We start from the raw sequence: 72,089 nt of genomic DNA, 5'->3' as shown, positions 1-72,089 counted from the left end.
TAGAAACAAGTACATAGATAATAAACAGTGTCTGGTTATGTAAAACAAAGGAAAGTTTTATGGGAAGAGGGAGTTGGTGCAGAACTCCTGCCTGCCTTCATCACAGCTGGAGAAGGCAAATTGCTACAATTTCAAGGGCAACTGCAAGGAGTATATCCTCCCCTGACACTTAGGTTCCCCATTTATTGATGCCTTCAAATTTTTAGCTTAAATGTTAGAATGTAGGTCAAATCCAAGAACTACTGAGAAAACTCACATTCTCAGCTGTTATCAATAATGTATACCTTTGAATGGGTGTCAGAGCTGATATTGTTGGAAGAGAAAGCTTCATGATGCTGAGTCATTACTATGAATGGAAAGAGAACTTGAGGAAAGGTGGGAGGGGAAGAGAGAGGGCTAAGGATGATGGGACATTGTTGAGGAACAGAGAAACATTTTTGTCCACAGTTTTGCCTGGTCAAAATGACTAGATAAAGCCCCATTTAAAATGAGCAATTAGGAGCTCTCGTGGTGCACGGGGTTAAAGATCTGGTGTTGGCACTGCTGTGGTTGTTGCTGTGGCACCAGTTGGATCCCTGGCCTGGGAACTTGTGCATGCCACGAGTGTGGCCAAAGAAATAAAATAAATAAAATCAAAAGCCTAAGAAAGAATGAGCAAGTAATGGTCTATAATCTGCTTCATTTTATTTCATTTCTTATATCTGGGCAATTATCAGTGTAAGGTGTAATGGGAAAAGTGAATTAATCAGAAATTTCAGGTGCAAACTTGAATGTAAAATGCTCAGATCATTAAAGTCATGTTGTATAAAATAGAAAGTGAAATATTGGTTGGGTTATGTATTTGATGACTGGATAATTTATCTGTCCACATAAATCAAGTTTACTGGATGATTGCTAAATATCAGCTTTACTCAGAGCTCTAGTCATATGTATCATGACCAAAGACAGTCTCTTAAATAATTTTTTTACATTTTAGGGTTTTTTTTTTTTCTTTTGGTTATACTAATGACAATTTCCATATTGTGTAGCAATTAGAATACATGTCACTTCAAAATCAATTGTTAAGAAAGCCAAACAACCATGTAATGGTTCAGTTATTTCAAACATAAACCAGGTTCCGATTTTTTTTTTTCTAACAAGCTGGTTCCAACCCATTCAAAATTCTATCCTAATATCTGTATTTAGCATTTTTAAGGCAATTTCCAAACGAATGAAGATTAACAAATCACCAATAATTAAGTTTAGCTTCCTAATTTAAAGTAAAAAATGAATTGTTGTTCAAAATGCTAATGATATAAAGGAGAAATTCATGTATATCCCTTGTTCTGAAATATTGAACAAATATCAACTCACCACTGAATTAGCCAGCACCAATATTGAAATATAATTTCTAGTTAATTTGTCAGCCCCATGATTAATCATTCTGCTTTGCAATTCGATAGCTTATCCATGATCAAAGAAGTATTTTGACAAACTCTTTTTTTGGCATGCCCCTGGCACATGGAAGTTCCCGAGCCAGGGATGGAACCTGTGCCGCAGCAGCCACCCCCAGCCGCTGCAATGAGTGGCAATGCCAGATCCTCAACCCACTGCGCCACAAAAGAACTCCTACAAGCCCTTCTTTAAGTCTCCACAACTGTAAACCATTTCTGGATGGTGCAGCTCTTCTTAATATTAATTCAAAAGACTTGGAGACGTACTGCTGATTTTGGAAGGGGATTTGTGCTGATTTGGAAAGGAATTGTTTCCCTTGTCCCCTGGCCTCTGATGAAGGGAGACACACATTCAGACACACCCAGGCATCCCAGACGCCAGACTTTATCCTTGCTGATTATCTGCTTCTCGAGTCCAATTTAAATAGCCTCTGAGAGTCTTCTCCCCCATCTGACTCGATGTGGGTTTCCTATTTTGTGATTGCAAGCTGAATTGCTTTTACTCCCATCTTCCTATGTGGGACTTGACAAGGAAACTGTATTTCGAGCCTCCTTTCTTAGGGTTTGTGAAAAGATTGTTTCTCTGATCACAGCCTCCCCATCCCAGTGAATGGGAGACACGAACACAGTGGCTCAGCAAGCAGTCAGTGCCATGCGTCCTGGCCGCCTGACCAGCCTACCACCTGCCCTTTGGCAGAAGGGGGCCCTGTCATCTGGGGTTTTCCTCTCAGCTGTGCCTGGTGTCAGTTCAAGAATGAGTACCTCTGTGCTTCCAGAGTTGTTTGAGGGTTTCCTTCCCTTTCTTCTATTAACTCGATTGATGAGTAATATTTTTTATTTGTTGGTTGTCAAAGGTGACCTTCCATCACGTTTACCTTCCATTAAAAGGAATACAGGAGCTACGCCCAATACCCATGTCGTCTAGGTACTGGGCCAGCCTCAGCAATGGCTGCATACTTGTCTCCTTAGAACTAGACCCCCAGGTCTGGGAGATGGGGACTCTGAAGGCATTGGGCAAGGCCTCTTGTGCTGGAAAACTGTGGACAACACCATGGCTTTGTCTCATTCTCTTTTTTTTTTGTCTTTTTTTTTTTTCAGGGCTGCACCCATGGCATATGGAGGTCCCCAGGCTAGGGGTATCATTGGAGCTGCAGTCACCGGCCTACGCCACAGGTGCAGCAATACCAGATCCGAGCTGCATCTGTAACCTACACCACAGCTCATGGCAACACTGGATCCTTAACCCGCTGAGCAAGGCCAGGGATTGAACCCGCAACCTCATGGTTCCTAGTCAGATTCATTTCCGCTGCACCATGATGGGAACTCCCAGGGCTCTGTCTTTCTAGGTGCTAGATCCCCTGTGACAACTTTTTGCTAAGTCCCAGCACATCTGCAAAGCATGGACATCGGCAATGTAATTGCACGGAGCCAAAGCCAGACTGTGTTCTTATAGAAAGTGAAGTAAATGTTGGCATTTTAATTTATCATAACATTTTCTGCAGCATAGTTCTTTCAGTTTTTACTGAGACCCAACTGCCTCTCTCGAGGATTCTGACATAAACAAATGGATAGTAGGGTCGAACCCTACTACTGGGTCTTTTTACCTTCTTGGAGAGTTGGCTTTACCCAGATGTCCTTAGTTATAATTTACTCACGTGTAGAGATTAGGACACTACCTGTAGTATTTTTTTAAAATCTATGTCTCTAACATGTTACGTCATTATTTCTCATAATAAGTTTACGAAGAGGGTGGTATGAAACCTATTTTACAGAAATGCAAGCATTTGCTTTTAGCTCATGTAACAACTCACATTTAGCCAAATGTTATGCAAGTGTATGAAGTGCTTTGCTTGTAAAGACTCTGAAGTGGGTACAATTATTATGACATTTTACTGAGGAAAGAAGGCTTGGGATAGTTAATAAAGTGACTGAGATTCTAACCCTTGTTCCTAAGGGCCTTCTGTGTGGTCAAATCCAGTGGCTCCTTTTCTGTCATCTTTTTCAACCTCATAGCACAAGCCAGACCCTTAGACGTGACGACTGCCACCTCTTTTCTCGACCTTACTGATGTCCTTGGCTGGTTCTTCCTTCTTTACCTAAACTCTCAGTGATGAAGTTCCTTAAGACAGCGTCCTGCCCCTCCTTTACTCTCCATTCTCTTTCTCTAGATGATCCCAAATATCCTTTTTTTTTTTTTTTTTGTCTTTTCTAGAGCCACTCCCACAGCATAGGGAGGTTCCCAGGCTAGGGGTCAAATCAGAGCTGTAGCCACTGGCCTACGCCAGAGCCATAGCAACGCGGGATCCGATCCGAGTCTGCAACCTACACTACAGCTCACAGCAACGCCGGATCCTTAACCCACTGAACAAGGCCAGGGATTGAACCTGCAACCTCATGGTTCCTAGTCGGATTCCTTAACCACTGAGCCACGAGGGGAACTCCCTTTTTTTTTGTTTGTTTGTCTTTTTAGGGCCGCACCCATGGCATATGGAGGTTCCCAGGCTAGGGGTCGAATCAGAGCTGTAGCTGCCCGCCTTGCACCACAGCCACAGCAACACTGGATCCTTAACCCACTGAGCGAGGCCAGGGATCGAACCTGCGTCCTCATGGATGCTAGTTAGATTCGTTTCCACTGAGCCACAACAGGAACTCCAATCCCAAACATTCTTATACCTCTAATATAATTTGTATATCTATGGTGAAAACATTCACATCTCTATCAGAGGCCTCTTCTCTGAATGCTAATTTACCTACCCACCAGCCTACCTTATATCATCACTTGGATGCTTCATGAGTATCTAGAATCACATAATAATTTGAAGCTAAATCCTTGATCTTTGGCCTGCACATCTGCTCCTTCTCATTCATTACCCTTTACCTAATTGCTCAAGCCAGAAACCTGGAAGATATTCTTTTCTTAAAATTCCTTTATCCAATTCATCATCCAGTTCTCTCCATTTCACTCCAAAATGTCGCCTACCTTTCTATTCTTCCCTGTCTTGACAGCCACCATACACTTTGCTCCATGTGCCATGTTCCACGCTCCTATAGTAACTTCCTAAGGGGTATCCTCAACTTTGCCCCTGAAATAGGTTCTCCATCCAGGCATGGTAATCCTTTATAGATAAAGGGGTAAAATTTTCACAGAAAAGTGCACAGATTAAAATGTTCAACTCCATAAATTTTCACAGCTTACAACACACCTGTATAATCAACACTCAGAAACATAATGCTACCAGCATCCTCAGAAATTCCCCTAATAATTTATCCTAGTCATTGATTCCCAAAGGTGATCACTTCTGACTTCTATGGCCATAGATGAGTCTTGCTCATTTCTGTACATTATATAACCAGTATCAACAGGTTTGAAACATAAAACGTATTATAACACTACAGCCGAAACTCCTCAAAAGCTTCCTTTATACTTGGACTAAATACAAACCTATTATTGTGGCCTGCAAGTCCCAACACAATCTGTCCTCGACATATTTCCCCAAGATCAAGTCCTGCCATTTCCCATTTGCTCAGTACGCTCAGGCTCACTCCATCTTGTTTTAATTCCTTAAATATGTCAAGCTCTTGCCTTGACTCAGGGCCTTTGCACGTGCTGCTTCCTCTGCCAGTTTGCTAGTTCCAGCATGGCTGGTTTCTTCTCACCCCTAAGTTCTCACATAAGCATCACACCCCACGTGAGAGGCTCCCCACGGCCACTGGAGGACAAAGCGCCTGAAGGCTGGGGTGTGTCAGGAAGGCTTCCGTGTCTCTTGCTTAGAAAACAAAAGAAACAGGAGTTCCCGTCGTGGCTCAGTGGTTAACGAATCCGACTAGGAACCATGAGGTTGCGGGTTCAGTCCCTGCCCTTGCTCAGTGGGTTGACGATCCGGCGTTGCCGTGAGCTGTGGTGTAGGTTGCAGACGCGGCTTGGATCCCGAGTTGCTGTGGCTCTGGCGTAGGCCGGTGGCTACAGCTCCGATTAGACCCCTAGCCTGGGAACCTCCATATGCCGTGGGAGCGGCCCAAGAAATAGCAACAACAACAAAAAAGACAAAAAAAAAAGAAAACAAAAGAAACATAAAATTTTATCTTTGTTGGCTTTAGCAGCTATGCAGTGCACGCGTCCAATTTATGGGGATGTTTGAATTGGTTAAATTTGATTTAAAAGGAAACTGGAGGAATCAGAAAAAGAGTGTCAAACAGAAAGAGCTGAATCCGAAAGACCTGCTATGCTGTCTTCCAGGAAGCCAGATAAAGTTCCCTTATCTCCTGTTTTAGATTCATTGTTGAGGGAGAGGAAGGACACTAGCCTTTCCCTTTAAGATACAAACATGAAGCCCATCAGTCTGTGACTGAGTACCTGGCAGGCAGAGGCTGTGTGGGAGAGAAGCAAGTCCTTGGCCATTTTCCCCAGGACCCAGGTGGCAGATTCCTGGCAGAAACGGTGTTCTGTGTAATTTGAAACACTCATCATTCTATATTAAGTATGTATATCTCAATCTGTGCGACTCGAACTTGGATCTCTTGCAATTCGTCTTTACCGTATTCCCTCATGTTTCCTTCTACTGCCATCGAATACTTTCGTGCTATACAAGGTTGCCTTGGGTCTCGTGAGACAGACGTTGGAGGGGAGGGAAGGGGAGAGAAGGGGAATGAATAGCGGGCCAAGGACCCTGTCTGGTGAAGTTCCCTTGGGGAAACAGATGCCAAGTGGTCCTCCACGGGGGGCCCACAGTCCTGAGGGCTGTCAGGCAGGCCCCATCTGCTCCCTCCATCAGACACTACACCTTGCCCAGGCCTGGGGCACAAGGCTGTACAAATATTTTCCCGGGACACCACTCCTCCGTGTCACAGAATGCTCCAGTTTGGATAGGATTTTTGAATGAAATACCTCCTGAAGGGTTTGGGTTCACTTTGAAGGAAATAATATCTGGAGTTATTCATATGAAAGCTTTCTGTGCTCCCCAAATGCTAGCTGTCAGCGAGCCCAGGCTTGGAGAGAACATAAAGGTGCAAACATTTGTTTACAACAATCATCCTATTATAGTTAATGATTATTAACAATTATTATTTACACCATAAAAGATATTAGACTTCTGTTACTGTTGGGGTTTTAGTTGGGCTGTTTCCAGAGTCTGACTCAAGTTACCGCTACTCGAGGTATGGGTGCTGTGGGCGAAGGTTTTGCCAAAAGCAGCCCCCCCACCCCGCCCCGGCTCTGGGGTCACCTAGAGGGCTTTGCTCACTTCCTGGGTGTCTCTGGCCTCAGCTAGAGGCGTGTTTTGCCAGTGCTGGGACCAGTTTCCTCCTGTGGGCAGGGGAAAGAGGAGGGCCGGGGGCGTGTTCCACCACCAGGGACGACCTGGCTTTTCTGTCTCAAACCAGCACCTTGGCTCTTAAGGTCCCTCTCAGGCCTTCCCCGCTGCCCTCGCAGCATCGCTCTACTTCATAACTTTTAAGTTTCACCTTCCCAGGCAGACTGCTTCATTCACTTAAAGTTTTTCATTTCAAATTCCTGACAGAGCAACCGGGAGAGAATCTAAATGGTCCATTTACCCTTTCAAGCCTAGTCATGCCACCTTCATGCCTATGAATTTACTGTCCTTTCAGCTGGGCTGGAACCGGAGTTCAAGGGGATCATGTGATCCAAGTACCTCAAGACCGCCTTTCTGGGAGGCGTGGGGGCGGATCCATCTTCCTTAGAAGCAACTGTGGTTGCAGCAGGCAATGTATTGGGCATTCCTAGGATACCCCATGGCCAAAAAGAAAAGCCTTTGTGATACAAGCCATAGGCATACAACACACAAAGTGATTTTTTTTTTAACCTGACATGAAAAAATTATGTAATGGATTTCCCTTCGTGGCTCAGTGGTTAGTGAATCCGAGTAGGAACCATGAGGATACAGGTTCAATCCCTGGCCTCGCTCAGTGGGTTAAGGACCCGGCGTTGCCGTGAACTGTGGTGTAGGTCACAGATGCAGCACGGATCCCGAGTTGCTGTGGCTCTGGTGTAGGCCGGCAGCTGTAGCTCTGATTAGACCCCTAGCCTGGGAACCTCCCTATGAGACCCTAGAAAAGACAAAAAGAAAAAAAAAATTACGTAATGATGGTAGATGTTTTTAAAGAATACGTTCCTTTAAAAAAGCTCTGGTTTGGAATGTTTATTTGACCCAGCTGTGGAGCGGTACCCTGCTGATTCAAGAAATTAATATATTCTTTAGAAGTATTAGTGTTATGATAGTCTATTCCTGCAAGCAATAAAAACCAGAACATCATGGTTGATTGTCAGGGTTTAGTTTTGTTGTACCTGGACCTTGAAAGCTTTGATGATGATGGGAAGGATTTGGAGAGAATGTGTATGTTCCTGCTACAGTATCTCCAACCCTTTTCTGCATTACTGAACATAAGTTTAACCCAATTTTGTTTCAGGCTCAATGGAAAACAGGTGTCAAGGGAGCAGCATGAAGATGTTTGTATCTTCTTCAGCTATTTCTGCAGTGGTGAGAGAAAGAACTTCGTCCTGTTCTGAATGAAAACTAGAGTGTACATTTCCATCCATAACATCTAGACAAAAACCTAGAAACCATCTTTGATTTCTTCCACTCCTCACCCCCTGTTTTCCAGCCAACCCATCTTCCAGTCCTGACGGTTCTACTTCCAAAACATACCCTGAGTCTGACTGCTTCTTCTCTTCACTTTGACACCTACCACTTCTGTCTCACTTGGCCTGTAGTAATAGGTTCTGTAATAGGAGTGCATTCAAAGACAAACAACAGGAAACTCAATTATGGTAGCTTTGATAAAGAGAGATTTATTTGTCTGACATAAAAGTAGTCTAAGGGTAGGAAATCCGGATCTAATGCAACAGCTCAACAATGCCATTGAGGACTCAGACTCTGTCTTTCTTTTCTAGTTCCCTTCATCTCATGCTTGTTACCTTATGGCCTCCTGATGGCTGCTACATTGCCAGCCAGTGCATCTTTGTTCCAGACAGGAAGAAGGGTATGGGTGGAGAATGATTTTTTTCAGAAGTTTTGTTTTTTTATTCAGGAAGGGAAGCCCTTGCCAGAAGAATACCCATCACGTTTTATCAGCCAAATCAGGATTCCATACCTATTCTCAGACCAATCAATATGCAAAGAATTAAGAGTGTTGAGGTAGATACTGTGAACTTTATTTACACAGTATCTCTTCTAATCTCCTTTGGTCTCAGCTATCTAGCAGAGATGGGAAAGCTAAAACTACATTTCCCAGACTCCCTTGCAGCTAGGGAATGGAGTAGAGTGAGGAGAGACAGATACAAGCTGGTCATTCTGCTGGTGTCCATTAGCAGAAGGAGGGTGGGTCTGGAGTGATTAAATAGGAAGTTCCTGGATTAATCCTACTTTATAAAATGATTCAAATCATTATTAACTCCATTTGGGTTTGTCCCTTCTTGGTTTTTGTCTCCAGCTATTTCAATACAAAATATTATTATGTTAGGTAACCCACAATGAAGTACTTTATAGCCTATTTGGTTTCCTCATAGTTGATGAGCTGTACTTAGAGCATGATAAATTTCATTGGTCTCACAACCACAAATTGCTAGCCTTCTCCAAAGGCATTGGCTGCTGCTGCTGGTGGTGGTGATTTTGATGGTGATGTGATTTTATAAGTCCTCAGGATCCTGGGGATTGTGACCAGTGGTATTTCCCCCCCCCCCCTTTTTTTTTTTGTCTTTTTAGGGCCATACCCATGGCATATGGAGGTTCCCAGGCTAGGCGTCAAATTGGAGCTGTAGCTGCTGGCCTAAACCACAGCCACACCAACATCAGATCCAAGCCACATCTGTGACCTGCACGACAGCTCACAGCAACACCGGATCCTTAACCCACTGAGCGAGGCCAAGGATTGAACCCCATCCTCATGGGTACTAGTCAGATTCGTTTCCGCTGCACCATGACAGGAACTCGCCCCCACCCCCACTTCTTTTTTTTTTTTTTTTTTTTTTTTTGCTTTTTAGGCCTGCACCTGTGGCATATGGAGGTTACCAGGCTAGGGGTGAAATCGGAGCTACAGCTGCCAGCCACAGCCCAGCCATGCAGGATCTGAGCCTCATCTGCGACCTACATCACAGCTCATGGCAACGCCAGATCCTTAACCCACTGAGCAAGGCCAGGGATTAAACTCGCAACCTCATCGTTCCTAGTCGGATTCATTTCCACTGCACCACTCCAAATTTTTTTCCCTTCTTCTTTTTTTGGCAGCATTCACAGCATTCTTAAGTTCCTGGGCCAGGGATTGAACCCAGGCTACAGCAGAGACCTGGGCCACAGCAGTGACAGTGCGGTATTCCTAACCCACTGGGCCACCAGGGAACTCCTATATATCCACCCCACTTCTTAATTCCCTTACTTATCTGTTATTTCGTTCTGTTGTATCTTTTCTCCTCATGGCAGAAACTCTTTTTGAAAATAGATAGGGTTATAAGAGTATGTCTGCTAAAGAAGAAAAACTATTAAGATATTTGATCTCTCCAAGGAGAAAAGCTATCAACATACTAGATCTCAAAAGCAAAAACTGTGTTTAAACATTTCATAACTATCAAATGACTTTAGCAGAATATTTTAAATCAGTCCCAAGCATGAAACTCTGCTTTGTTCCTTGGAAAAAATAACTCTATATACTGTCCTGGGAAAAAGTACTGGCTTTCCTCTATAAGGTGACCATAAATATGTGAATAGGATGAAGGTAAAAGAAGGATGCTCAGTATTGGCCTTGAATCATCTTACAATAGTGATAAGGACTTTACACATCATAGATTTGAACTGGAAGTGTTTGTCACCAACACTTAAAGATTAGTGCACATGAAATGTTTTAAATGCTGATAGGCAGTACAACAAGGTGAGCAACCCATACCCAAACGCCATGGTGTTTCTGAGATGATTTAAAATGGGACCACAGTGCAGATGGTGGCGTGAAGCATGGACAATGGGAAGAGTTTGCCCCATAGCCTGCTCTGACTACAGAGCCCAACCCAGACCCGGAGTTTCACAGGGTGTCATTTCCAAGGCTGGGAGATAATATTCTTTCAAAGCAGCTGGGTGATTTGGCTGCTGCCAAGTCAGTTAAAAACATGACTGGCCATCCAGTGAACACATTCTGAAGTGTACAAATGTGCGTTTCGTGAACTGCAGTAAGAAGCAGTAATTCAAAAAAAAAATAAATAAAAGGAAATAATGCCATTTGCAGCAACATGGATTGAACCTAGAAAGTATCATATGAAGTGAAGTACGTCAGACAAAGACGAATATCATATGAGATCACTAATACGTAACATCTAATAAGAAAAAATGATACGAAAGAACTTACAAAGCAGTAACACACTCAAAGATTTAGAAACCAAACTCATGGCTAACAAAAAGGAAACGTGGTGGAGGAGAGATAAATTGGGAGGTGGGGATTAACATATATACACGACTATATACAAAATAGGTAAGTGGAGTTCCCATCGTGGCGCAGTGGTTAACTAGGAACCATGAGGTTGTGGGTTCGGTCCCTGCCCTTGCTCAATGGGTTAAGGATCTAGCACTGCCGTGAGCTGTGGTGTAGGTTGCAGACGCGGCTCGGATCCAGCGTTGCTATGGCTCTGGCATAGGCTGGTGGCTGCAGCTCCGGTTCAACCCCTAGTCTGGGAACCTCCATATGCCGCAGGAGCGGCCCAAGAAATAGCAAAAAGACAAAAAAAAAAATAGGTAAGTAACAAGGACCTCCTATTGTACAGCCTAAGCAAATCTACTCAACATTCTGTAATAACATATATGGGGAAAGAATCAGAAAAAGAATAGATATATGTATATATACAACGGATTCACTTTGCTGTACACCTGAAACTAACACAATATTGTAAGTCAACTATACACCACTAAAAAATTTTTTTAAGTCTAGTTTAAAAAAATACTGAGGAGTTCCTGCCACAGCTCAGTGGAAATGAATCTGACTAGTATCCATGAGGATGCAGGTTTGATCCCTGGCCTTGTTCAGTGGGTTAAGGATCCAGCGTTGCCATGAGCTATGGTGTAGATCACAGACGCTGTTCAGATCCCTCTTTGCTGTGACTGTGGTGTAGGCTGGCAGCTGCAGCTCTGATTCAACCCCTAGCCTAGGAAACTCCATATGCCATGGGTGAGGCCCTAAAAAAATAATAATAATAAAATTTTTAAAAATAGTGAAAAAAAAGAAGAAGCAATGATTCAGCCTCATGGCTTTATAATCAGAGCAAATGTTTGACTCCCTAGTACTGCTAATCTGCTTCATCATTAACTTTGTTTATGGGACACAGTTCCTCCAACTGGTTTCTTTCCCAGCCCTCACCCCACACCCACCCGCAAATCCAATCCACCCTCAAAAGCATACTTAGCATTGAAACATATTCAAAAGAGTGAGCTGAAAGCAATTCAAAAGGAGCTCTACAAAGTTATGAGTAAAGGAACATTATTAAATAAGTGTGTAACTCATGGGAACACTTTCTTCTTAAAATCATTCCTTGGCTCACCAAGATATTCGCAAGAAAGTCCAGAATCCTTGGATGGCATCCAAGACTTTTCAGGGTGAGAACCCTTCTTCTGTCCCCAGCTTCATCTCTGCTCACTCCACATCTTGTGGCCACACAAGATCCAACCATACTGAATACCTGTGGCCTCACCAGTATGCCACTCACTGTCCTGCGTCCAGGCCTCTGCACAGCCTGGGACACTAACCCACCCTCCCTGTCCATTCTTCCTGCCTAATAACTTTGGCTAACCTTTCAGGCCCTGTCTCAAACTTTCCCTCCACCAGGGAGCCTTCTTCCACACCCTTTTTTTTTTTTTTTTTTATGGCACACCCAGTGCTTACCCCATTGTACCCCCTAAACTAACATAAAGTTATCTGAAACTCTTTTGTCTCTGACCACAAATTCTTTGAAGGCACAGATTGTGCTTTGTTTATTATCACATCCCTATTACCTGGAATCGTGCCTGGAACATAGGAGGTGCTAATACACCCTTATGGAATAAACGAGAGTTAATGTTTGGAAGGGAACAATTCAGTTAAATGGATAGTTTCGCTTGTTTGAAAAAAATCCCTCATGGAGTTCCTATTGTGGCTCAGCGGAAACAAAGCCAACTACTATCCATGAGGATGCGAGTTTAATCCCTGGCCTCATTCAGTGGGTTAAGGATCCGGTGTTGCCATGACTTGTGGTATAGGTCGCAGACAAGGCTAAGATCCTGCATTGCTATGGATTGGCATAGGCCAGTAGCTATAGTTCTGATTTGATCCCTAGCCTGGGAACCGTCCTATGCCATGGGTGCAGCCCTAAAAAGGAAAGAAAGAAAAAGATTTCACCCATTATCTTACAGACATAACACATGTTGTACCAACACTGATGTTTCCTAATAAGTACGCCAAAAAATTGTGGTCATAACTTGGTAATTCTACTACTTGCATTTTTATCCCATGTTAAATGTATGAAAACTTCATCACAGCTTAAACAAGAAATTTATAAATAAAAATATTTTAAACATTAAAAAAGGATATTTTAATCAATGTCATTTTAAGCATGGAAATGTTCTCTAAATAGAGCTGGCAATTATACTAGGAAAAAAATATCAGCAATAGGCCTCTGGTTTTTTGTTTTTGTTTTTGTTTTTTTTAGGCCTGCACCCACGGCATATGGAGGGTTCCAGGCTAGGGATCCAATCAGAGCTACAGCTGCCATTGCCATAGCAATGCTGGATGGAAACCACATCTGTGACCTACACCACAGCTCCCGGCAACGCTGGATCCTTAACCCTCTGAGTGAGGCCAGGGATGGAACCCGCAACCTCATAGTTCCTAGTCAGATTCATTTTCGCTGCGCCACGCCAGGAACTCTGGCTTGTTCTTATAAAGAGTAAGTGGAGTTCTCATCGTGGCACAGTGGTTAACTAGGAACCATGAGGTTTCGGGTTCGATCCCTGGTGTCACTCAGTGGGTTAAGGATCCGGCGTTGCCATGAGCTGTGGTGTAGGTCACAGACACGGCTTGGATCCCGAGTTGCTGTGGCTCTGGCATAGGCCTGTGGCTCCAGCTCCAATTGGACCCCTAGCATGGGAAGCTCCATATGCTGTGGCTTCGGCCCTAGAAAAGACCAAAAAAAGCCAGAAAAAAAAAAAAAAAAGAGTAAGTGGCTTCTGGAGTTCCCAAGGTGGCTCAGCAGTTACGAAACAGACTATCATCCACGAGGATGCAGCTTCGATCCCTGGCCTTGCTCAGTGGGTTAACTATCTGGTGTTGCCCTGAGCTGTGGTGTAGGTCATAGACGAGGCTTGGATCTGACGTGACTGTGGGCATAGGCTGGTAGCTGCAGCTCTGATTAGATCCCTAGCCTGGGAACTTTCACATGCCATAGGTATGGCTGTTAAATAAAATTTAAATAAAATAGAGTAAAATTTTAAAAAATCTTTAATTCACAATTAGACCAAATTGCTAATAAATCCTTCACAAATATCATATTTTTTCCTAACACAGTTCAAATGCAGGTCCAAGCTAGAATGAGTCCTGAATAAAAGAGCACACAAATAAGCCCAGAACATTTTAAAATACAGTAGACTATCAATTCCTGAAAACCGATGTCTGTCTCCATTACCTCCCCTTTATGGCTGACTAATTTCTGAAATCACTATGACAAGTATCAGGCCAGAGACTCCTTGGAGACAAGCTGAGGAATACATGCTTAAGATCAGTTTGAGAAAAGGTATGTTACTGCTCAATACAAGGCAATTAACCACTTTTAGAGTCTTTTAAATCAGTTACTCTAAAGAGACATATGCACTTAGTAGTTAAAATTAAATGGTGATGTTTCCAAATTTAAATCAGTTTGGTATGTTACATATTTTCATGCTCTGAAATTTAGCCCTTACATTGTTTTAAATGAATGCCATTATCAGAGTAAGTAATCGTTTGTTCTGCAAGATTGTTAATGACCATGACCAAAAACCTTAAAATTCTGATCTGAAATGGCATGACTCTTATTCATAAATGTGGCTTACGGTCTTGTGAAGGACTGAATTTGCCCTTGACCTATTTTAAGGTGAAAATTATATAGGTTTCTGTATTTTCTCCAGTTATTCAAACACGTAAGTTTGACCCATGAATGTGAAAAATCAAATAATTCTTTTCTTTTTCCAGTTGCTAAAAATTTGTGTCATAGGTTAGCATAATGTTTTTTTCCCCAACAGTGAAATTCTTAAATGCAATGTATATGTTATATACATTTTGCAGCTCTAGAACAGCCACTAGAACACAGTAGCTGTGTGGATTGCCTTTCAGACTTGATCCATGACCTCCAGAGGTCAAACTTGAACTAAGACTTTCCCAGGCTGCAAGTAGAAATTTGCCATTCTTGTAATAATATTCTTTTACAATGATAATGTGAATTTACACTTAGTCTATTCAATCACAGAAAGGAATATTTTCTTGTGTCACTGATGTAGCTATTCATCTTGTATAAAAGCTATGAAAGTTTACAATCACATTTTGAAAAACAAAAAGAATTATGTGTTGACCATTTTGGCTATTTGTAATAGCCAGTAGAGTGAAGCCTCATTAATTTATATCTTGTGAATTCTAAGTTTCTTGTCACTCTTATTGTGATTATAAATATATTTCCACCTTTGTATCCTCTAATAAAAGTTTATAACTATATAAATGTAAAAGTAAAAATGTAAATTAGATCCCATAGGAGAGTGTTTTCATATTTAAGATAGTGAATTCTCTAGGACTTTAGAAGTATTTAATTCAGGAATAGGTATTAATCAGTATTATTGCATCATTATAGCAGTCTCTAAAGGATTATTATTGTCAATAGTTATCAATATAGCAATGAAAGAAACTTATCTTAGTGGAAGTGCATTCCTTTATATTATAGTTTAGTCTTCTCACTAATCCACAGTCTTTCTCACAATCAATTCTGCTTATTGGGGTTTATTTTTTGAAAATTTGAGGGCGCATTATTATTCAATGTAAAATGCCGACAATACAAGCTAGAATTTGAAAAAAGCTCCATTTCAGACAAAAGTGGATGACAAGGTTTTTCTAAATAGCATAAAATTATGGGTTTCTTAAATTGTCTCTAATTTCTAATTCCCAGTAATTTTGTATGTTAACTGAATTTTCAAGAGGGAATTATAAACATACGTTTTTATTTTCATTGCAGAGAGAGCATTCCCCAGTAATCACCTTAAAATGGAGGGATATAAGTAGACAGGCATTCAGTTCATTTCAAAGTGATACAAAAAATAAAATTAGGCATATAGCTAAATTTACTATGTAAATACATTTTTATTTATTTATTTTTGTATTTTAGGGCCACACCTGTGGCATATGGAGGTTCCCAGGCTAGGGGTCTAATTGGAGCTGCAGCTGCCAGCCTACATCACAGCCACAGCAACACCAAATCTGAGCTGAGTCTGCAACCTACACCACAGCTCACCTCAACACTAGATCCTTAACCCTCTGAGTGAGGCCAGGGATCGAACCCACAGCCTCATGGTTCCTAGTCAGATTGGTTTCCACTGCACCACGATGTGAACTCCTTAAGTACATTTTTAAAAAGAAAAAATTAGTTTACATTCCACTCAAAGTTATAGAATATAATTCTGTATTAAATGAATTCATCCATCAATAAATACTAATTGAATATCTACTTTATACTCTGCCCTAAGCTAGGTTGCTATTTGATGATTATATAATTATATAACAATGTATATAGACTTATGTAATATATAGTTATATATAACTATTACTAACCATAATCAAATGTATGCATTCCTGTATTCTAAGAGCTTATAATTTAATTGAGGATATAAGATCTAACTGGAGAGCAGACATAACTTTCAATGGAATTAAATTGAAAGAAAAAGTATACATTATAAATGCGATGGAAGTTGAGAAAAGGAAGCAATTAATAGATGCTGGCATATTCAAGTAAAATTAAAAGGAGAAAGCCGAGTTTTCAGCAGACAGTTAAGAAATGAATAGGATTTCAGCAAGAGACTTAAGAAGTCGTCTCAGCTGGAGAAAGAGAATAAACAAAATAACAGAGGTGGAAGTTCACAGGGTTTGTTTCTTGGGCAGTAAGGAGCTTAACCTGGTAGGAGTGAAGGCTCATTTTGGGAGGGGGGAAAATTACTTTGGATAGCCTACACTGGTTATCCAAATGAAGGAATCTATAGAAAAACAAGTCAGAGGAATTCAGATTTGACACACAAAAAAAGGGGACCACCCCAGCTTCCTGAACAAAAGAGTAGTGAAAAGAGCATATTTTCAATGACTTAAATCAAAATATAAGGAATTAAGTTATGCACCTCCTCGTTTGCAAAGATGACGTTAAAAGATGATAGAAAGCAAGAACCTCTTAAGCTCAATTTTCTGAATGAAGTTCAGTTGTACTGTCTTTACTCCACCAGAAAGGACACAAATGAGAAAGAAAACATGAGAGTGAGTCCAAAACAGGTGAGAAGAGAGTAGGAAGCAGTTACTTTCACAATTTAGCACAAAAAAGATAAAGTAATTGAGTGCCCCCTTTTTGCAAAATAATTGATATGAAGTAACCAAGCTTAAATAACCCAATTCATATGGACCAAGAAGTTAACAAGGTAGTAGAAGTGTCAAGGAATGTACATAGACTTTTTTTTTCTTGCCACACCGTGGCACATGGAAGTTCCCCAACCAGGGTCGAGTCTCAGCAGCCACCCGAGCAGCTGCAGAGACAACTCCAGATCCTTAACCTGTTGCACCACATCAGGAGCCCCTACATAAACACTTTATTAAACGTCATAACAGAAGTGCAGAGAAATCCCATAGATGTGCACAGAAGGGTGAAGTCACCCGTCAGGTATATAAATCAGAGTGGATTTCACAAAAGAGGCCACGCCGAGATCACTGTCAATCTCAAAATGAGCATGTGGTCAGAAAGAATGGCAAGGACGGTTCAGAAAGGCAGTGTTTATCCTGGGTGGTTTTGTGTCTGCCAAAAATCGAGAGTTACTGCAGTAAAGCAAGGAGAATGGATTTTGGAGCCAATAGCAATGTCTGACACACATGGTTTGTATAAAGATTGTAGCAAGAAGACGACATTGGACTACTATCCAGAATATATGTGTATCCTGCTGCCCAAACTGGTTTGGAATACGGGGCTCCTTAGAGGAATGTTCTGGCTAATGAAAGAAAGAAGTTTCTCAAATGGGGTAGTATGATGAATGAGTTGTGAGGATATCAAAATGGGGAGCTAGGAGAAGAGCAATCGATCTCTGAAGACACACAGAGCATGCTCTGTGAGCGTATCCCAACCTTTTCCATTTTTGGCTTTGCCTTTTTTTTTTTCTTTTTAGGGCCTCACCTGTGGCATATGGAAGTTCCCAGGCTTGGGGGTCGAATCAGAGCTGCAGCTGCCAGCCTGCATCACAGCCACAGCAACTCGGGATCCTCAACCTGCTGAGCAAGGCCTTAACACTAATAGTATCCATGGAACCCAAGTCCTCATGGATACTAGTCAAGTTCATTACCACTAAGCCACAATGGGAACTCCTGGCTTTGCCCTTTGGAGGCCCATCTTCTTTTCATAATCTGCCCTGAATGATCAAATCTTCATTTCCTCATTCCCTTTGCTATCTTTATATCTTGTTCCCTAGAAAATTAAAATTCAAACTTCAGACTTGGCCATATTTTTGCTCCAACTCTTCTATTATCTAGCTGTAGTGTTGCCACACTTAATCTCCTGTGTGTCACCAGTAACAAACTCAACTAGCTGGAAAACTTCAACACAGAAAGAATAGACAAGTCTCATGATAGAAATCACAGACATTTCCCTTGATTCACACTGTTTCTGTAGTAAAGACTTTCCCTGTTCCTAAACATCAATTGGTTCCTCATTAAAATCAACCATAGAGCAATTTCACCTAACGCATATTTACTTCACAAAACACTAATATCTAATGAAGAGGCTGAGAGTTTAATTTGCATAATCTCAAATAACAATTTCTTTTAGTATTAAAAAACAAAACACTTGGCCTTCTAGAGTGGGCTGCAAAGACTTTTCAAAAAGTCAATTCGTTTTGCAACTATTTTCTAAATATTTAATAGCACTCAAACAGGATACCAAATGGGTATTTTTTGGTAAAAAGTAACAATGGCATTTTGCACACTGCTGTCAGAGTTTTGATAAACACGCATAATATGGTCTTGAGAAACAGATGAATCTCATTTACAGCCAAACAAGATCTTCTTCCAAACAATGGCAGTGATTTGGCGCTGAATTTCCTCCTGATGCTTTTCTCAGTCTCCTTCATTTCTTCCTCCTTCTGTCCTTGAACTGTAAATGGTGATGTCCCCCAAGCCTCCGTCTTTGGATTTCTCTTTCCTGAGTTGATCTCAAGAACTCTAGGCTTTAAGAACTGCCTCTATGGACAATTCCCAGTTTTATAGTCCAGCCCAGACTTCCCCCTGTTGATTCAACATTATGTGATTGTCTAATAGGCACATCAAACTTAATGTGTCCCGTACAGAACTCTTGATTCCCCCCCTAAATAAAAGCTGTTCATCCCAGGATCTTCCTCATTCAATTAACGGCAACGCTATCCTTCCAAACAGCTCAGGTGAAAAATCTTTGTTTCTTTCTTGACTCCTCTCTTCTCTCTTACACCCCCCTTGGCTAATCTCTGAGGAAATCCTGCTGGTTCTCCATTCATTATCTATGCAGACTTCAACTACTTTTCACTGTCTTCTCAAAGGCTCTTTGTGGTCTGTCGCCCACTGTCCCTCACCTCTGTTCCAGGCACTCTGGCTTCCTGGCGGTTCCTCCAACACTCCAGGCATACTTTCTCCTCAAGATCTGCCCTTGTTGGTTCTCCACCAAGAATGGTCTTTCTCAGATATCCTCATAGACACCTTCAAGACTTGGATTCAAACTTGTCCTCTCAGTGGGTCTTTACCTGACTGGACTGTTTTCTTTTTTAAAATTGCAACTCCTACCTTCCCCCCAACATTCTCTATCTCTTGTCTTTACTTTTCTCTGTAATAATTACTACCTTCCCGAGTATATTTTACTCATTGATTTAATGTCTGTCTCTCCTCCTTAGAAAGTCAGTTTCTTGAAGGCAGGGAATTTTATTGGTTTTGTTCACCTAGAACAATCCCTAGAACCTACTAAGTGGCATTTATCAATAGATAAGTGTTGAGTAAATAAATAAGTAAATAGTGAGTATTTATGACTAGTACAAAAGGGTAATTAACAAAGATAGTTTCACAAAGGAGAGACTCCTTAAGAAAAGCCATCATGGAGTTCCCATCATGGTTCAGTGGTAACGAACCCAACTAGGATCCGTGAGGATGCCAGTTCAATACCTAGCTTTGTTCAGTGTGTTGAGAATCCAGCATTGATGTGAGTTGTGGTGTAGATCACAGACATGGCTTGATTCTGGCGTTGCTGTGGCTGTGGCGAGGCTGGCAGCTGTAGCTCCAATTTGACCCCTGGCCTGGGAACTTCCATATGCCACAGGTGCAGCCCTAAAAAGCAAAAAATATTAAAAAGAAAAAAGAAAAGTCATCATGCCTTTTTATTCTTTGGGGTCCCACGTCTAATAGTGTCTGTCATATTAAAGGCATTCAATAAATACTACGTGAATATTTGTTCAAGAGCACAGACTGAAGCTAGATTACCTGTGTTCAAATCCCAGTTTTTCTACTTACCAGCTGTGCAACCTAGGGAAGGGCATTTAACTTCTTTGTGCTTAGTATCTTCATAAAATATGAATAATCTTGGTTTCCCAGTACATATAAAAGTTATGTTTACACTATACTACAGACTATTGTAATAGAATTATGTCTAAAAAAATGTACATCCTTGAATTTAAAAATACTTGAAGGCTAAAAAAAGGCTAATCATCATCTGAGCCCTCAACAAGTCACAGCAGTAACATCAAAGATCACTGATGACAGATCACCATAACAAATATAATAATAATGGAAAAGTTTGAAATATTATGAGAATTACCAAAATGGGACACAGAGACACAGAGTGAGCAAATGCTGTTGGAAAAATGGTGCCAATAGACATTCTTGAGGCACAGTTTCCACAAACCTTGACCTTGTAAAAAGCGCAACATCCACCACATGCAATAAAGTAAAGCACAAAAAAACAAGGTCTGCCTGTAATTATACACGGGGTTATTTTGAGGATTAAATTAGTAGATATATTTAAAGTATTGTAACTGTTAGATGATGATGATGATAATTCTATGAAACTCATAATGAAATAAGAATATTTTGAATAAGCTAAAGCCACCTAAGCTTTTCAAATATGAACAAGTTACATGAATTTGAGCAATAAGTTGCATGTCACTCCCCAGCTGAAAAATCCATAAATAACTACTACCACGTTCAAGATCAAATCCAACCTTCTAGCTTTAAAGCCCTCTTAACATTTTGTATACAATATATTTAACTTGAAAAATCAACAAGATTTTATTTTCAAAGAACAAGGTAAGGAATTTTCCAGAAACGTCCGATGATGAATAATGCCTCCTATTTTTATGGCACTATATGATTTTCAAAGAGCTTTTACATAGCCACCTTGTTTATAACCATGACCACATTAAAAAAGAAACCGAGACAGGCATTATTATCTTCATTTTGCAGATAAGGAAAGTAAGATTCAAAGAGAGTAAGTGATTTGTTTGAGGTTTCAATAACTGGCAATTGGTGTAACCAGGACTAGAAAACTGATCCTCCTGATACTGAATTCAGGATTGCTTACCACAACCTTCTGTCAATAAACACTGAACTTAAGGAGCTTTATATCCCTTCTAATGTTTCGTACATGCTAGGTATATAATAGGTGTTAGGTGTCTAACCCATATTTTCTAACTGCTTAAATATATTTATTTCTTTATTTGCTGACGTACCAGAATTGTCATAGAAAAAGATAATTCATACCATTTAGCAGAAAGTAAATAAACCCCCAAATCTTGCTAACGTTTATAAAAATTGTTTCAGTACTTTTCTAAGGTACAAAAGTGACTGTAATGGGCCCCTGTTTTCTATCAATATACATATTTACTATTTGTCTTTCTAACAGGAACAAGTGATGAACATCTGATCCATCTCCCAGGAGCTCTGTAAGATTATTGCCTTGGTTTTATGACTTGAGTCATTTTTCTTTTGAACCAAGGAATACTTTAAATATATCTACTAATTTAATCCTCAAAATAACCCCGTGTATAATTACAGGCAGACCTTGTTTTTTTGTGCTTTACTTTATTGCACGTGGTGGATGTTGCGCTTTTTACAAGGTCAAGGTTTGTGGAAACTGTGCCTCAACTGTGCCTCAGATCTTATACACAAATCTATATACACAAATCCAGCTCCTCTTCTGTATTTGAAGGGTCAGAAATCTGACTTTAAATTGTCTTACATTTGAGTTAAAAATCTTATGCTTTAACATTCCATTGCGACTCCTAACATGTTCTAGGTAGCTTACAGAAAATATGAACCATAAAAATATAGGAAAGAGCATGATATTTATATTTGAAAATAATCACATTTATGAGCTAGGAACAATAGCCTTCAAAGAATTTGGCAAAAACTATAGAATAGACTTTTATCTTTTCTACTTTAACCACACCAAGAAATGGTTTCTCAAAACTTAGAAATACCCAGAGAATCTCTTGTCTAATATGAAGAGGCATCACAAACCAAAACTTTTGGGAAAAAGAGTAAACAAAAGAAATTTTGCCTTTTAGCTCTTTGCATAATTTAAAGGAGCAAGTACAAATCTTTTGTGAGCCACTTGTCCCCAGAGGGGTGGTGATGTTTCCTCCTGTTGGCTACAGCCTTGCTGATGTTCCTATGATGATCACGCCTCGTCAAGGTAGCTGCCCCAGTGAAATTAACCTGCAGGTTTCAAAGGAAGCTCGCTTTCCTCAGCCTCTCCTCCCCAACCTCCACTACTTTTTTCCACCTGTCATCTGTCATATGCTGAAAACCATGATCCAATAAAGGAGGAGATGGATGCCGTGTCCATGTTTAGTGGACACCATGTCTAGACATTGGGCACAGAGCACATTTACACCATGGTACAGGCTGCTTGCGTAAACTGCCATTCCCTGGCACCTCCACACTAGGGCGGGAGTCCAAACTTGTGAGTGGGCAGAGAGCCATGCCAACAGATGGGCATAGGGAGGACAGCCAAGGGACTATGTATGTGCATCAAGTATAGGTGTTGAGAACAGGAATTCCAACTGAGAAGATCAGAATGACTCCCTGTCTCAAGCTTATGGTTAAGAGCTTGTCAATTCATGCCTTGTTTACTGTAAATGGACTGGAATTCCAGAAAATTGACAGATTTTGACAAAATCTCCCATTCATTTTCCTCTTTTCCCCAAAAAACATAAATATAAAAATAATTTGGAATTTGTAGGAAATGGTTTGGTGGCATTTTGTGGGGAGAAAACATTTCAACTTCTCCAGAGGGTTTCATGATTATTAAAGTTTCTCCTAAAGACAGAATTGGACTGTTTTCTAGAATTAGCTCATTAGTTTCTCATATACTATTATAAGCATATTCATTTCTGTCATTTCAATGTCAATTATAATCCCTTAGGAAATTTATCCTAAAGGATCAATGAAATTGAATGTTTCCTAATTTAATCATCTGTTAAATCTCAAAAATGGCCAGAGATCCATTCTACTTTGTTTTTAATTTAGGAAAGGCCATTCAGAGTGGTACTTCCTAGTGGGGTTTTTTGCTTTTTGTTTTCTTTCTAAAAATAATTTCAAAACTTTAAATCCTGGAGTTCCTTTCATGGCACAGCAGAAACGAATCCAATTAGGAACCATGAGGTTGTGGGTTCAATCCCTGGCCTCACTCAGTGGGTTAAGGATCCGGCGTTGCCGCGAGCTGTGGTGTAGGTTGCAGACGTGGCTCGGATCTGGCGTTGCTGTGGCTGTGATGTAGGCTGGCAGCTGCAGCTCTAATTCGACCCCTGGCTAGGGAATCTTCATATGTCTCAGGTGTGGCCCTACAAAGCAAAAAAAGAAAAACTTTAAATTCTAAAAGTGTATGATTTGAATTATAAATGGGAGGAGGGAAGATTCAAGTCCCTTACGTGGCTCAAATGAACAGAGAACATGTGTTCTGTATAATTTATCTATGTTTTTCTCCGTAATAAAAATTAGGGAATTGAACTAGGCCATCTTTTAAGTTCTCTTCAGCGACAAAATTCTCTGTTTCTAATACAAACAAATGAAATGGTGTTGTCTTTTCAAAATAGACATCAAAATTCTGAGTGGACGTCTCTTCATGGCTGTTATAACCTCAGATAGAGACATGGCACAATGGTTCCCAATACACAATCCGAGTTGCCCTGGATTCCTAAGTCTTTAGAGGTAAGGAAGTCTCAATTCATCCCCACTCTTTCAAAAGCCCTAGAAATAGGTTTTCCCGATCATACAAAACTTCTCCATAAAAACAAATGTTGTTTGAGAGAGCATACTAGATGGTTTTAGAATCTCTAAAAACACCTCTCATTCAGTGAGGCACAGTTTGCAAACCAGCTGCAAGTTATAAAGCACTACTTATTTTATCATCTGCTCATCAATTAGAACTCAACAAAACATAACCTTGTAAACTATTTTTTTCGTTATGCATCCCATTTTTTTACAAAAATCCCTAATTATTTTATTTTTATTATTTTTTATATACTGATTTTCTTTTCCATTATAGCTGGTTTACAGTGTTCTGTCAAGTTTCTACTGTACAGCATGGTGACCCAGTTACACATACATGTATATATTCTTTTTTATAACATTACCTTTTTTTTTAAAATATATTTTTGGTCTTTTTTTAGGACTGTCGCCAGCATCATATGGAAGTTCCCTGGCTAGGGATCGAATCGGAGCTGTAGTTGCCAGCCTACACCACAGCCACAGCAATGTGCGATCCTGGCCACATCTGCAACCTACTCCACAGCTCACGGCAATGCTGGATCCTTAACCCACTGAGCAAGGCCAGGGATTGAACCTGCTTCCTCATGCATACTAGTCAGGTTTGTAACTGCTGAGCCACAACAGGAACTTCAAAAAAAATTTTTTTAAACAATTCTGAAGGAGTTCCCACTGTGGCTCAGCAGAAACAAATCTGACTAGCATCCATGAGGATTTGGGATGGAAATGCTTTAAAATTTGGTTGTGATGATTGTTGTACACCTATAAATGTAATAAAATTCATTAAGTAATTTAAAAAATAAGTGATATCATATGGTATTTGTCTTTCTCTTTCTGACTTAGTATGAGAATCTCTAGTTCCATCTACATTGCTGCAAATGGCATTAGTTTGTTCTTTATGGCTGAGTAGTATTCCATTGTGTATATACACCACATCTTCTTAATCCAATCATCTGTGATGGACAGGTATATCATTTTAAAATGTGCATTCTCACTGCAATAGAGTAATCCATTTATCTATATAACTGTTGACAGGCATTTGGTTAGTTTCCAGGTTTGGGCAATTGCAAATAGTATTCCTATGGATATTTGAATGTGTGTCTTTTAATGAACATATGTATGCATTTCCTTGGGGTTTATACTGAAGGGAAGGTTTGCTGGGTCATAGGATGTGCATATGGTTCAGCTCTAGCAGATATTGCCAGTTTTCTCAAACAAGTGCAACCAACGTACACATCACCACCAGTCTGTGAGAGTTCCTGTTGCTCCACATCCTTGACAAGACTTAGTATTTTTAAATTATTTTTATTATAGTTGATTTATAATATTCTGTCAATTTCTGCTGTATAGCAAAGCAACCCAGCCATAAACGGACATGTATATATACATTCTTTTTCTCACATTATCCTCCATCATGTTGCATCCCAAGTAGCTAAAATAGTTCCTTGCGCTATACAGTGGGATCTCATTGCTAAGACTTAGTATTTTTATGTCTTTTTTCTGGTGGATATACCAATGTGTATGCGTTTTTAATATTTTTTGAGATAAAATTCACATAACATAAAACTAACTTTTTTTTTTGTCTTTTTGCTATTTCTTTGGGCCGCTTCCGCGGCATATGGAGGTTCCCAGGCTAGGGGTCCAATCGGAGCTGTAGCCACCGGCCTACGCCAGAGCCACAGAGCCACAGCAACGCGGGATCCGAGCCACGTCTGCAACCTACACCACAGCTCACGGCAACGCCGGATCGTTAAGCCACTGAGCAAGGGCAGGGACCGAACCCGCAACCTCATGGTTCCTAGTCGGATTCGTTAACCACTGCGCCACGATGGGAACTCCAAAACTAACTTTTAAAAGCAAACAAATTCAGTAACATTTAGTACATTCACCATGTTATGCAACATTCCAAAAGGAAATTGTGTACCCATTAAGTATTCACTCCTTTTTCATGACTCTGTCCGTGGCCACCACCAGTTTGCATTCTGTCTCTATGAACTTAATTATTCTGGATATTTCATACAGATGGAATCATACCATATGTGACCTTTTGCTTCTGGCCTCTTTCACTTAGCACAATGTTTTTAAGGTTCATTTACATTGTATCAGTTCTTCATTTTTTATATAGTGGAATAATATTCCATTGTACACATATGCCACAATTTGTTTATCCATGCATCCATTGATGGACATTTGGATTGTTTCCCAAATTGTAAATGGTGCTGCTATGAATACGTGTGTACATACATTTGAGTACCACTCTTTGATTCTAGTAGATAGGTATATATAATACCTAGGAGTCGAATTCCTGGGTCATATGCTTTTAATTTTAACTTATTAGGGAACTGCTAAACTGCTTTCAGTTTAGAGTCCCATCAGTAATGAACCAGGACTCTAAATTTTTCCATATCCTTGGTAGAAAACTTACCCTTGTTATTTTCTGGATTTTAAAAAGAATTATTACCATAACCATGGCCATCCTAGTGGGTATGAAGTGGTACCTCATTATGGTTTGATTTACATTTCTTAATGACTAATGACGAGCATCTTTTCATTTACCCCTTGGCCATATACCTATCTCTTTGGAGAAATGTCATATTTTAACTGGATTTTTTTTTGTATTTTCGTTGTTGAGTTGTAAGAGTTTATATCTGTTGATACTAGGCCCTTGTCAGATGTATGATTTGTGAATATTTTCTCCCATCCTATAGGTTATCTTTACACTTTCTCAATAGTGATCTTGGACATCAGCACAAAAGTTTTTAATTTTGGTGAAGTCAATTAATTTTTTTCTTTTTTTGCTTGGACTTTTCATGTCATATAAAAGAATCCATTGCAAATCTAAGGCCATGAAGAGTTACCACTATGTTTTACTCTAAGAGGCTTATGATTTTATCTATGTAGTTAGATTATTGATCCATTGGAATTAAAGCTTATATATGATGTGAAGGATCCAACTTTATTCCTTTATATGTGGATCCAGTTATTCCAGCACCATTTGTTGAAGAGAGTGTCCTCCCCTCATTGAATGGTCTTAGTACCCATGTCCAAAATCAACTGACCGTAGATGTAGGGTTTTATTTCTCAACTCTATTACAGTGGTCTATATGTCAATCCTTATGTCACTACCAGCCACACTGTTTTGGTTACTGTGGTTTTGCAGTAAGTTTTGAAATTGGGATGTGTGATTTCTTCAACTTTGTTCTTTTTTTTTTGATTCAGAACCACAGCTGCCAGCCCATACCACAGCCATGGCAACGTGGGATCTGAGCTATGTCTGCAACCTATACCACAGCTCACAGCAATGCCAGATCCCCAGTCCACTGAGCGAGGCCAGGGTTCGAGCCCACACCCTCATGGATACTAGTTGGATTTGTTCCCGCTGCACCACAATAGGACCTCCAAACTTGTTCTTTAAAATACTATTTCTGACTTTTAATAGCCCCTGGAAATTCCATATGAGTATAAGAATCAGCTTTCCCATTTCTGCAAAAATTATCATTGGATGTTGAAAGAGATTGCATTGAATCTGTTGATCACTTTGGGTATTATTGCCATCTTAACAATATTAGGTCTTCCATTCAATGAACATAGGATGTCTTTCCATTTATTTAGATCTTCTTTAATTTCTTTAAGCAATGTTCTATAGTTTTCAATATACAAGTCTTTCACCTCCTTGGTTAAGTTTATTCCAAGTGAGCAGAAATTGGCACAATATTGCAAGTCAACTATACTTTAATTAAAAAAAATTTTTTAAGTTCATTCTAAGCGCTTTATTCTTTTGGATGCTCTGAGAATGGCACTGTTTTCTTAATTTACTTATCCAGTTGGGATGCTCATCTACAAAAACACAACTATTTGTGTATATGTGTTGATCTTGCACTTTTACATTTCTGAAATTTGTATATTAGCTCTTGCAATTTTTTTTTCTTCTTGTTACCGTCCTTGAAATTTTCTTTATGTCATCATGAATAGAGATAGATTTACTTCTTCCTTTCCTATTTGGATGATTTTTATTTCTTTTTCTTGCCTAATTGGTCTGGTAGAACTTCTAGCACATTGTTGAATAGTGGTTAAAACAGGCATCCTTGTCTTTTACTGATCTTAGAAGGAATATTTTTAGTCTTTCATCATTGAATACGATGTTAGCAATGGGTTCTTCACAAATGCCCTGTATCACGTTTAGTAAATGTCCTCTATTCCTAGTTTTTCGAGTGTTTTTTTTTGGGGGGGAGGGGGGTTTAACCATGAAAATGTTTTAGATTTTTGTCAAATGCATTTTCTGTATCAATTTAGATGATCACGTAGTGTTTTTATCTTCATCCTATTAATGTGGTATGTCTTGCTGATTCATTTTCTTATACTGAACCACTCTTTCATTCCTGGGATATTTCCCGCATTGTCATACTGTATAATCCTTTTAATATGCTGTTGGATTTGATTTGCTAGTATTTTGTTGAGGATTTTTTGAATCTATATTTATAAGGAATATTGGTCTATAGTTTTCTTTGCAGTATCTTCATTTTGCTTTAGTTATCAGAGTAATACGTGCTTATTGTATGAGTTAGTAACGGTTTCCTCTTCTATTTTTCAAAAGAGTTTGAAAATAATTGCCATTATTTCTTCTTTAAATGTTTAGTAGAACCACTGTGGTTTTAATTTGCATTTCCTTACATTGTCTAAATTGTCTAAAGCAGTTGAACATCTTTTCAAAGCTTCATTGGCCATTTTTACATCATCTTTGTGAAAGTTTATTCAATTTTTCGTTCATTTTCCTATTGGTAATCCGTTCTTTTCTTGATTTGTAAGAGTTTTTATGTATCCTGGATGAGTCCTTTGTCAATATGTGTATTGTGATAGCTTCTCTCACTCTATAGTTTGCCTTTTTGTTCTCTTAAGGGTGTCTTTTGACGAACAAAATTCTTAATTGTAACATAACCCTATTTGCCATTTTTTTCTTTTGTGGTTAGCCCTATTTGTTTTGTGGTTAAGCTGTCTTTACCTCATCCAATATTGTGAGTATTTCTTCTGTGCTTTCTTCTAGCAGCTCTGCCATTTCACCTTTAACATGCACTCTATCTGGAACTGACTTTTGTGCAAAGTGTGAGGCAAAGGTTAAGATTTTTTTAGTGAAATGAGCTTTGCACCAGCTGTTCGATGGAGCCGGGGATGTGTTGGCTGAAGTGGGCTCCTAATTTCATTGTTCAGTGAACTCCAGCAGCAATCCTTCCCCCACTGGCCTGCAGTGTCACCTTGCTCCTAAGTAACCATATATGTATGGGTCTTTTTCTGGATTCTTTATTCTGTTCTATATGGTGGTTTATCTATGTCCTAATTACTACAGCTTTATATGTCCTGGTATCTGACAGTGAAAGTCCTCTAAACTTATTCAAGATTGCTTTGGGTATTGCTTGTCCTTTGCATTTCTATATTAATTTTAGGACCAGCTTCTCAGTTTCTACAAAGCAAAAGGAAAAAAGCCTCCTGGGATTTTGATTGGGAATGTGCTGTGGCATAGGGCTTTGGAAGTTGAAAAAAATAAAGGACACATCTAGAATTTGGGAATAAGATCAGAAGAGACATTGTTTATTCAATGAATATTTGTTCAGTTTCTGATTTTGGCCAGACCCTCTGAGAGGTGTGGTAGTATATGGAGATACAGTGATAAACAAGACATGGTATTTACACTTAAGGAGCAGTCTAGTGGAACTCTGAATTTCACACTGAGCCTCTCCATAGATTTGATGCAGTCTGTGTGCTTTTTTAATCATGACAGTTTTATAATGGGTGAGATTAGACACCTGCTGAGGCATCTCATGATCATTTGTAAATGTCTTCCTGATGCAACTGGGTGCCTTCCAACTTCTCATGAGGTTCACTAAAGAAAGAGAAGCTCAAGGTTTACTGAGTTCTTAATATGTGCCACTGAGTACTTTCGAGATTGTATTTAATTCCCATGACAACATCACCCAAAAATGAGGTAAATATTATTAACCCCATTTTTACAGATGAAGAAACTGAGGCTTAAAGAGGTTGAATAATTTGCCCAAGATCATACAAGTATATTTCTCTTTTCTTAGTAACTTTTCCTTGTCCTGCTGTTTATTTTTTTCAGATTTTAATTTTTTTCCATTATAGTTGATTTACAATGATCTGTCAATTTCTGCTGTACAGCGAAGTGACCCAGTCTTATGTTTCTGATCTAGAATTAGAACCCAGTTCTTTCCAATTCCAAAGCCAGTGCTCTTAACCACTATAAATCAAAAATAGAAATAAAATGATTTACCCCTGTCATTTAATTCCTTGTGACATGTCTGCACGTGCAGTGTTATAACAGAAGAGCCGTGGTGTGAATGGAGTCTTAAAGATAGACATAAATGAATCTGTTGGTGTTTCTGCAGTGCTGCCTAGGGGTATATATCAAAAGAATTGTAGGATTGTGCTGATTTGTATCGGTAAACTTTGGGAACAGATTCTTAGAGTGTTAAGACTAAGAATTTTAGGTCAGACTGAATTTACTGAGTGTCCTAATGCCAGCAGCTGGGAGTAGGTCTAATGATTTGCCCAACTGGTTGACTCAAACCCAACTAAATAAAGTTGAGATACCAGAAATTCCCTGATATAATGTCAAGGAAACAACCCAAATAGCAGGGAGATAAAAATGTTGGGAGTGGATTCTTCATGCAGAGGCTGCTCTCCCAGCTCCTGACTGTGTCCCCTTGGAGGGTCTGGGGATGCTCGTTGAGGGGAGCACCAACAGTGCAGAACAAGAGAATGAGCCTTGCACTGGCTGTTCGATGGAGCCGGGGATGTGTTGGCTGAAATGGGTTTCTAATTTCATTGTCCAGTGAACTCACAGGGGAGTATGACCAGGGCAAGCTGTGTATGGCAGCAGAATGGGAGCCGTCAAGAGAGTGAAGCCTATGAGGATCTTTGTTAATGGCTATTTCAGTGTTTAGTCCCTAGAACCAAAATAAATGGTCAGCCCATTAAGGGCCTCCTTGATCTAAATAACCAAAAGCTTCTGAGTCTGGTGAACAGAGATTTGCTCTGAGCTTCATCAGTGGGGATTCAGAGCCACCTTCCTGACTCCTGCATCTGAGTCAGTTCAAGGACCCAGAGTGCCTGTGTCAAAGGGGAATGGGGACCCATGAAGGAAAAACTTGCCTCAACAATGCATTTATGTACTGTGAATCTTCCTCCTGGACTTTCCCAAAAGTACCTCCAAGTCACTGATCAGGGGACGAATACACTGTAAAAGTAAATAACTAGATGTTTGAGGGATTATTGGAAACTAGCTCAGAACTAACTCTAATTCCTGAATGAAACTGTGGTTTCAAGGATAGAAAGAGATGGTTCCTTTGCTTCCTTTAATCTTTGCTGAAATACTGCTGTGCCCCATGCAGTTAGAAAGCCTTGCACAGAATCAACACCTATGATGTAGCTATCAAATAAATAAAATAAATAAAAACAAGAAAGTTTTTTGTTTGTTTGTTTGCTTTTTAGGGCCACACCCACGGCATATGGAGGTTCCCAGGCTAGGGGTCAAACCAGAGCTACAGCTGCCGGCCTACACCACAGCCATAGCAACGCAGGATCTGAGCTGCATCTGCGACCTACACGATAGCTCATGGCAACTCTGGATCCCTAACCCACTGAGCAAGGCCAGGGATCGAACCCACAACCTCATGGTTCCTAATCGGATTTGTTTCCACTGTACTACAATGGGAACTCCAAAATAAGAAAGTTTTGATCTGTGTTTCTCTCACACAGGTCCTGTAGGACCCTGAACCCATTCTGTATTTATTTCCTCTGTTGCTAAGAGCATAAAGGAATAGGTGAACTGAAAAACTGAATGACTTCCTTGTCACAGAAAGGGCCACATGCATGTCCCGTGGAGCATTCCCTGTGGGTCCCTCTATACCAACAAGTTACCAAAAGGCAACACCCCACCCCTGAGGGGTCACAGAGATAAAGGTCATCACAATCTACCTGACAGCTACAGGAATACGATTCTTTTCATATCCCCATTAAGTCACCTGTATAGTCAGTGAAGCCGACAGATGTTTGAAAAACAGCATATTGGCAAACCTTTATAAGACAAGACAGACAGTGAGCCTAACACCCATGGGGTTCACTTGTCATGTATACATCGCTCAGAAGTAGCTGGCCTTTTGGAATGGTCAAATAATGATACATGTTCTTGAGAGGCTGGTGTACTTTCTTAAGAGATGGAACAAAGGTTCTTAACTAGCAGCCAGTTCTCCCACAGCTAGAATAGGTGGATTTGGGAACCAAGGAGTGGAAGAAAGAGTGAAACATTTCACTATTACCCCTAAGGACTCATCTGAAAAATGGTCGCTTCCTATCCCTGTGAAACTGGACTCTGGCACAGAGGTATTTGTATCCAAGAGAAGAATGTTTCCATCAGAGGTAAACCTACTGGTTCCCCTGAATTAAAAGCTAAGAGTGTCACATGGCCAGTTCACGCTTCCTGTGCCAATGAGTAACAGTTCAATAAAGTATTACATTGTCTTCTAGAGTGAGTATTCCTGACTACTATGGGAAAATAAGGTTGCCACTAGATAAGGCATAAAGGAAGAGTATGCACTGATTCTTAAGGATACATCAGATCACTTCATAATAAGTTGGCAGTGGTGAAAATTCTATTAAGAGACCCCATATATGCAAGACTGTTAAGGGCTAAGATCTTTCAGGAATGATAGTTTTGAGTCATTCCTTTGGATTAAGAATCTCAACCAATCGAAAGCAAAGTGAATATGGAACATGTAGTAGCAGAAAAACATCATTAACATCTACTGTGGCCTGGTGATTCAATATATAAACAAGGACCATTTTCTTCTTTCCTAAAGTCAGGTATATACATATACATTTGAACTAAATTCCATTTTCTCCCTAGGTCTCTTTTCCCCACTATTGTGTACAGGCTCTAAAGTAATTTAGTGATTAATCTTACAATTTAGTCCATAGGTCACAGAATATCAAGATGGGATGGTGGTGAAACTGGAAGGGGAATGTACCCCATTTTGAGATCCTGATTTGGAACTGGATGCAATTACCAGTGGGACGCTGGGTTGACTCCTTTGGGAAAGGAAGCAAACACCATGGTCCTGGGGCTTATTCTTCATGTTAGAATCATTTCTTTCCTGTGATTCTTCCTCTGTCTCTCCCTCCTCCCTCCCTCCTTCCCTTCCTTCCTTCCATTTCTGGAAGTTTAAGTATGGGAAGAACAGTGTATGTTGATATTAGGCACCCAAAGTAATGAAATTTAGAACTGGCAGACTCTTGTTATCCTTTTCTGCCACCCAATATCTGAACTCTTTATAATTGTAGAACTTCTCACTTTATGAGGCAGAGCATGACACCTATTAAGCTGAAACTGTGAAAACTTTTTTTTTTTTTTCAGATTCCTTGCATCTGAGAGCTGTCAATCCGATGTCAGTTCAAAGTCTTGGGAACCAGCAACACAAAAACACAGGGTCATGGTACTCTGGTGACAGATGCCAATTACGGCAATTTCCCGAAGCAACAAGGAGCACTAGTTTTACCAGTACCCTCCTGTGCCCAACTAGTGATAGGATCTGTGCCCAGTTATCTTGCATGCCATCAGCTATTCTGTGTGCGGTGCTATTTACCGTGGATCAGTGCTGTGGGCGATTTGGGGCACTGCTTCCTGGCTGAGTGTGCCTGAGACAGCTGCACCAGCTTGTGAAAGGTGATTGTTAAATTTTCAGGAATTTTGGAGCCAGTCATTAAATGTAATACTAAATATTAAATTATATAAACTTACATCAAAATAAATTATAATCAAAACAAAGATAGTAAGTTCAAAACTCATTTCCTAATTATTTTACTATGTTTTACTGTGAATGATGCACAAGCTTATTTACATCTATTGCATCCGTATTGTATATTTCTTCTTGATTCAATGTTCAGTAACATCACACTGAGAGCCTGGATATCAGCCATTATGGCAATATTTACACCATGGAAATTGGCAAAGACCAAAAATCGGGGCTTGATTATTTTGTTGATTGTCTAGAGTTTAAGTGATGGAAAAATGTTAATATACAAATTAATAGTGTGTCGTGTCTATAACCATTACTTATAAATAGCAGAGAAATTAAAAGAACATGTTTCCTTCCCCCTAGGGGACTAGTTTAACTCCCCAAAAGCCTTATTCTCTGATCTTCCCAGAAATTATGAAAGCAATCTCTTATCCTCTAAAATTTTTTTCCTAAAGAAACCAGAGTATATTTCTAGAGATTAAGAAAACTGATGAATACACTATCTGTAACAGGACAGTATCTTTTCCTTAGCATGTAACAAAAATCTCCACAATGAGCCTATGATGTTCAAGGGTGGGCAAGATTTTCTTGCCTTTCATTCTGAAGCTTAGCCTCAGCTTGTAACAAGAACAGTCCAATCTTTGGACAGCAGTTCAATTCCTATTATAAAATTGTTCCTCTTTGTATACAATTTAGTGGCAACATTTCTTCCACATATTGTAATATACACCTAGTGTCCCCAGCTGTAAGTTTATATTTTGATGTGGGACTATTATGCATATTTTTGAGGAATTTAACTACTCTCTTAAAAGTCACAAACATTCATTGAGTACCTACTATTTGCAAAATACTTTGTCAGCAGCTGTTGAAGAATAAAGAGAAAGTTTTGTGTGGTCCTTGAAGAACTTTGTAATTTACTACCATTTACTAGAGATGACATATATACAATGGCTATAATTCAATATGAAGTATGTGAGGAAACAAAAAAGGGATTAAAATCACCATGAAGCCTAATTTCAACAAGGTAACAACTAAGCAATTATATCATTTGTAACAATAAGCCAACCTCGGTAATGACTGTCATCCAAATAAAAATTGTAATTGTTTTTTTCAGTGTGGGAGGAAGGAACCAGACAGACCTGGGCTTAAGAAGCTACTAAGCAATTTGCTTGCTGGATGTACTAGTTAATAGTTCAATCAGGAAAGCAGAACCACCAGGAGTGATATGAAATAAGGGGTTCATTTTAGCGATTAAACACCACACAGCTATGGGAGAAGATTTGATAGTAAAGATTTGTGAGGGAGGGGGTAGTTGGAGGATCAGATAAAGTCACTAACCTGGTGATGTGATTGGGAGCCTATAAGAGGCTCTCTGGAAGGCTGACTCCTCTGCTGGTGGCCCCGAAGTCACCTGCCGGTAGAGCAGCAGGACAGGCTATGGGTAAAAAAGCCGGATGCCAAGCCTTGGGAGGTAAGCACACCTGCCTGCAGTAACAGTGTGTTGGCTTTATACCCTCTCTCGCTGCTTCTCATCTGGGCCAGGATCGAGAGCACCTGAAGGAGGTGATTTGGCAGGAGCTTTGGAAGCTGAGGCCTCAAGCCAGGAAGATGAGCCAACAAGGACATTAGCAACAGCCTGCTCGAGGGGAATGCCGCCTCACCCCAACATTGCAAATCTTGCCCAGATTTCTCCTGTAGCCAGCTATAGAGAGCAAGCGTACAATTTGGGGCAACATGATTCCAGCCTAGTAAAGTGACACAGTATCAAGCCACCATACTGTGTTACTGCAGGTAAAACCCTCTTAGCCTCACTTTCCTCATTTGTGAAAAGGAAATAATAGCACTCACCTGGGAGAGGTGTCAGGCTATGGACCATTCTAAGACTTCATTCATAGTTCCCTGAATACAGTCTGCTATTTAGCCCATGAAACAGATTCTTTTAAGGCCTTGAATGCCAGTTTTATAGTATTTCCCCTCTACTTTTCATATTATCCTCTTTTGATGACATTACCATGATGATTTGCTATTTTTAAAAGAGATTACATTTAATTTTCTTGAAATATATTTTAATATTTCATGTCATTTTCCTTTGGATATAAATGATTTTTAATTTTGAGAGCAAAACTCTTATGCAGTTAATGTTTTATTTAACAGCCTCAAACTTGAAAATAGGCATATGATTTAGATATATTAATATATGATTTAGTCACCAACAGCCTGGTTCTCAAACTATACCAATTCCTGATTGGAATTTTTAGATCCCTTCAAAATAAGTGTGATCTTCTCTTTTTTTTTCTTTTGTTTTTTAAAGTTTTATTGAAGTATAGTTGGTTTACAATGTTATGATAGATTATACAGCACAACAAACTGATTCAGTTAAACGTGTACACACATCCATTCTCTTTCAGATACTTCTCCCCATAGATTATCATAGAATATTGTAGAATTGTGATCCTCTCTCGATGTGCTGTTTTTTTTGAGGCCCTAGGGACCAATGCCCACCAAGGTGCCAAGGTTCTTATATCCTCTGGTTGTCAGATTTAGCAGTAAAAATATAGGATGCTCAGTTAAATTTGAATTTCTGATAAACAATGAGTAATTTTTAATATAAGTATGTCCAATGCAACATTTGGGACAAACTTTTTATACCAAGAAAAACATTCCTTATTCATTAGAAATTCTAACTTCAACTGAGCATCCTATATTTTATATGACAACCCTCTCGGATTCTCTATACCTTCTGGGACACACTGACCTCAGTAATCCAAGAATCCCTTCTACAATCATTCCTTCTCATACTATTTTTGCTGTTAATTCCCACAGCAACTCACTTCGCACTCAGTGTGCTCCAAGATGAAGCATGACCTTGACCTCTAAAATGGTTATGCTTTCCACTGAGTCACACCCATCTGCACTACTCACCTCTTCAGATAGAATCTTGGGTTCATTTTGGAGTGCCCTTCTCCATCTCTACCTACTTGCAGATATGACTAAATTCTATCAATTCCTTCTTTAAAGTGACCTCCAAGTGCTCCTTTCCTCCTCATTTTCACTGCCACCTCCTCTGCCCCAACTCATCTGCTAGTGTCCTTAACTAGAGTCTCCTTCTTTGATCATGTCTGAATTCTCATCTTCCCAAAACACTGCTATTTCACTCAAGAACTTACAACTGTTTGCTACTGCCTATTGTTTGAAGCACTATAAGTAGCATAAAAGCTTTGGCTCTTTGAAGGACAATGTTAAGGAAATGAAAAGACAAGTGACAATTCTCTCAAGAAAAAAATAGATAACCTGAATAGTATTATATCCCCTTAAAAAACAAATTTATAGCTAAAGACCTGAAAACAAGGAAAACTGCAGGCCCAGATGGTTTCCCTGGTGAGTTCTACTAAATTTTTATGGAAAAAAAAAACTAATTCTACCCAAACTGTTCCAGAAAATAAAAGGGGAGCAAGGTCAGCATTACCCTGATACCAAAAAGAAGACTAAAGACCAATATGTCTCATGAACATACACACAAAATTCTCCACAAAATATCAGCAAATCATACTCAGCAATATTTAGAAGGGATAATACATCAAGACCAAGTAGGCTTTACCCCACAAATGGGAGTTCATTTCAAAATTTAAAATTAATCCATGTACTTTACCATATTAAGACTAGAGAAGGAGTTCCTGGTGGCCTAGCAGGTAAGGATTTGGTGTGGTGTAGGTTCAGTCCTGGCCTGGGAATTTCTGCATGACATGAGGGTAGCCATAAAATAAATAAATAAATAAATAAATAAATAAATAAATAAAATAAAAAACTAGAGAGGAAAGATTGTATGGTCATCTCAATAGATACAGAAAAAGGCTTTGAAAAAAATTCAGTATCTATTCATGATTAAAAAAAAAAAAACTCTCAGAAAACTAGGCTTATAAGGGATGTTCTTATGCTCCTCAACCTAAGAAAATACATCTGTGAGAAATTTACAACTAATGATGTAATGTTAATGATGAAAGACCAAAGTCTTTCCCTAAAGATGAGGAACAAGGTAAGGATGTCCACTTTTACCACTCCTATTCAGCATCATGCTGGAAGTCCTAGCCAGTGCAATAAAATATGCAAATAAATCAAAGACATACAGATTGAGAAGGAAGAAATAAAATTATCTGTATTTACAGAAGACATGATTGTCTACACAGAAAAAAATTCCCAAGTGGAATCTATAAAAAGCTGCTAGTACTAATAAGTGAGTTTAGAAAGGCCAAAGGATATAAGGCCAATATACAAAACCAGTTGTGTTTTTTTGTTTTTTTTTCTGTTTGTTTTTTTGTTTTTTGCTTTTTAGGGCTGCACTTGTGGCATATGGAGGTTCCCAGGCTAGGGGTTGAATCAGAGCTACAACTGCCAGCCTATGCCATAACCATAGCAATGCAGGGTCTGAGCAGATCCTTAACCCACTGAGCGAGGCCAGGGATTGAACCCTCAACCTCATGGTTCCTAGTCAGATTCATTTCTGCTGCATCACGATGGGAACTCCAAGCCAATTGTATTTTTATATACTCAAAATGGATGGCTAGAAAATGGGATTTTAAAAGGTATCATTTAAAATAGCACCAAAAAGCATAAAATGTTTAGGTATAAATCTAGCAAAATATGTACAAAATCTGCATGCTCAACTATGAAGCACTGAAGATAGAAATCAAAGGAGACATATAAAAGTAGAGATATACTGTCAACTCGATATTGGAAAACTCGATATTGTCATTTCTCCTTTAAATCAATCTATAGGTTTGATGTGATGCCAACCAAAATTCCAGTAGTCCTTTCTGTAGAGATCAACAATCAGATTCTAAAATTTATGTGGAGAAAGCAAACAAAATAGAATTGTCAAAACAATTCTGAAAAAAAATGAAGTTGAAAGACTCTACCTGATTTTAAGACTTACATAAAGGTAGAGTAATCAAGACTGCATTGGTATTGGCAAAAGCATAGACACATAGATATGTGTGTCAGAAAATACAGAAATAGACCCACAGATATGTAGCCAAGTGAATTCTGACAAGAGTGGAAGGGCAAAAGTAGGATAGGTTTTCAACAAATAGGACAAAATAACTAAATATCCATAAGTAAGAAACCCCCATTAATTCATATCTCACACAATATATAAACATTGACTCAAAATGGATCACAAACTCATAAATGTAAAATCTAAAACTATAAAACTTCTGGATGAGCATCTAGGTGAAAATCTTTGTGACCTTGGTTAAGGAATGATTTGTTAAAACACCAAAAGCACAATACATAAAAGAAAAAAATTGGATTTAATCAAAAATTAAATCTTCTGCTCTTTGAAAGACACTTTTAAGAAAGTGAAAAAGCAATCCACAAAATATCCACAGAAATATTTGCAAAAACATATCTGATAAAGGACATGTATCCAGAACATATAAACAACTCAATAATAAGAAAAAGTCTATTTTAAAATGGGCAAGGAATTCCCTGGTAGCCTCATAGTTAAGGATTTGGCATTGTCACTGTTGCAGCTTGGGTTCAGGCCCTGGACCAGGAACTTCTGCATGCTGTGGGAGAGGCAAAAAAATAAGCGGGAGGGGGGCAAAAGATTTGAATTCACACTTCATCAATAAAGATATATGGATGGCAAATAGGCACATGAAATGATGCTCAACAGCATTAGTCATTAGGGAAATGCAAATTAAAACCACAATGACATACCACTACACACCTGTTAAAATGTCTAAAATAACAGACAATACCACACATGAAGAAGATGTGAAGTAACTGTGACTCCCATACAATACTGGTGAAAATGCAATATGATAGAGCTACTATGGAAAAGAGTTTGGAAGCTTCTTATAAAGTTAAACATATCATATAACCCAGCAATCCCATACCTTGATATAGAATTTTATTGCAAGAGAAATAACAGCATATGTCTACATAAAATAAGCACACAAATCCTTGTAGAGACTTTATTCATAATCTCAAAAACTAGAACCAATCTAAATGCCCATCAACTGTTGAGTGAATAAACAAACTGTGATATATCCATATAAAGAAATACTATTTGACAATAAGAAGGAAATGAACTACTGACACATATACATCAACATACATGAATCCCAAAATATACTTGGTAAGAGAAGCCAGACGCAAAAACTGCAAAGTGAATGATTCTATTTGTGAGACATCCCAGAAAAGACAAAACTATAGTGAGACAAAGATAAATCAATGGCTGCCTGGGATCAGCAGTGGGGCAACCATAATGATCGCAAAGGGGAAGATGGGAAATTGCTGGGATGGCAATGCTCTCTATCTTCAGTGTGGTGCGACTGCATGACTACATACATCTGCCAAAACTCACTGATTTGTTAAACGCTTTGGAGTTGTAGAGTTTAAAACTCCACATTCCAAATGATGTGCCTTCCATTCCATGGTAGGTGAGGGTTCTTTTGTCCTACTCTTTTAAGGTTACTTAATCTCAATGTATTATGAAGCCTGTGGCTTATGCAAAGACGTTCTAAGCAAAGCCAAAAGGTCCACAAGTTATAGATCACTTTAACTAGAATATGAGACAGCAACTCCCTGACAGTTGCTGTAATGATTATAAAGGTTTAGATTCCAGGAGCTTTAAGAAGCCATTGTAACGTATTTATATAACTTTATAGTGGCCCCGATGGTTAAGATAAAAATAAACAAATAAACAGAGGAAAAGGTGATGACCTCTTGATTTTGCTCCCAGACACTTTCTAATGAGCTGCTAACCCAAGGGAATGCTCAAGAAAAATTAGAATAAGGATTTCTCATTGTGGCACAGCAGAAACAAATCCGATTAGTATCCATGAGGATGCAGGTTCCATCCCTGGCCTCGCTCAGTGGGTCAGGGACTCAGCATTGCCGTGAGCTATAGTATAGGCCAGCGGCTACAGCTTGGATTTGACCCCTAGCCTGGGAACTTACATATGCTTCAACTGTGCCCCCCCCCCCAAAAAAAAGCAAAGAAGATAAAAGAGAAAAGAAAAACTAGAATAAGAACCAGTGGCAAGAGGAGGAATGGCCCACTGGGCCTTATTAGGAAGGAGGTGTTTACAGATTGGCTGACCATAATGGACCCTGGCCTGGACTCTGAGATTTCTGAAGGGGCAAGAGATGCCAGGGAAGATAATTACTGTCATCAGAGTCTTCGAGGGTATCTTACAACTGTTGCTATTAAAAGAACTCTGTTAGATTCACTGCAAAGAAGGGCTAGGCAGCCCAGAAGGTTTTCATTTAATTTTCTAAGTAGGGGCTTATGTGCTTGGGGTCCTCAGATGGTTATATCATGTGCACAACAGCTGTAAATCTGAATGGAAAAAATCTATGCCAGTGAAAACAAAATTTAAAATTACAGAATTACACTATTTGGTTATAACTTCATGCACGGAACACATGCTAAGGCTGGGCTCTGAATGCTTTGCACATACTTAGGCTCTGAAAGCTTTTCAAGAGCCATGTGAAAGAGATGCCATTATTACTTCCATTATACATTTGAGAAAAATGAGACTTAGGGAAAATAAGTCCAAGGTCATAGAACTAGAAGCAGGTGGGATAGGGATTTGAGCCAATTTCCTCTGACTCCATGCTCTATACTGCCTTCATTCATTCAATAAAAATTCTTAACTGTTATGTACCTGGTTCTTGTCTAATAAAGGGACTCTTTTTAAGGACAGCAAAGTAAAAAAGTAAAGAAATAACAGCCATAAAGATTTAAATTTCATGAGCTTCAGTATACTTAAACAAGGCATTGTAACTTATTTATATATATAAAACTCTATAGTGATCCTTACAATTAAGATAAAAATAAACTTTTAAAGAATAATTATGAAAATTTCCCTATTTATCCAGAATACATCTCTGGATAAGTACTCCACAATAGATTTTTTATTTTACTTTTCAATAAATCGTGTTATCGTAATCACGTTATTCAAAAAATTGACATTTCTCTTGAAACTAGAGATAAACTCTAATCCTTAAATTTGCCATTTATACTCTTACATTTCCAAAATATTATTTATATAATTACTCAGATATCTTAAAGGAAAAGTAGAAGAGTAACAACTATTTTCATTTAAAGAATGGTGCAATATTATGCCAATATACAAAGTATATTATCTACTCTTTACTTACCTTGAGTGATCAAAGGATCATTTAAATTTTTGCAAAATATAAAGCTGTGCTGGAGATACTTGTAACATTTTAATGTAAAGGCTTTTTTGTCTTTACAATATTTTCTTAAGCTTTAATAAAGGGGAGCTAAAAACTGAAGACAAACGCAATTAGATTGTCGTTATGCCATCTATGTCAAGGGACAGATACTTAAGGCTTAGCTAAACCTTGAGCAAAAGGTTTAAGTCTATTACTTTATGACATACATATGCTCCCTGCTACCCTGGCCATTACTTGACAGGATGTTTGCTTGCAAAATGACTATTTTCCTATAGTCATTCTTGATTTTAATATAACAGACTATCATTATGACTCAAACATTAGTCATCATGGAATGTCATAGTCTCTACAAACAGACAAATATTGATCATAGCAATTTTTAGAAACAGAATAAAAGTAAAATAAAATTTAATTAAAAAGTGTTAGATTGAAAATGCTTTTAGGTTTCTAAAAACATTAATCATTGGTTAAACTATCTCACAAGCCTCTGCATTTTAGACTTCTGTTAATGTCCATCTTGTTCCAAAAATAATTTAAGGCAACCTTAAAAACAACACCATATATTGTAGAATATTTTCCTTCTATTATAATCGGCAAATGTAAAATCAGTATTTCCAGTATACACTGTTGAGAGTCCTTTGCAGTGTGCATATTGTCCATAGAAATTTATAAAATTAGACATCTCTTTATTGAAACCATTGGTCTTCTAAAACAATGTTCATTTCAACTCACAAATATTTTAATTCAATTACTACTTTAGCAAAAACAAGTTTTTTTAAAACTTTTGCCCATGACTCACCTATCACCTTCAAATTTTAAGGAAAGCATATGGAAATTCAGAGTTTCTCTAGGCCTCATTTGCCCATATGTTTCCATCTACATTATTATTCTTTACCAAATCTCTCATTTCTTGGTCTATAATTTATAGAGCACTGCAAGTCAAATAAAAGTTACCAGTTATCTGATTAATTTTGTTTTAGAATACTGTTGCTCCAAATAATCCAGGCTATTTACTTTAGCACAAAATAAAAAGAAAGTTGAGTAATTACCCTGATACTAGCAACTCTAGTCCAAATTTCTAATAACATGGCCTAAATTGACTGTATTAAGCAATTCTTCCTTTCACCCTTTTGCCAGTCATTATTTTTGTGGTATTTTATGACATTAAACTGATTTTATAAATCTTGCTCCCCATTCCCTTCCATAAAATACAGATTAGAATGCTTACACAAAGAAATGTAATTTTGAAAATAACACATGAAAGAGTTAGAACAACTGTGGTTATGTTTTAACTGTAATAAAAATAATCAAATGCTTAAGGAGAAAAAGTGGAAAATTTCATCTATTTCGTAGGCACTTGCTTTCACAACAGTCTATAAAATTACTTTCTGTGCATTTACCATGGTGTAAAAATCAGTTATGTATAAACTATTTAAAGTATTTTCTTACCAGAGGGGAGGGGATTGTAGGGGGATGAGTGAAATAGGTGAGAGAGATTAAGAGGCACAAACTTCCAGTTATAAAATAAATTTCCAGTTATAAAATAAATAAATATAGCATAGAGAATATAGTCATAATATTGTAATAACTTTGTATATGTGACAGATGGTAACTAGATTTATTGTGGTGATCATTTTGTAATGTATAAAATTATTGAATCATCATTGTACACCTGAAACTAATATGATATTTTAAGTCAATTATACTTTAATTAAAGTATTTTCTGAATAGTTCTGTATATGGAAAAAATAAGTGAGAAAACCCAACACAATTATTCCAAGGATTTTTTAAAAGTACTTTTAGCCTGAACTTCTCATAAAATTGTTTCAAGTCTATGTTTTATTTTGACAAGGGTTATAAAGTACACATTCTCTTGAAAATAACATTCAAAACAATCATAATTAAAATGTTCAATTCTTAACCAATATTATTTAAAATATCATATAGGTATTCCTGCTGTGGCTCATTGTGTTAAGGATCCAGCTAGTATCCAAGAGGATGTGGGTTTGATCCCTGGCCTCACTCAGTGGGGTGAGGATCCGGCACTGCCGTGAGCTGTAGTGTAGGTTGCAGATGCAGCTCAAATCTGGCATGGCTGTGGCTGTGGCTGTGGCATAGGTTGGCAGCTGCAGCTCTGATTTAACCCCTGGCCTGAGAACTTCCAAATGCTGCAGGTGCAGCACTAAGAAAAGTAAAAATAAAAAAAAATCATATATACTTCAAAATATTAAAGCACTTTCACATAAGCCTTTCTTTGCAAAGTAGTCTTTCTTAATATATTAATTTTCGTTTAAATATGTTACTTTAAAAGACTTAAAGGCACATTTTGTATCGTTTCTTTAGTGTTTGCACTGTATTTAATTCAAATCACACATTTCTATATTACACAAAAAACTTCTGTTCTGAAATAATTCAATTGTTAAATGATGGTCAAAGTTTTCATTTTATAAGCAAGTACAGTTTCTGTTACCTGAGCTTAGTCTATAAAATATCTCTTTTCATTTTTCTTCTGTTCCTTTTTTCTTTTTAAAATGATACTTCTTTAAACAAAGTAAATATGAATATTTGTACATTAGTTAAACTTCAAACTTAATATGTAAAAAGCATGCTCTCAAAATACAGACTTTTAAAAATGGTTGGCTTTAGACAACAATATTCCATTGAGTAGGCCCATTTTTCCTTTTTTTGGCTAGAATTCATGGACCTGGTCAAAACTTCAATTTCTGAGGTATGAGAAAATACAGTGTTAGAACAGAGATTGCAAAACCAGAACCAAAAAGGAAAGAAATCTGTTAGATATTTTTTATTGTTGTAGTCTAAATATAAGCCATCTTAAAACTGGTTAGGTTCTGGACAGAGCAGATGATCTTCTGGTCCATTTTGAGCATGAATGTGAGGCTTAGTTGAACTCAGTGTGGCTAAGAGAATCTTGCTGTAATGGACTATGTTAGAGAAAAATAAACAGTAAATAGCTTTCTGTGCTATTTCTTTCCTCAAAGATAAAACTTTTCCTCACTCTCTTTCTTCCTTTCTTCCTTCCTTCTTTCTTTTAAAAAATATTCAATCTCTCTTTCTTTAAAAATAGACTAACAATTTAAAGTATAGTCCATATGTATATGGAAGGATTAATGAGATACATTCATCAAAGTAAACTTATTTCAACGTGTCCATGCGTCACTGTCATTATCTTCTAACTAAGCCATGGGTCATTCTGGCTAATACCAAATCAAAGTGGTGATCTTTACAATTAATGTAAAGAATAAAACCAGTCTGCTGTTGAAGGGGAAACTGTGTTTATTATCTAAATTGTCTACTTGACAGAATTTATTGGATGATTGGCCAGCTCCTAATTTTCATATTACATCACTGGAAAAGTAAATATAAGTTATGTGACTTAAGAAGTGAACTTGCTTTCTGTAATCCGTACAAAAGGCAAATACATTGTAATCACTTCAATCACTTACTGAATTTAAAGGTAAATAATTAGTTTTTCTTTCTCTATGTTGAGAAATTCCAAGATACATAATTCAAACTGCTCTTTTCTCATTAAATGTATTGTGGACTATGATTATTTTCCTTTTAAACCCATAGACTGGTTAGATACAAAGATTTGATATTAAAAAATATCATTTGATTCTTATGTATATTCCTTTAATGTTACAAAGTTTTCTCATTCTAATTCAAGTAGCTAACAAAGTCAAGGCATGACACTCTTAATGATAACCCCCAAATCTCACTTCAGAAATTCAAGAATATTCTTTTTTAAACAATATCTTGAATATAGAATTTCCTATTTGCAAAGTTGAACAAAATTATACTTTCTTAATTTCAAAGGAAATGCTTTGAAATTTACCTTTTTAAGAAACTCAGCTTCTTAGTAGTGTGAAAATTTAACCTGACCATTTAGATTTGAAATATTTAATTTTGTTTATTGTTACATCATGTTGAATTTTTATATTTGGCATTTCCTTGATGCAACTGTCTGAAAAATGAAATTTTTAAAATGGTACTTAATGTTGAAACTATTACTTAAATAGGCATTGTACTAATTAGTCTAAATGTTTTGAATCAAATTTTTTGGGGAAAAATTCAAAACACTTGTGCAAAACCATAAGCATGAATTTTGTATTTTAGAGAACATTGTATCATTGATTTTCAATCCTATTGCTCCAAGCTCTTTAATGTGACTTGCATTTCACTTTTCCTCACATATTAAGACACTAACTCCATTGAAATGAATGTAAGTTTTATCTAAAAATCCTCATATACAAGATAGAATTTATGACGTAAGGGAGGGAAAAGGATGTATTTGCCTATATTAATTATTGTAGCAATGACCATTTATAAATTATTAGGGACTAGACCAAATGCTTAATTTGAAAATTAAAACTCTGTTATCCCCTCTGAATGTTCAATGTGGTCTTTTGACAACATGTAAGATTCAGTTTGAATTCACCAAACTCTGTGGTCATAAATGTGTCAAAACTTGACCATTTAAATTCCAAGCCCCAATCTATGCCTTACTAAGATATTTAATATGAGAAAAAATTCACTGAAATAATTTTGACCTATACTTTCAAATGCCATATGTAACTCAGTTAAGCTCCCAACTGTCCATCTGTGGTTAAAATAGCTTTAAAATGATACATTCTATTTTCATTAATATTTATCTCAAGGCTTTAAGATCCTAACCATCAAAGAATCCATATGAGGGGACAGAGAGAAGATGGTTTCTTATGTATAGGTAATATTTAAGGATTTTAAACTTCCCTCTGGAAAACGAGCAGGTATTCCATGAGCAGGGATAAAATAGAACCCCACTAGAACACAATACATATACCAGTAAAAACTTCTGGATGCATGGGCATTTAACTGTATTTTTTCCCCCTTTCTCCCCATGCATGTTCAAGGAACTCTTCAACCTAAAGGAAAACTTTTCTTCAGCTTTCTCTGCACAAAAGCAAAAGTACTTATACAATCTAAAAAATAAATACTAGAATTTTTTGTTTGTTTGTTCGTAACTAACAAATGTACCAATGAGGCAGGCCTTTGGGAAAAGCTGACCACATAAATCTGTAAATGCCCCAGCCCATTTAAATTGTATTCACAGTGCAGAGGTCAATATTAAACTGGTTTCTAATTTTTTTAAAAAAGTAACCAGCTCAAAGGATACAGTGTATTTTAAAACACACTAAAACATTGTTTAAAATGATACTTTCCAATTCTTTGAATAATTTGTAGATCCTCAAAAATAAAAAGACAAGTTTATCAGCATTATCTATCTTAATATTTTCAGATTAAAAGGAAGAATACATTATAAACATGAAGATCTTTCAACATCTATTTTGTTACATTCAGCTGCACATAATTGTTATTTCAAAAGGTTCTTTCAGGGCAAATCTAGTCTATTGGCTTTAAGGCTGCAGAGTTTTTAAACATCTAGTGAAAGTTCCAATACTGGTTTCAGGGATCAAAGCAAAAATTTTAAAGTTTTTTTTACACACTTTCAAAATGTGTTCATCCATAGTTTTTCTAATAATACAGAATACATTGATTTTGTTGCTGCCAGAATCTCTATCTGTGTAATCACACCTTTTAATGATTATGCTTCAATGTATCTTAATGGCATACTTGTCAAAGATACACATGTACTATCTACATTTAAACAAATACTTAATTCTGTGCCTCCTTCAAAGGGAGTTGACATAAATTAGCTTCAGGAGCACAATTCAGTTTTTCTAGTATCAGAAAACAATATGGTTAAAATTTTTCTATGAGCTGGAAATGTGCCCAACCCTTGGGCCTAAGACATAAATATATTTAGGCAGAAGAGGACAAGTGATTTGTAAGAGAAAGGACTTGCCTATGTGCAGGAGGATAACTTGACAGCTATTTTAGAAAAAGTCCTCATGAATTTCCTAACTTTTATGCCCACAAACCCATGTTTATTTGTATTTACTTTCCTCTTTTAAGATAACATTTAAGAAGCTATGCTTAAGCATGACTTTCTTTTTTTACTCTAAATTGACTCTGATTACAGTTATCAACTCAAATTCTACTAGACCATTAGCAATCGATGTTAGGTAAGGTCATAAAATATATGTGTAACAAACATAATGAGCTTGGGTGTTGTTATTGTTTAACTTTTACACAACTCTGCCCTATAAAATATCCCTTATGCAAATCAGATATCTGGACATTTTTCAACTGACTTTTTACTACTGATGAGAAACAAGTAGTTTAGAAGAAAAAAAAGAGATGGGAAGAAGAGATGAACATGATTAATAGGTGTTTGTTTCATAAAGACTCTAGGGAGACTTTTAAATCCTTCACTGCTCCTATATGCTCACCGAAGTGGAGAGCTAATTCACATGCCTTTCAAAGCCTTCAAAGGAGAACTGAGTAGTTACTCAATCTTTACTGATGCTAAATTATTCCATTTGCGTCCTGTTGTTGTGAAATCAGGTGCTCTTTCTGCATTGGTGCAAGGTTAAGTGTTGACTGCTTTCAACAGAAACTTCTTTTTTTTTTTAACAAATAAGCACCTAAATTATGCCTCAAAAAGTGTTTCATATTGGGTCTGTTTCAAATAATGCCTCCTGAGGACAAACATCTTTCTCGTTCCTTATCCCTCCCCTCCACCAGGGAAAAAACCTTCATTTTGACTTTTTAAATTATTTTGATGAAAAAATGCATACTCTACTTTGCTTCGCGGTTGTTGCCTTTTTTTTTTAAAGAATCATTCTTGTTCTCTAACTTTGTGGAAATATAAAGAGGAAGTTAAACTTTATACAATATTTGACCCTTTAATGTTACGGGTATCAGAAACAGTAATTCACTTCTAATAAAGATTTTGCCATTCCTAACTATACTTCACTAAGATAGTTATTTATCTGTTATAAATGAAGATTGCTTGACTAGTTAAAACAGGACCTATGGATGTTGTGGGTACAGTAGCTCAAAATGTGTATCAGTTTGCTTTTGACAGGTGTTTATCTGCACCGATATCTTATAATTTTCATAATCCTGTCTAATATGTTCGTGCGGTAAGGTATTAATCCCTCAATTGCCGAAGTACACGCGCGCACTATATATACGGATATTTGTGTAGACACCCCCCACACAGGAAGGAACCAATTGCTCTATTCCAGAAATGACAAGGAAAAAGGAAAAACAAGTAAGAATTATAATTAGACTTCTACAGTCTCACTCACAAACGGGCTGTGCTGTTGAGTTTTTTCTAAAAAAATCTCCAAACCAAAAACCCAACCAGTTTGCCTTAGACTGGAGCTCGCGCAGTGTCTGGAGCTGGGCGAGGAGCGCGGAAGGCGTAGTTCTCGGGGGGGAGGTGGGGGCCGGGATCCGTACACCGTCTCCACCTCCCGATGGGGGTCTTTCGCGAGCGCTCCCGTTGGCCCCGCAGGAGCCGGTGACAGTTCTAGGTGAGCGCCGAGAGGGGAGAAAGAGCCGAGCGCGTCCACAAAGCGCCCGGGCCGCCCCTCCTGCTGAGGCGCGGGAGCTCCCGCGGCGGGCGCAGAAGGAAGGGCTGGACGGAAGCGGCGGCTGCGGCGGGGGCTGCTGGCAGGAGGCCGGGGGCGCGGGTCGGGGCGCGGGCGGGGAGACCAGAGGGGAGGCCCCGGGCGCGAAGGCCCGCAGTCCGCGCCGCCGCCCCAGCCGCGTGCGCGCGCGGCCGCATCAGCTGAGCGCGCGGCGCGCGTCACGTGGTGCGCGTGTCGAAGGTCACGGCGCGCTCACAATGGAGCTCTCGGAGTATGTGCAGAAAGGCTTCCAGATGCTGGCAGATCCCGGCTCCTTCGACTCCAACGCCTTCACGCTTCTCCTCCGGGCGGCTTTCCAGAGCCTGCTGGACGCCCAGGCGGACGAGGCCGTGTTAGGTAAGCCGCTTGGCTCTGCGCTGGATCGGCCTGGGTGGAGGGGCGCTCGGAGAAGAGGAGCGAGACCGAGCGAGAAGGGGAAAGCCCCGGGAAGAGGAAGTCTCCGGGCTTCGCCCTTCGCTCCGGACGGAGTGTGGGGATGTGGCTCTGCCAGAACCCACGGCGGACCCCGAGCATTGTTCTGTCCCCAGTTGGCACCTGCACACAGCCAACTACACGTTCCTGGCCTGATTTCCCTTCGCAGGCTCTTTGTTCCTTTGTAAACCCGTGTTCAAGTCTTGTTTGTGGCCTAAAATGTCTGAGGTTTTCCGCCAGGTCTGGGGCAAAGGCTGTTTGACACTTGGACTTCATCGGGGCAGCTTCTCTCCAATTCAAGCTTTAAGTGCTAGGCTGGCAAAAGTTTTAAAGGTCTACTTCCAGAGTAATTACCAGGTCAAATAGTGTTGACATTTTCCATCTTAGAGACTACCTCAAGTTCCTCTGATCACTCCAACACTAGTTCAGTATGTTTTGCACAGGTTCCACGTCTAGAACCTTAAACTGTGGTGCATAATGTTTTGTTCCGCACCAGTTATCAAGAGTCTTTTGTAAGTGGTCCGGTCAGTGATTGCGGAGTGCGGTGTCAGTGTGGATGGAGGCATGTTTTAAGACAGATCACTTTTAGATGATTTTCTTAAATATAAATATCTCAATTCAAATTTTTGTTTTTTTCTTTAGTTTCACGAGCTAAACACGTGTGCAAAAAGTATGAAAGTGGAAGTCCTTCAGACGAAAATAGTAACCACCACCTGGGTTAATCTCAAAAAAAAAAAAAAAAAAGATGACTGTCGAAACCTGAAAATATTTTGAAAATTGTATTTTATATTCTGAACTAGTTCCCTCTCCCCAACCCCCATGTATTAATTAGTCCATGGAGTCAGTTACCCTAAAATTAATCAATCTTTAGAAGGAAAGTTTATTCCTTCTTAAAATTACACCATGTAAAAATACTCATCTTATTTTCCTCTGATTGACTCCATCCAGCGTTACAATGATCACTGCAAAGTTATTTTACACTAGGATTATATTTAAACACACACACACCTCCACACAAAAGTGTTAAGGCAAAATAAAGAGAAGGTAATCGAGACCAGGTAACAGCATAATTATTGACGTGTGCTCTTTATTATTTTGCCATTGACCATGTTGCTCATCTCATTTACTTATAATTGGCAGTCCTTACAGTTGAATTCTTCTTGTTATCTTGTTAAAAGGGGGTTCTTTACCCAAATAAAAATATCTTTTTAGAAACAGGACTACAAAGAATTTGTTATTACAGGCATCACTGCCAATTAATTTATTTTAGATCACCCAGACTTGAAATGTATCGACCCAGTGGTTTTAAAACATTGTCATGCCGCAGCTGCAACTTACATACTGGAGGCTGGAAAGCAAAGAGCTGACAAATCAACTCTAAGGTACAGGATTTATTTAAATATCCATTTCTTTTCAAATAGTACCTTTATGTTTCCAGATTCAGTTTTTAAAATAGAAATTAAACTTTGGCTGTTTTTTTTTTTTTTTCCTTCAGCACTTACCTAGAAGACTGTAAATTTGATAGAGAGAGAATAGAATTGTTTTGCACAGAATATCAGGTCAGGTCACTTACTTAAATTTTTTAAAATTAACAGTTACTGTTTTTCTTCTATTCAGTTTGCAAAGATGTGTTTTTCTTCTTCTTCTTTTTTTTTTTTTTCCTCCCAGAATAATAGAAATTCCCTAGAAATCCTACTGGGAAGGTAGGTACTGTATAAGGTGTCAAGCTGAGCCACTTTTCACTTGCAGGTATGAATGGAGAGTGCTGGTGTGAAACAAAACAGGACAAAACTGGGAGCTAGACCAAAAGAAAAGGGGCCAAAGGGCAAGTGAAACAATTGAAGTTAATCTAATGTTATGAGAGATAAAGTTTATTGAGATAATTTTTAAATGCTTTTTTACTACTCAGAACTTGAAAATAAAGTTTAGCAATGTTTTAAGTTCAGAATGGATTAAAATTGTGGGGAGGACAGACACCATTGTTGATAAATACTGAAAGTTTTTCTGTAGCTATTATGTATAAAATTATCATTGTATCTTTCAGTATAGGCAGATCTCTCCCTCATATAACTGATGTTTCTTGGCGTTTGGAATATCAGATAAAGGTAAAGTTTAACAAACTGTTCTCTAGGGGAATTTAGGGAACTTTAAAAAAAAAATAAAGACTGAAATGTATGTGTTGTATTGTTTTAGACCAGTCAGCTTCATAAGATGTACAGACCTGCATATTTGGTGACCTTAAATGTAGAGGTATCTATATGTCAGCCCTATCTAAAAATTAAATGTGTAATGAAATTTAAAATTTCCTTGATTTAAATAAAAAGCATTTTTTTTTCTTTCCTAGAACACTGATTTCCCATCCCACCCAGAGATTAATTTTAGTTGCAACATGGAACAATTACAGGTACAGTATTAGGATCTATGAATATACCTCTTATCTTTTTATAGATTTTTTTAAACTGAAAATTATGCCTATGGCAAGTTCAAAAGAAAATTAACCATCTGTCAGTAGATAATGAAGGTTGGTTAAGGATTTAATGGATGGGGGGGCTTCAAAAGCAATATTTTATTGTGGGCTTCACTTTTGAGATTAAGATGTTACTAACAGAATTGGTCTGCTTTTGCTATTCCCTCCAATTAAAATAAACTTGTATAGTGTTGAGTGTCAATTCTTTCCATTAGTAATGTGTTTGAGCCAACAGGACAAAGCAAAATGAAGAACTTGGCTTTGAAAAATGTGTTTCTTGCTTTCAGAAATTGAATTAAACATTCAAAAACAGGATTTTTAAACAGTGGTTTTAAAATGATTTTTTATAAAGCAGCAGGTATACAAAAATCCTAAAACTATATTGTCAATTTAAGACTGGAGAGATTCAAAATTACATTGATTAATAGACATGACAACGAATTTATTTCTTACTACTTAAAAAATGATGGTCATTACTTGAAATTTTGATGAAATTGAATTTTTCAAAAGAGATCTCCTGCAGAGTTCTTTTAATGTAACCATTAATCAAACTTTAAACTTTCAGATGTGAATACAGCATAATCTTTGTTAGACAACTTGAGAAATTTAATTTTGATACGCCTTGCCTGTTCAGAGGATTCAGTTAGAAACCGTATTTCACATCTGAGGGCAAGTAGCCCATTTGAAGATAAGATATTTTTAGAGGAAAACCTTCTTTTGATAGTGGTTTGTCAGAGATTTAAAATCTTTATCAGTTTTAAATTTGTTTACAAAGTACCTCCCGACTTTTTCCTTGCATCTTTCTCAAACTTGCATACTTCTTTCTTGTGTTTATGCTAAAAACGTGCCATCATATACATCTTTCAGGACTTAGTAGGAAAACTTAAAGATGCTTCGAAAAGCCTGGAAAGAGCAACTCAGTTGTAACTTGGGGAAGTTAAAGATCTGCCCGGGTCTAGAGAAAGACCAGGAACGCCTCGCCATCCGCCGAACCACCATTTGTGCGAGCTGGATGTATTCCTTTTCAAGAGAATAAATTTTTTCTTTTTGATTTCTGTCACTCAACAATTTTGACACTATTTTTTTTTTACATGTGTGAAAGGGTTGAGAGGGACATTCTGCCTAAGTATATGAATCGTCTTTAGTATTATTCGTACATTGATCCCACTTGATTTTTTTCAAGTCTTACAAGAGGAAACAGACAGTATTACATTTTGAATAAATAAGTTGTTCCCACAAAAAGAGTGGTGAGAGTTTGGATTTGAGTTTGTTAATTATTACTCTGAGGACATAGACACGACTGGCGTTAACTTTTAACGATCGCCTTTTCTCAGGATTTAAGTTAAACACAGTGGGAAAGGATGCGATCTCCGGGGGCGGCTTTGCTTCAAGACCCCAGCTTCGGGACGTGGGGAGCAGGCGCGGTCGCCCCGCGGCGGGAGCCGGCCGATCCCGTTACCTGCGCCCGAGGGTTCGCCCGAAGCCCGACCCTCGCACGCGGAGCTCCGGAGGCCCGACCCGGCCGGTCCCGCGCCGAGCCCCTGCCCGGAGCGAGCGGCTGCCCGCGCGCGCCCCGCCTCGGCCACTGGCGGGCGGGGAAGGGGGCCGGCGCGGCCGCGGGAAGACTGGGGCGGGCGCTGTTGTTTCCGCGAGCCCAACTCAGGCGCAGGTTCCGCGCCGCCAGATTCTGGGCCGCAGCCCGTGGGGCCGGTGGGGCCAGGCGGGGGGCGGCGGCTCGGCGGGAGCCCGGGGACGTGTGCGCCGCGGGCGGAGGCGGGCGGCGGAAAGAAAGAAATAACGGGGGGTGGGGTGGGCTGAGCTGCGTGCGGGGCCGGAGCGATGCCCGCGCCGAGAGCTGGGTGGCGCGGGTGGCGCTGTGGAGAAATGTCTCCGCAGCCAGCGCCGCCGCGCCGAGCGAGGGGGAGGGGGCCGGGTAGCGCTGCTCCGAGGGGAGGGGGCGGCCGCGGGCCCGACTACACCGACACTAATTCCCAGGCCGCCCTTAAGGAATGAGGGGAGCACGTGACCCGGAGGGGGGGCGGCGGGGGGAGGGGGCGGGCGGACTCTGAGCCATTTTGGAGCCGGTGTCAGTTTCCACTCTGCCTTCAGCAGTGCTTTTTTTTTTTCCACCATCCCCTCCCCCCTCCTCATCCTTCCTCCCCTCCCCCCCGCCGCTCCGCACGCACACACACGGCGCCCCCCCACCCGCCCTCCTCCCCCCACGGCAACTATGAAATAATAATCGTAGTATTAAAGGCAGAGATCGGGGCGAGACAATGGGGATGGTGGTGAGGGAGCCCCGATCCGGATTAGAAACACCTCCCAGCCCCGCAGAATAATACTGATCGCGCCCCCTCCGCGCGCTCCCTCCCCCGAGTGAGGAGCGGGAGGAGGCGGCGGCGGCCGAGGAGGAGGAGGAGGAGGCCCAGGAGGAGGAGGCGTTGGAGGCCGAGGAGGAGGAGGAGGAGGCCGCGGAGGAGGAGGAGGCCGAGGCGGAGGAGGAGGAGGAGGAGGCCGGGCTCGGGAGGCAGCATGAGCCGAGCGCGGCGGCCGCCGCTCCTCTCGGCTGCGCTCGTTGCCCATTGACAGCGGCGTCTGCAGCTCGCTTCAAGATGGCCGCTTGGCTCACATTCATTTTCTGCTGAACGACTTTTAACTTTCATTGTCTTTTCCGCCCGCTTCGATCGTCTCTCGCCGGCTGCTTTTTCCGGGTACGTAGGAGGCTAGGCGCCTCCGGGACGGGGCCTGGGGGCGGCGGGGGCCGTGCGGGGCTCGGGCCGGCCGCGGGTGGACCGGGAGCGGCCCCCCCGCGTCTCGCCCGCGCCGGCCGGGAGGGCGCTGACAGCGTGGGCGCCGAGCCCCGCGCCGCCGCCCGCCGGCCCCGCGCGCCGCCCGCGCCCGCGAGCGCGCGCCCGCCGCCGCCCGCCGACTCCCGCGGCGCCGGGACCGACCCGCAGCCCGCGCCGCGCCGCCGCCGCCAGCCGGCCTCGGCGCCGCTCCAGCCGCCGCCCGCTCCAGCCCGGACGCGCCGCGCGCGGCCCCACGTTTTAGTTCCTTTCTCCCCCGAGCGCCCCTCTACACCCTCGCGACGCACATGGCCCCCGAGAAGAACACTTCTATTTGCAGCCTCTGCGGCTCTCCCGGCCACGGCGCCCTTTGTTGAGAGGTAGATTTTGATGAAACGGGGACGGGTGCCTGAAATCGGGAGCTGCTTGGGTCAAGTGGCTTCCCTCCTCTCCCGAAGAAAGGGCTTTGGAGGGGTTTAAACAGCCAGAGAACGCCCCCATTTTATAGGGACGGGTTGCGTGGGGGGCAGCGATCCCGCTAAGGTGGATGTTAGACTGGAGAGAGCCCGAACAAAAATGTTATTAACTTAAGTTGGAGGGACACTTGTGTGAAATTAGATGGCTTGTAAGATGGCGGTTCCCAGTTGTTTCCTAGGTCTCCTGCATTTGTGTTTAAAATGGTAAAGTTTTCAAGGTGTTATTTGTTGGGAGTCTCGGATAAGTCCTCCAAACACTACTTGGGACGTGCTCACTGGGAAGTGGGCATTTCAAATTTGGAGCTTTTTTTGGAGTGATGATGGTGAGTGGACGTTAGTCTTGCAAGAGGTTTCCTCTCTTTCTTTCTTTTTTCTTTTTTTCCCCCCTCTCAAAGACTACAGTTTTTCTTTCAACCTCTAGTATGGGATGCACCCAGAACCATTACTTAAGTCCACAACGTTTCATAGGTTTTGCTAAATGTCAGCATGGGTCATGTGGTGAAGAGATGCTTTGGAAAATGAGCACTAAAAAGTTGATGGCATATGTTTACGCAGTCTTTGGGGTTTGACAGCGATATAGCATGATCTTTTTCCCAGAGATTTACAGTTAATAATTGGAAGTAAACAAGTAGAGAGACTTTGATCATTCCCAATTGCAATAAAAGGATTTAGTGGGCTTAGTGGTCACGGTTCAATATTTGAAAGAGAAGCATGTATTAACCCCTTCCTTTAAAGTAGGCAAAATTCTAGGCATATTTATTCAAATCCAAGTGTAGGTTGGTGATGTCTAGAATGTTATGAGTAGTTCAACCTATATTTTATAAGAACCTTAACCCTCATGTTGCAGAAACATAAACCACACTAAAGTCTTGAAACTTAAGATGCCAATTGTTAACAGCATATGCTAACTTATGAGACTATATTAACATTTGAGTTTTAATTTAAGTAGAATCCCTTAGAGGTTGATTTTTATGAGCAAATTTTTAATTTTTTTAATACTTGAGTTCATCCTAATACATCTGCCCCAAAGTGCAAAGGTGTTTGAAATAACCTACCTTTGCAAATTTATGCCTAGCAACAGTATCTTTAAAGCCATACAAAAGTCGCTATATATGCATGTGTGTATATATACACACACACACACACACACACACAAGCTTCTTTAAGAAAATTGAGCATTTAGTTGTACTTGGTCAGTCCATTAATACTCTACCACCAAGTTCTTGGATGAGCATTAAGTGCCCCCAAAGGTAAAATTCTCTCTAGAAGTCAAGTTAACCCCAGCTTTTCCCATACTTGTATTGGGCTGGGAACCCCAACTGGGGTTAGGGAGTTCATTTGCATTTCTTAGAGTGCAGTCGTCAAGCTGATTGTTAATGTAAGAATTTGCTTCTGTTTTCCTTCATTTTGACATTACTGGTGTTAGGCCTCCAACTAAAGTGACAGCCCCAACTGAATATAACAGCAAGTCTTAACTATTGAGTTTTTTTCCATTGTATGTTTGGTGAATTTTTGCTTCCTTAACTGGAGTCTCTGTGTTGGAACCTAGAAGGTTTTCCTTTCTAAGGTGCAGAAGATTGTTTCCTCAACCTTATCAAGCATGTCAAATGTTTTGGAAGTCTCCATTAGGTTGCCAGTACCCACAATTGGTATAAAAAGATAAAGAACTGATTCTTATACAAGCAACAAAGTGACATTTACTAGCATTATAAATGGTAATAGGGGTGTAGCCAGATTTTCCTGAATTGAAGTAGAGGAGTTATGTGAACTAAGACTTAAGATGAATTTGAAAGGGTTTTGGTCAAGTACATGTGATTTAAAGTGTTCAAAGCCTACGAGTAGATAACCTTCCACTGAAGTCTGATTGTTCTGTGTGTTAATATTTGTGTTTGTCTGGTGTCGATTTTCTGGAAAGTAGAATAGAAATAAAGGCAGCTGTTTTATGATGCCCCTTCCTGAACTTCATGATCAGTGGCATTAGTGTGATGTGCTTTCACAAGGAGACAGAAGTATCACCTAGCTAACTATCTTTCTAGGAAAGGTCCTGCTGTTTTACAAGGAGAGTTTTCTTTAAGAACCAAGAAGGCTTGTCTTTAATCATCAAGTACAATAGAATTAAATATTGCTACTCTTTAGGGACACTGCTCCACCCACAACTCCTCTGCAACCTCCCTTAGGTTTATATTAACAATATGTTGACAATAGTTCTCTAAACAAGTCATCCAAAGATAACTGAGGAGTCACACATGACGTTTTTCTGGTTGAAGTCGCTGGTTGCCACTGTGGTCACTTTTCATAAAAGAGGCTTTGTTTTATTTTTACCGTTTTTTTTTTTTTTAAGTACTCTAAAGCTTTTAGTTTCAGCCATTGAGCTATGTTGATCAGTATTTCCCCCTTCTGCATTAAAATTCCCTGGGAATTAAAACCTCAGCTGCATCTTCAAGTTTTATAAGTTCCTAGGTTTCTATTCAAGGCAACTTTGAGAATGTACTTCAGATAAGTCTGGAAGCGTTGTCTTATTTCCGATTCTGAAATGAATGAAGTAGGAGCAAGAAATGCATTTTTTTAGAATACTGCACGAAGTAATTGTCCACTGGTGTATTGTTGCTGACAGTTCCCCACTGTGACTTTTCTGTAACATTATATCTGTTGGGAATATCATTTCATTGTGTGGGGCTTTGCATGTAGGTTAGGCTGAGAAAATGACATTTGTTTTTCTCTGCTCTCGATGCTCTGGGTTGACAAGGTGTTGATTTAGCGTTGGGAATGGGCAGATCACATGGTTCTTTACATATTGTCACCATCGTGGATTCAAGTAGTTTTTCTTCTCTCCAACATAGTTCAGGTGATACACAAGGCTTTGCCCTCTCCTCGTCTGTTGTAAAACATACTTCAGTTTTCAGCCTTTCCAAAACTTTGTATCGCTCATCTAATCTACAAGAGAACTTCCTATTAGAGAAGAAAGCTTTAAAGAGGTTCAGTTCAATAAACATCTTTGCAATTTGAGCCCTGATGGTTTCGGGCTAAGTGCACAGTTGGCAATTCTCAAAAGATCCCTTCGTGAAAATTTTTGACCTAGTGACTGCTAACAGGAGTCAAGATCTGAAAGAAGATCTTCGCGCCGAGTCGACGTGGAAAGAGGCCCCCAAGAGTGTCCGAGATGGCCGGAGTGCTGTTTGCATTTTCCTTTACCACTGCACGCTCCGGGGTCCCCCAGGCAGCCTGCCAGGTCGCGGCGGGCGGGGATCCTGCTCCCCAGTGCCACGGGCCTCGTGGGGCAGCCCCACCCCCTCGCCTCGCGCCCGCACCCCACCCCGCCCCCGAGCCGGCCCCGCCCCCGCGTCGAGCCGGCCCCTCCCCCGCGCCCGCTGCCGCCGCCTGGCCGCCCCGCAAGCCAGCCGAAGCTCTGGGCTCGGCCCGGCTCCGCGCGGAGTTGCAGCAGTGGCCGGATGCCAAGTGTAAGTGTAAGTTGCTATGGAAACCCCGACCGAGGCGAGTTCCGAATCCGGAACGAGACTGAGCCCCGGGCGCCGCCGGATCCGCCCCTCGCATCCCGCGCGTTCAGGCCCCAGACTGAGGCCGACTGGAGGTGCTTCTCCTGCGGCCCCAGCACCCAGCTCCGGAAATGCCAGGGATGCAGATAGAGCAGAATTTGTTTTCCCTTTGTATCACGTCAAAACGTGCCGGGTTCTGGTTGCTGGAACCTCCTGAAACAACCAGAACCCCTGGGAAGCCAGGGCATGCTGGCGGATTTTTGATCGAAGATCCATAAGGAAGTTTTACAATAAATTTGGAGACCTGGAACAAGCCCTAGCGGTTGGTAAATATCTGCGGGGAGTGTGTGGCGTTTGCAGCAGCCACGGGGCTGCAGGGCTGGAGGACAAATGCAAGAAAGAGACCCCAGTACTCTCAGCTCCCAGCCCCCACGCCAGACCTTTTTCTTCTCCCTCCTGGAATGACTTGAGGGACCAGAAATTACTTTACTTGGATCCTTTTATACTGTTTCAGTAGAATTGATTGAGGTCTAATTAGTAAATTCCTACTGTTGGAAGACGTTGGGACAGTCCAGCTGTACAGCGTTAAAGGAGTTTTATCAACAACCTCAGCCTTTCAGAGTGGATGATTACTAGGAGTTGGAGATAATCTTTATTCTCTTTCTGTGAATTATGGCCAATATTTTCTTTGTCTTGCAGGATCTTTTTTATCAAGCAGAAATGCATCGAACAACAAGAATCAAGATCACTGAGCTAAATCCCCACCTAATGTGTGTACTTTGCGGAGGGTACTTCATTGATGCCACAACCATTATAGAATGTCTACATTCCTGTAAGTACAAAGTTTTAGATCTTTTGTGTGCCATGTGTGTTTAACATTTTGTCCTCAAATTTGAAAACTAACAATTCCCACTATCCTTAAGAAAGTTGGTACAAAGTGAGGGAGTCATTTTCTTCTCTTGCATTTAATGACTTTTTGTTAATACATATTTAATAAAATTTTATTGTATAAGTACAGATTGTGTAAGTACCTTGTGTAAGTCTTCTCAGGATATTAACCAAGTTACTTTATTTAATTAGAAATACCTTTTGGCATTTGCCATTTTGTTACTACTAGTCCTGCTTCCGATGCTAATTTTAATGCTTATGTCTAACTCCTAAACTTGAAAAAATAAAATTGTGTTTCTACTTTTAGTCTGTAAAACGTGTATTGTGCGTTACCTGGAGACCAGCAAGTATTGTCCTATCTGTGATGTCCAAGTTCACAAAACCAGACCACTACTGAATATAAGGTAGGAAAGTGTTTAAAATCATTGTCTTTAATCATTATTGAAATTACATAACTATTGAATTAACTGTTTATTTCTTCATAGAAAATTTACCCTTCAATCTCCATCTAATCGGTGTACTTTGTACAGGATAGTAGCCTTTAATTTATTGGCCATTTTAATGATGACTAGATTTAAACAAAGTTCAATATTATTCAGGCAATTTTAAGGGTTTTTTTAAGATCACTTTTTAAAAACCAAATTAGTTCTCCATTTTTGCATTGCTTTATTGACTTAGTAATAGGCAAGAGTGAATGTGTTTAAACCACTTCCATTCTCTCCTCTTTGTTCTCTTTCATATTAGCTAAGTTAGTAATTTGAAAGGTACAGTTCTCCTGACTCAGTGAAATGTGAAGAATTTATTAAAGTATTTTTCTACTAATTTAAAACAGTATACTACATAAAGAACTTTTATCCTCATAATTATCATATTGATGTAGTTATAGACAGTGTCACAATCAAGTAAAATACACAAAGAAAACAAAGAATGTATAGCAACTTATGAACATTCTTAGTTTTTGCTATATCATTTAGTTTATTTTCTAATTTATTCCTTTTCAGGTCAGATAAAACTCTTCAAGATATTGTATACAAATTAGTTCCGGGGCTTTTCAAAAGTGAGTAACTTGCTTAAAAATGAATTTTTAAAAAACATTTACCAGTTTTTCTTGCTATAACAATTGTTTAAGTCTTTTTTTCCCCCTTTTTAGATGAAATGAAGAGAAGGAGGGATTTTTATGCAGCTCATCCTTCAGCTGACGGTAAACTCTTTGGAGGGAAAGACATTTTATTTGGAGGGAGAATTTATTAAAATTGAGTTTAAAGTACCACTTTCATTCTTTTGTATATACAGTGTTTAATATTTAAAGTTAAATATTTAATTCTTAAAAATTGAATTTTAAAATGTCTTTATAGCTGCCAATGGCTCTAATGAAGATAGAGGAGAAGTTGCAGATGAAGATAAGAGAATTATAACGGATGACGAGATAATAAGTTTATCCATTGAGTTCTTTGACCAGAACAGGTAAATTCTCTAGGAAATGTATTATATGCTAATATATTTAGTAGGTGCATTTTCCCCCTAATAAACTGTCTGTTTCTTAGATTGGATCGGAAAGTAAACAAAGACAAGGAGAAATCTAAGGAGGAGGTATGTTTCATGACACAGAAACATATAGAAGAAACATTGTTTGGATTGTGAGAGTGTGTGTTGCCCTTTAGAATATCCTAGGGTCAGATGATGCTGTCAAAATCATCTTGTTTGATGTTTAAGAGTGATCTATGTCCAATAGTTAATAAATAGATTTTAATTTATGTGTGATTACTATTCTTACAAAATATTTTAAGTAATTAATGTGTAATGCTTTGAGGTACTGAAAGTTTCCTCATATAAGGAATGTGTTCATTTAGTATTTGTAGTAATAGCAAACTCAAAATATGGCTCAGAACTTAGTCACATCCCACTTTTGGTATTAGTACCTTTTAACATATTTAGGGTTTTTTTTTATCTTAAAGCTAGGAATTTTTAAAAATTACTTTTCTTAAATATGCTTTTAGGTGAATGATAAAAGATATTTACGGTGCCCAGCAGCAATGACTGTGATGCACCTCAGAAAGTTTCTCAGAAGTAAAATGGACATACCGAATACTTTCCAGGTATCTACTTTATAGTCTTCATGCATTTTATGTAAATCCTTTAAAAGAAAATTCAATGACTTTTTTCTTTTTGGATTCTAAACCCAAAAATAGCAACAGAAATTTTTTTTTTTAAGTTTGGCACTTAATTTGGAAATATCCCTTAAAATGTTTGATATGGATTCTGTTTTGTGCTATGAAAACAAATCCCTTAATAATTTCAAGGAAGATTTTTCCTCATTTGAAGTTTCAGGAGGGATTCTTTGTCCAAATGTTTGGAGAAAATACTTTTTAAAGCATTTTTGGTTTATATTTAGATGACCCAAAAAAATCTAGATTTACAGTAGTTCTTTGTGATGCTTAATAATTGAAGGGTTGTTTTCCAACAGATTGATGTCATGTATGAAGAGGAACCTTTAAAGGATTACTATACACTAATGGACATTGCCTACATTTATACCTGGAGAAGGGTAAGTAGCATGCCTGATGCTCGAAGATTATTTTGGTAAATTATACTTAAAGATCTAAGACTGATTTTTTTTTTTCCTCTTAACTTCGTAGAATGGGCCACTTCCTTTGAAATACAGAGTTCGACCTACGTGTAAAAGAATGAAGATCAGTCACCAGAGAGATGGACTGACAAATGCTGGAGAGCTGGAAAGTGACTCTGGGAGTGACAAGGCCAACAGCCCAGCAGGAGGTGTTCCCTCCACCTCTTCCTGTTTGCCCAGCCCCAGCACTCCAGTGCAGTCTCCTCATCCTCAATTTCCTCACATTTCCAGTACCATGAATGGAACCAGCAACAGCCCCAGTGGTAACCACCAATCTTCCTTTGCCAATAGACCTCGAAAATCGTCCGTAAATGGGTCGTCAGCAACTTCGTCTGGTTGATACCTGAGACTGTTGAGGGAAAGAAATTTTAAACCCTTGATTTATATAGATATCTTCATGCCATTACAGCTTTATAGATGCTAATACATGTGACTATCGTCCAATTTGCTTTCTTTTGTAGTGACGTTAAATTTGGCTATAAAAGATGGACTAGATGTGATATTCATATGGACGTTAATTGAAAAGATTGTTTCTCCTAATGAATGGGTTTCTGAGAAAGCAGGCAAGATGTTTTTCTGTGTGTTAGGACAGATGTGAAATGGTTTCTGTAACCATTGTTTGGATTGGAAAACCTTCTGCAGTGGTTATAATAAACATTGGGCCAGAGTTTGTTAATCTCAACTAACACCTACATTACATCCTCCTTAATTGTTCTTGTTATTACGCTGTTTTGTGAAGCTGTAGAAAACAAGTGCTTTTTATCTTGAAATTCAACAAATTGAAAGAATATGCATAGAATAATGCATTCTATGTAGCCATGTCACTGTGAATAACAATTTCTTGCATATTTAGCCATTTTGATTCCTGTTTGATTTTTACTTCTCTGTTGCTACGCAAAACCGATCAAAGAAAAGTAAACTTCAGTTTTACAATCTGTATGCCTAAAAGCGGGTACTACCGTTTATTTTACTGACTTGTTTAAATGATTCGCTTTTGTAAGAATCAGATGGCATTATGCTTGTTGTACAATGCCATATTGGTATATGACATAACAGGAAACAGTATTGTATGATATATTTATAAATACTATAAAGAAAATATTGTGTTTCATGCATTCAGAAATGGTTGTTAAAATTCTACCAACTGGTTCGACCTTTGCAGATACCTATGTTTGAGCCTTATCAGCATAGAGTATTTTTAATGTGGATATCTCATTCTAAATTCTCTTCCATTGGAAGCAATTGGCATATCACAATACTGACTTTTCTCTAGTAATACCGGTTTACTTTCAAAAGTAATAGTTGCAGTAAAGAAAAATGTTTAAGGAATTTGGAAATGCTGTCTTCAGTTCCCATTGCTTAGGATAGAATTAATTTGTTTTTAAAATGCATATTGATCACTATAATTCTAAAACAAATTTTTAAATAAACCAGCAAATTGCTGAAAGAAGGCATTTTATCTAAAATTATTTTAATATGTGGTATAGTGATAACTTCAAATTTAAGAGTTGCTTTTACAGTTATAAACAATGGAATATGCCCTCTCTGTAATGTCTGGAAATAGAAGCAGTTTATTGTGAGCTTCTACAGGTATTAATTTTTAAATAGAGTGAGCATGTTGAATTTAAAATATGAATATCCCCAACAATTTTCAGTTTGTGTTTTGCTTTGGTCGAACTTGGTGTGTGTTCATCACCCATCAGTTATTTGTGAGGGTGTTTATTCTATATGAATATTGTTTCATGTTTGTATGGGAAAATTGTAGCTAAACATTTCATTGTCCGAAGTCTGCAAAAGAAGCACAATTCTATTGCTCTGTCTTGCTTATAGTCATTAAATCATTACTTTTACATATATTGCTGTTACTTCTGCTTTCTTTAAAGATACAGTAAATGAAGTTTTATGAAACCACAAAATACATATATTTTTATTTTGACCTAAATTTGTAAAGTCCCATTGTAAGTGTTGTTTCTAATTATAGATGTAAAATTAAATTTCATTTGTAATTGGAAAAAATCCAATAAAAAGGATATTCATTTAGAAAATAGCTAAGACTTTAATAAAAATTTGATATGAAAAGCACAACGTGCAGAAGTTTTGGAAAACACTATTATGGATTACAACAGGTAAAAGCTAAGGAAAATCCATTGCTGTCTTAGTGATGTTGCTGAGAGTACATGCTTTGTTGTATAATTGCTTGAAAGCCCAATTGAAAGATGTATCTGTTTATTTACTCTACAATCTTTGAAGTAAAAGTTACCCATGTTTGCCAATTTTGGTGAATTTAACTCATTTTTCTAGGCTTTTCTTCTCAAGTTTTTCATGTTATCTAAGACTAAAAAAAAAAAAGAGTTAATGAAAGTTTCAAGTGATATTTTTACTTTGGGTATGACCGTGCATATAAAGAATGAAAAAGTATTTTTCAAAGGCTAAAAACAAGTGCTAGTGGCTTGTCATTTGACTTACACAAAACCAAGTTGTAGGATCAACACAGAACTCAAAGACTTTACATCTCAACCTTTTTATGAACTTATTTTTGAAACTAGTATCACAATCAGATAATTGCATTTATGACAATGTTTTAAGTGTTGCTTGAAGACATGCCCATTTATTTTGTTTGAAAGAGGACTTTTCCCTCATTTTGAAAATTCCTTAAACTTCAAAGGATATTTCAGCTAAAAATTGTCTTTCATCAAAATAGACTCAGGATAATAATGTTTTGTATTCTCCTATAGCCAGCCATCTTATGTCTGACAATTAAGATTTAAAATTTTTGCTAAAATACCACTTAAACTTTCAACCTTACAAGAACCTATATCAAAGATGCTAACTTTGTAACTCTTAGCAGTCAAGGCACTTTACATGAAAAGTCAGCTTTAAGTTTGACTTTTGCTTCTGAAGAGTTCTAGGATTCTATACCACAAAGTTAGAACAAAAAATAGTCCACAGAAAATAGCTAAATTGATTTCACAGATTTTATCTTAAATGCAAAAAGGAGAATGAGGTTGGCTGCTGTTGTGTAAATAGTGATCTGTCTTGATTTACACATGCATACCACTTTAGCAGTACTTTTTTTGCTTTTCAAATTGCCGGCCGTTAATTGCACTGAGTTGGGGGGGAAAGTTGCTCTTCAGTGGACTTCACCTACCAACTGCATTGCTTCGCTTCCATATCCGTATGTGCAAATGTTAGGATCTCTGGAGGTACAGTGAAACAGGCAGAATAAGGTGACAGGGGCTTTCTTTCATCTTTCCTCTTATCCTTTTCCCAACATTGGGAGTTACAGTCCATTTGTGAAATCTTTTGGTATACTCATTGTATAGGCCTATCAAGATAAAGTTTTGTTATGAAACCTTAAAAAGAACATGAAAGGGACCCATGTGAAATAACACTTGAACTAGCTAAGAAGAAATGAAAATGTTTGCTTTTAGAGAAATAGCTTATGGTAATCCTTAGAGGAGGTGGGATGTTAATTTTAGAACAATTTGCACATGGAACCTAGCCTTTTTTAGAATCCTGAGGTGAAGTGTTATTTTTGTTCATTTCTCTTTATACGTTAAAAGTTTGACAAATATCTCATGGCTTTTTCTTCAGATATTGATTGCCCTGGAATGAGAGTAGGAAATTATGATTTAGTTTAGTGCTCCAAGAAATGGAGGCTTCATGGTATCTTGAAATTCAGTGATTGTTTCCTCCACACAATTATCCTCGCATTTGTTCAAAACAAAAGGGTCTTGATGAAATTACATTTCAAAAGACCCTTAAAAGTATATACCTTTGAGACATCTAAGGTGCAAAGAGCACAGAATGCAGCCACAACAAGGCTTTTGGGTTAGATAAGGTCATTTCACTCGAGGATGTTTCTTCAAGTATAAAAATGAACAGTACAACAGGTGATTATTTCTAAGGTCGCTCTAAAAAAAAAAAAATCTTGATTCCTCCAAGATAAAATCTTGAATTAATCTGGGACGACATAATTCAGAGAGATGGGTCCTTTACAAGCAAGAGAAAGTATCCCCTATCAGAGCTTCCCAGTAAATCAGACTTGGGAAATACCCCCGCGAAGCTCCTGAGCCTGTCCATCTCCTTGCAAATCTCAAGATCGCCCAGTTTTGATTATGAAAGTCTCCGAAAATGTTTATACAGTCGAGTGTTTCCTGTTTCCGCAGTTAATTTTTTAAAACGTTTTTCTTCTTTTGGTTCTTGAAACGGATTTCCTTTATTTGCACCAGTTTCTTTTTCTGAGTGTGCAATTTCTAGAGGTCTCACATGAAGACTTCACTGTCAACTTTTGTCTTCATCAAGTCGATGACATCAAAAGTCATCCATCACTGGAAAGATTACTCTTAAGATCCCTCTGAGTTTTCTGAAGAAGTCCAGGTGAATGTGGAAAACTCACCCCGAAGTCTCACTTAACTTTCTAAATGAGTAGTAAGTACTCAATTAAACTTCTAATGGATGAGTTCTATTACTCCCGCTCTTCTGATTCTTGTCTTAAAATATCCCTTCCAGGGGGTATTAGAAGGAACTTCCCCAAAGTAGCAAGTGATATTCCCCCCGAGTCACCTACATTTCATTAAAAAATAAAAATAAAAAGTTACTCCTTGCCTTGATCGTAAACTTCAAACTTCACAGTGACCATGATTTCAAGTTCGGGGCCGATTCGGCGCCCTCCAACTCTATCCTTTTAAGTTAGCTGGAACCCAACAGACCCTTAGAAGGCTGCGGACCAGGGTACTTGGGAACCGCCCCAAACATTGGGATGGAAGGAATGAGAACGTTACAGAGATGGATAAAGAGGTTACTGGAGATAGCGAAGTCTGTCCAGTCTTAGGCTTCCTATGTGCCCCCAAGAGTGGAAGACATTCAAAGTCCAAGACAGGAGCGCACTGCGCGGCTTGCAAGATAAGGCGGGGGCGAGGGTGACTGGGGTCGAAAGACCCACGGCTTAAAAAAAAAAAAAAAAAAGAAAAGAAAGAAAAAGAAAGAAAGGCTTTTTATGTTTCTTAAGTTCGGGTGCCGGGTGGAAAGGGCACACACAGGACGCCCGCCCGGAGAAAATGACCTTCCTTCCTTTCCCAGCAGCGCTGCCTTGCCGGTTAGGGAGCCTTTACCGAAAGGAAGGGTGAAGGAGGAAACGGCCCTTCTCTCCGTTCACATTTTTAAACTAGCAGCTCTCGGAAGACTCCAAAGAGCTACAGCCCAGACCTCCGCTCCTGCCGGCGCCGCGGGGTTCGGCCGGGCCCTGCGCGCGAGTCCAGGCCGCGGGGCACCGGGAGGCCATTTTGCGCGTGCGCCGCTCGCCTCGCGCCGCCCTCGGCTCGGCGGACTCGGATCCCGCCAAATTTGAAAGCGCGATTCCCAGGCCCTGCCGGGCTGGGAGGCGGGGAAACGACGTCTTTTCTACAAGGCCGGACCCCGCGGCGAGCAGCGGCGACTGCCGAGTGCGCGTGGCCTCAGAGGGCAGCCCCCTTCCTGCCTAAAGCTTCTCCACCCGGCGGGACATAAGCTGGGCCGCTCGGCTGCCGAGGCGCTGCAACTGGCCCTGGGCCGCGAGCTCAGTGCGGGCAGAAAAGTATACCACGTCCGGGGAGGCGGCGGTTTGGCCTGCAAAGCCCCCAGCTGCGCATCCTCGCGGAGCCATTCCAGACCATCTCCTGGCTTTGCCCTTCTCCCTCCTGCTGCTTTACATCCTATACCCTTTCTCCTCTATCCTTCAATAAAGCTGTGTCCTTGGAGTTTGGGGTTTTGTTGGAAAGCCTGCAAGCCAAATTACTGATAAACTATAAAACTGCCATCTTGAGGGTTCCTAAGGCTGAGCTTTGCGGACTGGAAAGGCCGATAGGAGAGGGTCTTCCAGTTGAACTTGTTTAAAGGGTGGAACTGGCCCTAATCCCCTAGGAAGGAAACGACCAGGTGAGCGTGCCGAGGAGGCTGCGCGGCAGGAATCTCGGGACCTGGACGAAGGACCATACTTTGGGACTCAAAAGCGACGCCTGGGTCTCCGGGCTGAGCGAACCTTGAAGGCCGGGCATTCTTAATACCCTGGCGCCCTCGAGGCCCTGGCGGGGCAGAAGACAGGGCGGTGGGAGGTTGGGATGTTGCCTCTGAAAGGCGAGGATGCAGCGGTTTCCTGCAGAGCCGGTGCCTGATTGATCCCCGCCGCAGAAACGCTTCTCAGACCCGGGAGTTCCACGTGCCCCTAAAAAACCCTGAGAGGAACGGACTGCTTGGGGAGGAGGGGGTCGGGAGAACTGCAGAGAAGTGAAAGCGGCCCAAAATGGGCGACGCCCGGAGAGCCCTCTTGATCTGCGCGGCAGAATGCAGGAGCCGCCATTTGGTGGCGGATTTCGGTATTTCAGTAGCACGATGTGCTGAACGTCACAACTGGCTTGTCTACGTGGCATGGTCTTTTCTGAACCGCGGTTTTTAAAAATGCAAATTTCTCTCTAGCTTCTCCCTCCCCGGGGGCACGGACCCCTCTCCCACTCCGGGTAGAGGGCGCCTCGGCTCGGCTCCACCTCGACTTCGGGCGGAGACCGTTCCTCACTGCTGCACCGAGTTCCACCCGCGCACAAGGGCTAGTGTGATGCGGAAAAGAGCCCAGCTCAGGACTAACGGGTGTTTTCTTCCCTGTTTTTCCGAGATTCCAAGCCCGCAGCCTTCCTCTCCCCTGTGGAGAATCTCATTTCCTTGGGGGGTGGTGACGGGCATTGTTTTTTGTTTTTTCGGGGCCGCGTCCCAGCCCTGGCCTCCCGCCTCACACCTCCCGAAAGCAAGGAAGGCAAAGGCGGGCCAGGCCTGGCGGGAAGGAACCCATCCGACGAGAGGCGGCTCCTCTGGGAGTGTCGGGTTAGCACCCCAGATTCGCGCTTCCAGCTGGGCTGTGAGCCCTCCAGAGACCGGGGGAGCTAGACACTTCTGGGCGTTGCCGGGACGCCGGGCGTCCCATCCTGGGTCACCGAGACTTCGAAGGTTTTCATTAAAAGCTCCCGAAGCGCGAAGTGCCTACTGAGTGGAGAACAAAGGGCTAAGGGGCGGGCGCAAGGCGAGTCGGCGCGCGCGGTTGCCCTTGGCTGGGCCTGGCTCAGAGTCGGCGGCGCGAGCAGGGCCGGCTCTGGGCCCAGAAGGGAGGCGGACGGCGCGCTGCGGAGTCCGCTGCCCCCGCCTCCCCTGCGAACTGAAGGAGTCCAGTCTTCGAGCCAGAGCTGCCATGTTGCATTCGTGGAGGACGCCAGTAATTTGACGCTCCCTGGACAGCGACACCCCCAACCCGAGAGCCCTTGGGGGCCCTACGTGCCCCACAGCCGAGGTTACAGTCCGAAGGGACCGCAGGGCGCGAGCGGGAGCGCGAGCCCCGCGGGCTGCCGAGCCGGCGCAACAGCAGCGCCGCCGCTTCCCCTCGCCACCTTCCTTCCAGGGGCTGCAGGGCTGCGCGCTCGGCAGAGGCTCGGTTGCCAGTAGCAACCACACGACGGCGATTTGCAGCCAGGGTTGTCGCCGCCGGTACAGCGGCCGCCTGGTCCACCTAGGTGTGTGGCATTTAGAAATCTAGGGGTTGCCCTCGTTGACATCTCTCTCCCCCGCTCCGGGTCCTCATCCTCCGGGACCTTCAGCTCCGCTCAAAAGCCTGCTCCCCCGGTTCGGCCCTGCCCCCACCGCAGACAATAGACAAATAGGCTGGGAGCGCACACTGCGGCGTGCGGAGCTGAGCTGGCACCTGAGCCCCCGAGATCCCAGCGCTCGGTTTCGTCCTGGCCCCAGGTGCCCTCGTCCCCAACTTGAGCCGAAACTGTCAATGGCCAGTCCATTAAAATGCTTTCCTCGACATCAGCAGTAAGGATGGCGGTAAAGAAAGAAGTCAAGAAAGACGCCCACTCCCTTTCTAGTAACATCGACACAAAGAGCTTAGGGTTGCGTCTGCTCTTGGTAATGGTGGTTTTCCTCTGGGTTAGAGCCACAGACAAACGCTACAGTCTTCCCTCTTCTTTGTCTACCACGAATATTTTCCATGAAATTCAGTAATATAAACGCTTGTGCAACTCAAACATTACCTCCAGATACTTGTTCATACACAAGCGGATGGAGCACTTTCCCCCGCCTCTTTTCATTTGATGAACTACACCAGTCCTTGGCAGTGTGGTCTGAGCGGTCTGATGCATAAAGAAAATGATTGACATTAACCCTTAGGAATCTTTCTGCCTTTTCTAATGTCTGTGGCTCTAGGGCATTGATTGAATTTTTAACAGAACTCTTATGCTTTAAACAGGTTTTATTGAAGAAAAAACCTTCAAAGTATCCAGCAGTCCGGGAAATGATGACATTGTCAAATTTCGTCACTCCTAACAACTCTCCCGGCTTTAAATGGCCATTAAGTTAGCTGAGTGTTCTTCCTAGATTGAAATTTAATGTAAATCACAGATGTGCTGAAATGTTTCAGTTTAAAGCTCCTTGAGGACAAGCACCTGTCTTATTTATCTTTGTATGCTCCGTGGTCCTTTTAACATAACTCAACAAATATTTGTTGAATTTCTAGAGGATTCCAGAAGTTCAACAACCCTTATGAGAAATAAAACTTACTAATCACTACTATGGAGCTGGAGTATCTTTAATGAACTCAATGAAAAGGTAAACATTTTCCAAGCTAGTGGCACTAATCAGATATCCTCATTCATGCATATTTTTACCTAATTATATTTCAAATGTGGTAGGTTGTACTAAAAAATATCTGACAGCTGCTTCCAGAATCCTAAGAATGATAAGAACTTGTAACTTTGCTCTTTTCCCACCAAAGCTGTCTGGAAATTAGTCAAATATTCATATAATGATATTTTAAAGTGACTTTCATACTTTCAGACAGCACAGGCATGGCGCTGTCTCCACAGTTCAACAGGAACTCTTCAGGGACTACTGGATATTGGATACTGCAAATCTACTAAGAGGATGGACCTTGAAATATACTATTTAATTTAAATAATCTTTAAAACATACTGAAAATAGTGTGTCTTAATCATACCTGATGATAAACTCAAATCAGTATGCCTCCTAAAATGCCACTTAGGCAGGGTGTTGTAAAAGGGGTTCACCTTTAAGTTTCACAAAATGTCAAGTTCATTAAATGAGACAGTTTACTTCAAAGAAAGAAGTTAGCACTACTTGGTTCCTGGAGGCAACATAATGACCTGTAGCTTGCCCAAACACCCCCACCACCACCTGAAAAATAGGAAAGCAAGGCTTTAGTGAAAAGTTCCTTTCTATGGTCTTTCAAGAAAGAAAAGCTCCAACAACTTGCTTTGGAGCAAGTTAAAGAGATTATCTCCCTTTTTCATTACGACTGTGTCTTTCATTGAATTGAAGGATAAGATCAAAGTGCATTCATATTCATGTGAATTATCGCTATTGACTTGAATAATGATGGATTGCATTGTTTTATTTAAA

General features: G+C 40.0%; 2 protein-coding genes across 5 annotated transcripts; both read left to right on the top strand.

Annotated features, from left to right (window-relative positions):
- Positions 1-49,644: 49,644 nt before the first annotated feature.
- COMMD3 (COMM domain containing 3) lies at positions 49,645-53,623 on the top strand. Of its 2 annotated transcripts, XM_047754872.1 has the most exons (8): positions 49,645-49,839; positions 51,185-51,296; positions 51,410-51,473; positions 51,583-51,617; positions 51,959-52,019; positions 52,108-52,164; positions 52,259-52,318; positions 53,249-53,623. In XM_047754872.1, exons 1-8 carry the CDS (start codon positions 49,701-49,703, stop codon positions 53,306-53,308), a joined length of 588 nt encoding a protein of 195 aa, XP_047610828.1. In that variant the 5' UTR covers positions 49,645-49,700; the 3' UTR covers positions 53,309-53,623. The 2 variants fall into 2 exon arrangements, with proteins under 2 accessions (XP_047610828.1, XP_047610829.1); XM_047754873.1 differs by lacking the exons at positions 51,410-51,473; positions 51,583-51,617 and having other exon boundaries at positions 49,648-49,839.
- A 1,297-nt stretch (positions 53,624-54,920) lies between these two features.
- On the top strand, positions 54,921-64,924 carry BMI1 (BMI1 proto-oncogene, polycomb ring finger). Of its 3 annotated transcripts, none has more exons than XM_047754869.1 (10): positions 54,921-55,092; positions 59,837-59,969; positions 60,333-60,429; positions 61,027-61,082; positions 61,176-61,226; positions 61,381-61,489; positions 61,570-61,615; positions 62,023-62,121; positions 62,490-62,570; positions 62,662-64,924. In XM_047754869.1, the coding sequence occupies exons 2-10, from the start codon at positions 59,858-59,860 to the stop codon at positions 62,989-62,991; spliced, it is 981 nt and encodes a 326-aa protein (XP_047610825.1). In that variant the 5' UTR covers positions 54,921-55,092; positions 59,837-59,857; the 3' UTR covers positions 62,992-64,924. The 3 variants fall into 3 exon arrangements, with proteins under 3 accessions (XP_047610825.1, XP_047610826.1, XP_047610824.1); XM_047754870.1 differs by lacking the exon at positions 54,921-55,092 and adding an exon at positions 55,413-55,547; XM_047754868.1 differs by lacking the exon at positions 54,921-55,092 and adding an exon at positions 59,017-59,101.
- The last annotated feature ends 7,165 nt before the right edge of the window (positions 64,925-72,089 follow it).

This window comes from Phacochoerus africanus, chromosome 12, assembly GCF_016906955.1.
Source record: "Phacochoerus africanus isolate WHEZ1 chromosome 12, ROS_Pafr_v1, whole genome shotgun sequence".
Taxonomy (NCBI): domain Eukaryota; kingdom Metazoa; phylum Chordata; class Mammalia; order Artiodactyla; family Suidae; genus Phacochoerus; species Phacochoerus africanus.
This window is presented reverse-complemented; position numbering and strand designations above follow the sequence as displayed.

What these genes read in the sequence shown, in the direction of transcription:
- BMI1 (XM_047754868.1), top strand. An exon ending in ACATACCGAATACTTTCCAG is followed by an intron (nt 62,122 to 62,489) that starts GTATCTACTTTA and finishes GTTTTCCAACAG; the next exon opens with ATTGATGTCATGTATGAAGA. An exon ending in ACATTTATACCTGGAGAAGG is followed by an intron (nt 62,571 to 62,661) that starts GTAAGTAGCATG and finishes TTAACTTCGTAG; the next exon opens with AATGGGCCACTTCCTTTGAA.
- COMMD3 (XM_047754872.1), top strand. Translation starts at nt 49,701, where the DNA reads ATGGAGCTCTCGGAGTATGTGCAGAAAGGCTTCCAGATGCTGGCAGAT. An exon ending in GGCGGACGAGGCCGTGTTAG is followed by an intron (nt 49,840 to 51,184) that starts GTAAGCCGCTTG and finishes AATTTATTTTAG; the next exon opens with ATCACCCAGACTTGAAATGT. An exon ending in GCTGACAAATCAACTCTAAG is followed by an intron (nt 51,297 to 51,409) that starts GTACAGGATTTA and finishes TTTTTCCTTCAG; the next exon opens with CACTTACCTAGAAGACTGTA.